We start from the raw sequence: 72,089 nt of genomic DNA on the forward strand, positions 1-72,089 counted from the left end.
TTATACAAATCCGAAGTGGAGCGGAACATCGGATTTCATTCTTACTTTTGTGCAGGACCCCTGCAGGAGCAGTTGAGTGTAAGCTACGGTACCAGAGCGAGTATAGAATCAGAATCACGATAACAACATAAGATTTCGTATTTCAGGAAGGATTTCACTGAAGGTGTACGAGATTTCGAAGCAGTTGGTGACCCCTCATTCCTGATTCAGTCAGTGCATTTAAAGATGTAGTTTTTTCATGGATCAAGATTTATTGTTTTCAAAAGCCATTGTTACAGTTGTTTTGAATGGAATGGCTGGGGCATCAATTTCTGCATCTCAGAGGATCTTTTTAGGGAGGAACTGTAAAGAATGGACTATCGACCCAGACTGATTGAACTAGATTTTGTAGTTACCTTATAGGGCTTTTTCTTGTTGTATGTATGTATACATGTATGCATGTAGTTACACTTTTTCTTTCCTTGCCATACCCACAACTGACTACTGTGTAGATGATCAAATCTGTGGTCGCATGTTAGTCCTAGGATTCACACACTTGTCTTTTTTGTTGTTCTGATTATAGAATACGTAGGTACTAGTCTTGCGTGGCCAGAACGCTTTTTCTTTTTCATTTGGGAAAAAAAGGGTCTGGTCCGGTTCGAATACCCGCACTTGCTCTCAAAATCCCGGTTGTGGCCGGGATTAATTCTATGCGCGCTTACTACAATCAATACAAACATTACAAAATCGTAGTTTGCCTGTTCGTCACCGAATGGTCGGAATCCTATATTTTCAATTACCCAGCCAATGGCAGACTTAACGTCCATACAAGCATACTTCGAGAATGCATTAAGACGCACGCATAAAATTAATCCCGGCCAGCGTTGAAACCGGGTCGGGTCATCCGGGTCACATTTTCTCCGGGTCATCGGGGTCTGACCCGCTTTACAAATTATCTGGGTCTGACCCGGATTGGATCACGTGAGAAACGAAATTGTTCGTTTGATGACGTGGAAACTTATAAATGCTCTTTCGTGAGCCACGCCCATTTATTAGTAAGTGCAGTATGTAGCACGAAACTGAGGGTATCTATGGTGAGGGGTAGCTATTGTTAGTAGGTGATGACCTTTTTTTTTTTTTTGGTCTTCAACCTACAGCTGGGCTGAAGTTGCAATTCTAAAAGTCTGGATCCGCCCCTGTTTACTCAACACGAATCGAACGCTCAAAGAGGTAGTCTCGCTCGCTCGAGACTAGCCGAAACATAGCTCTTATCGCACGCCTCGGCTTTAATTAATCCGGGTCAACCGGGTCTGACCCGGATTCGATTGTGGGTTGATTATTGAATGATTTTTCTTTTTCTCACCGTATGGATTTGTCAGCATACTCACTTCATTTTATGGACTTTTAACTTCTCTTCGTGATGGCTGGACTTCCTGGAGGCACCGTTGATGTTTCTGATCCGCCTGGGGGCTCTGGACGCTCCGTTCAAGTCACGTGCGGCTCAGTGAATGCCAGCTTGCTTCGTCAGCTCCTGGAGAATGGTAGGAGTCTTTGTATTCGGATTAACTGTGGTGATAATTTAATCTCTCCCTGTGAGTTCGAGCGGCGTGCTGGGCGCGCGGCTACTCGAAACTGGAAAAGGTCAATCAAGTATCTTGGCGCACCCATTGGCGATTATATTCGGGAGTCAGCAGCTGGTAAGCGTTATTGTTTTGTTGTTCCCCATGTTGATGTGTTGTCCACTTCCCCTCCAAGTTTGAATGCTGATGGTGCGTCTTCTACAGGCACAACGAGCTTACTATCTTCAATAGGGTCTGTTACCCCTTCATCAGCTTTTCCTCCTACTACCACCACAATTCCATCTGACGATACTGATTCTACCTTGGTTGCTGAATCACCAACTAATACTCTTAGCCTCATTAGCTCTTCTCCTGGAGTTGTCTGCTGTCCTTTGTGCGACAAAACCACCACCACTACTGTTTCTTCCCTCTGGCAACATATTAATAGTGTTCATATTTCCCGAGGTGTTTTTCCACCAACTTCCTTCTTCCAGAGGTTTGACCGCCTTATCTGCTCTCAGTCATCATGTTGCTTTGCTTATTTGAGCAGATGGTCAGTATGTCAACGTTCTTTAGGTGGGTCCCGTCGGTGTGGTGCCCCTCTTATTGATCCTTCTACTGTGCTGGGTGCTACCAACAGCACCTCTACAACTGTTACTACACATTCACATGCTTGTGTCACACCCCCACCACCTGTTTCTGGTTCTAGGCTTAGTTCGCGTCTGACACCTACTGAAATGGTTTCCCTGGCTGTCCGAGCTGCAGCAGATGGCTCTCTTCCTCCTGAATATAAATCTGTCGAGACCATAATTTTTGATACTCTGATGAGCTCCTTACTCAATTTGAATGTGCATACAGTTCGTTACATTCCCCGTACTGTTCGGTCTCTGTTAGCCTCAGTGCTTAGTAAAGACCTTTGTTTTTCCTTGCAGCATAAATTATGGGGGTTTGTAAGATTGTTTTTGTTCCCAAAACTTGTACTTTGTTCCCCCCTCGTGCTGGCAAAAAGAAGCGCTATTTGGTTGGTTCTGTGTTATGTGATCGTTTGAACAAGTGGAAATCTGGTGTTGGTGGTATCTTAGATCTTTGGCAAGCTGCAGGTGCTCTGCAGCGGGGCTCTTCAGCTTGTTCTGTCGCTACTTCTGCTGAGTCTTTGGAGAAGGAGAACATTAGATGTGCTTTGCGCTGGGCCTCAGATGGACGTAATGGTAATGCGCTACGTGCTCTAGGCGCTAGGGGTGTTGCTTCCTATGACAATGTTGTAACTCGGGATGATTTGATCCATTGTCATCCTCAGAATGTAGTTCCTTCCCGGTCCAGTGATGTCCCTGTTTCTCTTGTAGTTGAGCCCTCAGTTGTGTTGCATGCATTGCGTTCCTTTCCCAAGGGAACCTCTCCTGGTAGCTCAGCTCTCCGTCCTCAGCATTTATTGGATGCTGTGTGCAGTTCAACTTCACCAGCTGCTTTTGAATCTCTGTCCAACCTGACAAGATGTGTTAATGCCTTGCTTGCTGGTAAGCTTGATTCTCGTCTTGCTCCTTGGTTTTGTGGTGCACCATTGACTGCATTGGTAAAGGGTTCTGGTGCCTTTTGTCCAATTGCTGTTGGTGAGACCCTTCGTCGTCTGGTCAGCAAGGTATGTTGTGTGTCTGTGTGTGATTCACTTCCTAGTTTGCTACTTCCTCATGGTCAGGTTGGTGTAGGTATTCGTAATGGATTAGAAACTGCTGTACATTCTCTTCGTACCATCCTTGCTACTGTGGGCTCTAATTGTGAACTATGTTGCTTAAAGGTGGATATGACCAATGCATTTAATGAGTGTAGCCAGGATTCCTTTCTATCACGCTGTCGATCTGATCTCCCAGAATTGTTTAGCTGGGTGCAGTGGTCTTACTGCTGCATTGGGGAACTACGTTTTGGCCCCCACCGGATTGCATCCTCAACTGGCGTACAGCAGGGTGATCCCCTTGGACCAGTACTGTTTTCCCTTGTCCTTATTGATTTCTTATCCAGTGTTACTTTCCCAGCTGGACTGGCTTTTCAGTTATGGTACTTGGATGACGGAACCGTGGTGGATACGCGCTCCAGCCTTGCCTCTTTTTTTGCAAATGCTTGTACAGTGGGGTCCGAGTTTTGGTCTCTACCCTAATTTATCTAAATGTGAGGTCTTTTGGCCTTCTGGTAATCAGTTGTTTCCAGAGTTTCCATCATCTGTCACCCGTATTTCGTTGTTGCAAGAGGAAGGAGCTGCCTTTCTTGGTTCCCCTGTGTGGGGATCCTCTGATTATTTCTTGTCATTTGTTGGCAAGGCTGTTGATAAGGTGGCTTCTCTTCAGGACCGTCTTGGGGGTTTGGGGAACCCTCAAGTTGAACTTCATCTTCTCCGAAGTTGTCTGGGTGTTTGTAAACTTAATCATCTCTTGCGTACTATTTCCCCAAATTGTGTAATTTCTCAACTTTAATGTTTTGATTGTAATCTTCGATCTGCTTTAGGTCGTATTTGCAAATCTTCAATATCTGACTTATCTTGGCTGCAGGCTACTCTACCGTGTTCTATGGGAGGATTGGGTTTGCGTGAAGCTACCAGTACCTCTTCAGCAGCCTTTTTAGGCTCTTGTTTCAGCTCCCAAGAATTGTGTTATCGTCTGCTCCAGTCTTTTAGTGGGGGTTCAGACGTGTTTCCTTCCATCCCGGATCAGGATGTTGCTACCTCAATTCTGCTGCCCTTGATTAACAGTGATTCCCTTCCTGATCTTATCCATCCAGCTTGTGGGCAGCGTGTTTTTCAACATGAACTTGATATTGCTCGTCAGACCCTTTTGCTTAATTCACTTACCATTCGGGACCAAGCCAGAATTCGTTCAATTTCTGCTGACCCCTGTACCAGCTCATGGCTTCGGGCCATTCCTTGTGATTCTTTAGGCCTATCCATGTCCTCACAGGAGTTTGTATGTTCTCTTCAATACTGGCTTGGTGTCCCTCTCTTTTCTGCCACTTCTCCAGTTCACTGCCCATGTGGTAGTGTTGTTGATCAATTTGGTGATCATCTGCTGGGCTGTAGACATGGACCCATGCGTATACGTAGGCACGATGCTTTATGTGATCATGCTTTACTTCAGGACAACACTGGTTGCCGTAAAGAGCAACGGTGTGCTGGTTCCCGATTGGATCGCCCGGGTGATGTTTTTCACCCTGACTTTGTGCATGGGAAGCCTGTATACTTCAATGTTACTGTGCGTTGTCCATTACAAGTATCTCTGTTGGGTCGGTCTGCAGTTTCAGCAGGTGTGGCTGCTGCTAAGGGAGAAGAAGATAAGGATGCTCACCATGATGAGCTTGTACAGGCTGCTGGAGGTGTCTTTGTCCCCCTGGTGGTTGAGTCCTTGGGTTTGTGGTCTGCTGCTAGTCATCCTGTCTTGTAGGATATTGCTTTGAGGACAACCACCAGGAGTGGCATTTCTCGTGGCCTAGCATACCGCCATCTGCTAGAGCAACTCTCTGTTTGTCTGTGGCGCCGCAATTCCCGGACATTTTTACATCTATTTAGCCTGTTGCCTGGCAGTCCTTTGTGGGAGTTGAACTCTGTTTCATGCTCCCACTCCCTGCAGTTTGGTCAGTAGTCTGCAGGGCTTTCTTCTTAAGGCTCCTGTCCGGGGGTTTTGCTGTGTGTATGCTGGCGGTCCATGCGGTGTTTTTGTAGGTCTGTGTAGGCTCTGTAGGTTTAGCTGCTTTTTCTTTTTTCTGCTTTTTGTCATTTATAAATTAAATTAGGTTTAACTTCTAGCTAGAGATCGGGAAGGATGGGAGTGCCATTAGGGCCGGAATAAAAAAAGATTGCTATCGGATCAGTGGGTCATCCGGGTCAGCAGTAGTGACCCGGTTTCAACGTTGATCCCGGCCACAACCGGGATTTTGAGAACAAGTGCGGGTATTCGAACAGGACCAGACCCTTTTTTTTTCCCGACCAAATGAAAAAGAAAAAAAAGAGCGGTCTTACCACGCGAGACTACGTACGTGCATGACAATTCTGGAGAAGTTCGCAACTTATTAATTTTTCACCCCAATCACTAGTCTGGCGCGGCCGCCCCTTCAATTAGAGATTAAGGGTCTGGTCTGTTTAGCATCGCGTACTTGTGCCAGATTATGAGAATCAAGTGCAACCAATCAGTCCCCACAGTCCCCCCTACATACACCATCAATGGAAATCCTATTAAATGTCTAGCACAGCATAAAGATCTTGGAGTAACATTCACATCTGACTTCAGCTGGTCAGCACACTATAACAACATATGTACGAAAGCTTACCAAACCTTAGGACTTATCAGAAGAACATTCCAGGTTAACAGTGCTGAGGCAAAGAAACATCTATACCTAGCACTAGTCAGATCACAACTATTATATTGTTCACAACTATTGAGGCCTCAACTAATAAGAGACATTACTGCACTAGAACACATTCAACGAAGAGCCACTAAATATATTCTTAACGATTATACATCCTCATACAAACTCAGACTGGAACAACTGCATCTCCTGCCTCTCATGTATCACTACAAACTCCAAGATATACTGTTTCTAATAAAATCATTAAAGTCACCCACTGATAATTTTAACATCTACAACTACATTACTTTTGCAAGAGGCAACACCAGATCTGGGATTAACCAAAAACTGAATCATCCAAGGACATCATCAGTAACACAACATCATTTTTACTTTAACAGGATAGCCAGACTATACAATTACTTACCAGTCATTGATCTTTCACTATCTATCAATACAATTAAATATCGTTTAACTAACTACTTATGGTCGCATTTTACTAATAACTTCAACCCTGAGAAAGCTTGTACATTTCACCTTTTGTGCCCTTGCCACCGCTGCTCTAGAGCGCCAATTTCTACCAATTTTAACAAACTCTAGCTATCTATTGTAATTATAAGTAACTAACAGTTGTAATTATTAGTTAATCCATTGTATTGTATGTATGTTTCTTTGGCAGTGGGTATCTATTACCCACTGGCCTTTAATGCAGTCCTGAACTGCATTAAAAAGTATTAAAATAAATAAATAAAATAAAATAAATAAATAAATTAGATCACTCGGTTGCAAATTAACGCATAACTCGTACGAATTTTTCTCGCGCATTGTGATGGTTACAGTACGTGGAGGTATCTTTTCTGAATGCTGAAGACACAACAGAAGGCATTTGTCGAGAATACTTTTGCCGACTTCTTGATTAAGTAAGACATTATCGATAACAACGAAAACAAAGGAAGATACTCTCAGATTACAAATGATGTATAAGATTACCCACCATATAATAGACTTAAAACTACCTAACTATATCAACTACAATCCAGGAATTACTAGAGGCCATGATTACAAACTTACTGTACCCTTTACACGGATTGATCCATACAAGTTTAGCTTTTTCCCAGCCACCATTGCATTATGGAACAAATTACCAACTGAAATAGTTAACGCTACTTCAATTGACTCTTTTACTTACTTACTTAATATTAATTAATTTTGTACATATATTGCACTTACATACTCACTTGCGAGGTTTTTGCAATTATTATAATAATTTTTTTTTTTAAATATGAATTTAATTTGTGCGGTTATTATGAAGTAATACCGCATTCCATCTGCACAAGGACGTGATGCTAGACAGACCAGACCCTTAATCTCTAATCGAAGGGGCGGCCGCGCCAGACTACATAATCACCAAGCTAGGGTCCGCAATGAAAAAATCGATGATCACGAAACTACTCTCCTATTATTTCAACCTGTAGGGAATATCAAAGCATTTTTCTACGTACCAATAAAACTTATTTATCTTTCGCCATACGACGGGAATCGCGATTGTTTTGTGCTGGAAATCGTGAAAAATTGCACCCTCTCTGGATGAAGCATGGGTTCCTTCCCATACTTGGCATATATAGTCCAGGTCTATACCTGATTATAACCCACAGTAGAAATAAATCGATTTGCTACTGTGGATTTGGTACGGAGCTACTCTTTTCCGAAAATCGGCCGGAAATCACGTATTTTTGGATTCGGAGCAAGCCAGCAATCAACAAGAGGAAAGCCCACAAACTTTCACTATACAGAAATATAGTTTGGTTATCACTTCATGCACAACGCAAGTTTCATATGGATCTGAGCTTTCCTTCCATCAAACTAAGCGGCATGAAATTTCTTCCTAGCGCGTCTGAGACTAAAATGGGAGGCGTGGCTGCAATAACTCAAAGTTTTAGTTTCTCCAGCAAGTTATTTAGGTTTCAATATTATGTTGTGACCACCTAACGGTATTAGTTTCCAACTAGAAATGGATCACGTGATTGTGGATTAATTTTTCGTGTGCGTTATAGCTATACATGGTTAGCTATGTAGTAGTATAATCCAGGTAAAATTTCACTAGTATTTTTATCAACATCTGACTGCCATACCACTGACGAAGCTACTAGAGTTAGGCATAGTAAAACGTGGGTCCTACCAAAAATGGCAGGGTTGTTTGCATGTGTATAGCTATTCCTGAATTTATGTGAGGTTTGTAAGTCATTCACATGTACTTTAGAAATCACATTTTAAGTCACATTTAAGGTAATAAATCCACAGTGGGAAGACATAGGCCATTGAAACTGCATGTTATACAGAGTATCACAAGTCCTTATACTTATGACTCTTAATAAAAAGGATATCTATAGTAAATGTCTACATCTCACGCATGCAATATCTTACCAAAATATATATACCATACACAGTCTATATAGTTCAACATAAAATTGCATGCACATCCTACAAGCAAAACAGAAATTTAAAAGCTTGCAAAATCAATCAAAATATAATTATACAGTTATGCATTTGTACCATTAAAATTATAATTATAATTACGTTGTATTGTATTTATTACTGTGCAGAGCCTCCACCAGGGAGTATGATTAAGGCACAGAAAAATTACAATTTTGCAGATATTTCTACCATTGTAATTTGACAACCCATTTGTGTGATGAACTTTTGCTTATAGCAGTATACTAGAAGGACCTATACAAATCATTACATGTACAAAACTTACAGTTACAGTTAGTATAGGGTATAGCTAATTAATCAAAAGTGTGTGTTGTGCCATTTAGTAGTGCAAGGTGGACAATTCATACCAATATTTCTTTTGAAATTCCCCTGCAGCTATATAGAATCATTATTGTAGTGAATTGAAACTCTAGCAGCATAATTATTCTTATTACCTAATCTTGTCTATTATTTTATTATTATTAGCACTTTACAGTGACCAGCACTGAAGGTCTGACAGCAACGTGTGCTGCAGCCTTAGAATTACCTAACCTAATTTCAGGGACTTGGACCTAATGACTTGACTTACTGACTGACTGAAAAGGTTTAACAGAAAAGGGGCCAAAGTAAGGAAATAAATCCCTCCAACCCCAGGATCCGAAGTGTAGGTCACCCAATGTCTAGTCGGGGACACACTCAGTCTTCCTCCAGGAGGGATGGATTTTCTTCTTTAAACCTAAAGTATTTATTATTAGCACTTTACAGTGACCAGCACTGAAGGTCTGACAGTAACATGTGCTGTAAAAATATTGCCTCTGTGTATAGCCATGCACTGGATTCATTTATGGTGCGCCCCCAACCAGTAATCTGATACTGCTGAGGTTTCTTTCCAATCGCACTTTTACTCTGATGTTTAATTCTTCCTGTTTATGGATTCCGCTATCTTACTAAAGAGAACAAAATATAATAGATAGAGTGGAGACTATTTACATGACTGCTCTGTTAGAGTATCTTGCTCTTAATACAAAGAACCCTGTTATTTTGGTAGAATCTGAGTTTTACTATGCTTAACTCTATGCTTCACCAGTGCGTGGTGTCTCAGTCAAATTTTAATAAAAATACTAGTGAAATTTTACCTGGATTATACCACTACATAGCTAACCACGTATAGCTATAATCACGAAAATCAATCCATAATTACGTGATCCAATTCTAGTTGGAAACTAATACTATTAGGTGGTCACAGCATAAATACTGAAACCTAAATAACTTGCTGAAGAAACTAAAACTTGGAGTTATTGCAGCCACGCCTCCCATTTTAGTCTCATACGCGCTAGGAAGAAATTTCATGCCGCTTAGTTTGATCATATAGATACTACACCCACCGGTGGGTGTAGTATCTATGGTTTGATGGAAGGAAAGCTCAGATCCATATGAAACTTGCGCTGTGCATGAAGTGATAACCAAACTATATTGCTGTATAGTGAAGGTTTGTGGTCTTTCCTTTAGTTGATTGCTGGGTTGCTCCGAATCCTAAAATACGTGATTTTCGGCCGATTTTCGGAAAAGAGTAGCTCCGTACCAAATCCACAGTAGCAAATCGATTTATTTCTACTGTGGGTTATAATCAGGTATAGACCTGGACTATATATGCCAAGTATGGAAAGGAACCCATGCTTCATCCGGAGAGCACGCAATTTTTCACGATATCAAGCATAAAAACAATCGCGATTCCTGTCGTATGGAGAAAGATAAATAAGTTTTATTGGTACGTAGAAAAATACTTTGATATGCCCTACAGGTTGAAATGATAGGGGAGTAATTTCGTGATTACCGATTTTTCCATTGCGGACCCTAACCAAGCGCTTTTACAAAACAAAGTAATTCACCTTGAAGCTTACGTGAAGCACCATCCGAATATCTAATCAACCCCATCATTTTTCAAATTTGTATTGTGACTATTGAGGGTCACGTAAAATACTTTTTTTTCCCTTTTTTAACCAAATAATTTTTTTGACAATAATATTTTAAAAAAAAAACACTTAAACAGTGGGCAGAGAGGCAAACTCTGCCCAGTCCTAATAAAACATGCAATTAAGGAAATATATCTATGCAGCGCTTTAGAGTGCGTCCAACCTCCTCTGATCGCAACCAATTTTATGCTTTGGCTGAAATTATAAAGTGCAATACTAACTTAATAATCTTATCCCCAAATTTATTTTTAAAATTGTTTTTTTCCAGGAAAATGATTGAAATTTGTAAGATGTGGATATGTCTGAGTTTACAGTTTCATTTCATTATTAGTAGTGTGTCTAGTTTATCACCCAAAATGATAACAGTCATCAATGATACAAATGAGTGGAACAGTTTTAATAGCACAGATCAGTCAAGTCTTTGTGTATGTCATGTACAGTCTTTACCTCATTGTGAATGTTTTGAAGATGTGTTGAGTCAAATGCATAGTAACACCATTGTGAACATAACAATTCCTAGCATTTCTCTATCATCAAATATTGAACTGAGAGACATTCATGACATCACAATAATTGGTCATAACAATCCTGAAATTACCTGCAACTCTACTCGCACTTTACTACTTAATAATTGTAGCAATGTTGTCATTAGAAATATCATCTGGAAAAGTTGTGGACATTATTATATGCAAGGAGTATTTGGAAGAGATGATTTATTACCCCAGTCTCGTTTACAGTTTCATTTTGGCACTAATGTAACAATCCAGAGGTGTGCATTTATAGAAACTTATGTTAAGATATATGAAGTATCTGGAAATGTTGATATTGTCAAAGTTCATTTTTCAGATGGCATCAATCCAGGTGATCTTTCCATTGGAGGTCTGTTCATTAAATATTCCAAGCAAGTTAAGTCAATAGTCAGTGTCAATGGTAGTATATTTGGGAATACAGCTCCAAATAGATTTGGTGGACAACTATTTGAAGTGAAAGCTATACATTCTGCAAACTTTAGCTTACGGACTGCTAACTCTATCTTTGCAAATGGTACTAATTATTTTAGGTCATTAAGGCCAGGATCCTATTACAAAAGAGACCTAGTGTCCATATCTATGCATGCTTCAGGGAATTTCTCATTTGCAAATGTTATCTTTACAAATGTGACATTTGACTCAAACACATTCATTGATGGAAGTATAGTGTCAATTAGTAATAATTATAACATTCATTTATCATCATGTTTGTTTCATAACAACACTGCTTCTAATATAATGTTCTTTAATGTTGAGAGTTTGCAATTACAAAGATCAAGGTTTCAAAACAACAATGGAAAGTCTGCTCTGGTTTCAGTCATGTACTTTGAATTGATAGAACGCATACGTACCGATAATAAACTGCCATTTGTCTCTTTCAATAAGTTGATATTTACAAGCAATGTTGGTGGTCCATTACTTTCAGTCAATCGTTATAATGTTGGTGATCCATTAGCTTCAGTCAATCGTTATATTAAAATAAAATTTCAGCAACTACAAATTTCACATAATGTGTTACAGTCTGGACATGGTCTAGTTGTAGTGTCTGACTACTATCATCTGAATGTTACTGTTTCAAATATGATATTTAAGTTCAATCAAATCCTAACAAATGGAAGTGCATTTTATTGCTCTAGTTCTGCTGTAGACATACCTAAGTCACCCTATCCTGGTGTCAAATATGAAATCGGAGATCCAGCAAATCATGTTCCTAGAAGGTACAGCCGTGCTGCAATCTTAATCACTCCACCCAAGCACAGATTACATCTCATTAATACAATATTTGAACACAACAGAGGTGGTGGTCATGGAGCAGGTGTGTATATATCACATATATGTGATTACTGCCCTGTCTTTGGTTCTTATACAATTAAAAATAGTAAATTTAATAACATCAGTGACATCAATAGTGTTGTGTATCATGGTGGTTCTAATTATTCACGGTACACTACTAATGTGATTATTAAAGATTGTGTGTTTTCGAACAATGTTGGTACAGCACTCTATCTTGTGAATTCAAATTTAATATTTGATGAAGGAGTTACCTTGTTTGAAAAGAATACTGCAGAACAAGGTGGAGCACTATATCTTGATCTGAATTCAAAACTAACATTTGCTACACAATCTAATGTCATCTTCAATAACAATCAAGCAATAAGATATGGAGGAGTAATGTACTGTAATGTATTGCCAAGTAATAACTGCTACAGAAATATTAACAACATTTTAGAAGTGATGAACAGTACAAATCTCCAGTTCAATGATAATGTAGCTGTAATAGGAGGAAGTTCAGTATTCTTCAGTATATCATCACCTTGTGATGGAGTGTTCCAATCTGAGTTGAATGTTACTAAACATGTGTTAGGTGAACAAATAGTCACTTCACCAGTAGAATTAAGACTAGACCCTCCTGCATATTTGCTAACTGATTATAGTGAAATGGAAGAGAATGGTGTCAATTCAGTAAATGATAGTGAAGTCAGAGGAAGTGGTGTCGATTTAGTTAATATTTTAGGATATCCTACATACACTATTAACAATATAATGCTTGGTCAAGATATTGCTATCCCAGTATGTTTAGTTGATGAAAATGGAAAACCAGCTGGAGCAGTGTCATTCTCAGTTGTGACAATCAGTGGAAATGATAACTATTCTATAGAAGGAGATATTATATACCCGTTGAGTTGTATGTCATCACAGGGAATCAGCAACCTTCAAGTAACTGGCAAGGAACCAATAGTAGATACAAATCCCCCAACAATCGTAATACAGTTTCATTCCTTGTATGACACTGCCTATACATGGACACCAATTATAGTAACCTTGAGAATAGAATTATCACCTTGTCATTCTGGATTTCAGTATGATAATCAACTTGAAAAGTGTATTTGCTATGATAGAGGTGACACCATTCAATGTTCTGGTAGTAGTGCTAAAATCAGAAGAGGTCATTGGTTTGGTGTTGTTGGCAAACAAACTACTGTTGGTATTTGTCCAGTCAACTACTGCAATTTGAGGAATTGTGAGGGTACCACTACATTTTGTCCTCTACTGTCATTACCAGATGATCAATGTGGGGAACACAGGTTGGGAATAGCTTGTGGAGAGTGTGAAGATGGTTACACTTTGTCTTATGATTCCATCATTTGTGTTAATACCAACAAATGTACCATGGAGCAAACAGTTTTTGTCGTAACAATGACATTTCTATACTGGATAGTTAGTATCATACTGGTGTTTACAATAATGTTCTTTAAAGTTGGAATCTGGAACTTTTACAGTCTAACATTTTACTACAGTGTGGCAGATCTTTTATTGGGACAAGTCTTAAGTTCTTCTGGTATTCTGTATAGGATTGTGACCATATTGTCTAGCCTTGCAAGACTGACTCCACAATTTTTGGGAGAGCTCTGTTTTGTAAAAGGATTAAGTGGGGTTGACCAACAGTTTATCCATTACATACACCCATTAGCTGTTCTGGTGATTTTATTACTCATCAGCATATCAGCAAGATTTTCTAGACGACTCTCACTATTTGTTAGTAGAGGAATCATCCATGTTATTTGTTTTCTGTTACTACTATCATATACTTCAATAGCTTCAACTTCATTGCTACTAATGAGACCACTAAGGTTTACAGGAGTGAGCAAAGTCTTTACCCACCTATCTCCTGATCTTGAGTACTTTAATGGACGTCATTTGGTTTATGGTTTAGTAGCCATTGTATGTGGACTAGTAATTGCAATTGGACTCCCATTACTACTCCTGCTGGAACCATTTCTGAACCATAAAATAAATTTCACAAGATTTAAGCCATTGCTTGACCAGTTTCAAGGTTGCTATAAAGATAAATATCGTTGTTTTGCATCTTATTACATGATGTGTCGACTGGTGCTGCTCATCATAGTGAACATAAATGTTACCAATATTTTTACTAAGGCATACATACAACTTGTAGCACTAGTAATAATGGTATTAATACATCTCATAGTAAAACCATATGCTAGTGAAGTTTTAAACATAGTTGATGGATTAGTTCTGGTAACCATGATTTTGATTACAGCATTGCAACCACTTGAAGCTGGAAATGGGTCTACCATCAACACTGCAAATGGATTAGCTTTCACTCTGTTATTGCTGCCACTGTTCATTGTCTTAATCCTGATCACAACATTTATTAAACAACCAATAACATCTTGTTTGTGTACTGTGAACATCAAAAGTGATAACACAATACAGGTTAACACTACAATACCTAATATGGAGTACCAGATGACCATTGACCAGGCTTTCAGGGAACGCACACGTTCAACTATAATGTAAGTATAATATAATAATATCTAATACATTCATATAAATAAGCATACATACTCTGTATGTACATACTGGTAGTCCATACTTTTGTTGCATTTAGATCTATTAGAACAATTTAGTATGCAAACTGTTTTTATGATTTTAGAGGGGAATTACGTCGTGAACCAAGTCCAGTCTGCTTTCGAGAATCTCTACTGGAATTAGGCATAAACTGACCATGCAAGCAAACCATTTTGTGTTATATTGTACAAAAAATTGTTATAAATAATTATTTATGCATGTACATACTGTAATAATTTATAATACATGTTAAATTAGAAACGGTAATAATATTGTATATGATCATAAAAGGCAGTTGGATGAGTTTGGAGCAACCCATATAAAGTTATTATAAAAACTATATGCACCAGAATAAAACAATATCACATGATCACCCATGCATTATCACATGATCACTCTTGACATCATCAATACATGCTACTGGAATTGACCTGTTGGTTTGACCTAACCTGTACCAATGGAGGATTGGTAATGATAACAGCAAACTCAAGGTGGAAGCAGCAAAGCAACATGACAGCACTGTTTCTGATCATATCATTTGATAATTAGACACCAGCATATTTTTGCTTTCACTATTTATAATGCCATGCTGGGTGCCCAAAATTTTGCCCAGCATTCTCAAAACTATGCTCAGCATTATTTTGTTAGTTCTAACTAAATTTGCACTTTTGAGTAACTGAATAGCAGTAAAATTATACTGTTGCTATGAATTTATTAACCAATCATATCAACCTGACTGCTCTATTGAAGTTACTGACTATTCTATTAGTAATGTGATATTTTAATTTCTGTGACATGTTACATTTTGCTGAAATGCTCCAGGCACCTATTAATGTATTCAAAACTATACCAGCATGGCTGGCAGGTGCTTAGTGCAAATCTAATGCATACAATAATCACTACAATAAATTATCCTTCTAAACTGAATCATGAAACATTACTCATAACTTATTTGTGTTCTATGCAGTGCTTATCAGCTCCTGTCAGACGGAACACTTTGAAGAAAGACTGATCCACCCATGGCTACTACCTTTAAATGCTTATTATTACTATTGCAAGTAGTGTGTTTGTAAAACTAGTCTATGACATAATTGAAATAATATCATTCATCACATATGCTATAAAGAACTCCAAACAAAAAGCTAAAAAGGTTGTTTTGCTCTAATAGAATAATAACACAAATTTTCTAATCAATTATACATTTTTAAGTATATCTTTTATGTTCACATGTATAGTTTTGAAAAAAAATTATTGTTGTCAGCTAATAGTTAACTGGTTCTTCAAAGTCCTAACTTTCTCACTAGGGACCCGCCGATTATGCTGGCATAATTTTGAGCATAATAGGTACCTAAAAGCATTGAGCATAATGCCAGCATAATAGGTTAAATATTTGTACGATAGTATAAATTCTTGCTGGAAAAATGACAATTGCAAATAAGATCGATATACTCTAATAGAGCAGTCAATAACTCTAATAGAACAATCATCAAACTGACTGTTTTATTAGAGTATATCAATCTTTTCTCTTATATGCAGCAAGAATTTATTATTTTTGCTCCAGCCACTCCTTTTTTTTCTATACAGTGTTAAACTAGTAGCAAAGCATATGAACTAAGGCATGAATATTGAGCATAATCAAGCATAATAGGTAAATATTGAGCATTAATTTAAGCATAATAGGTGAATTTTTGAGCAGTGCAGCATAGCATGATAGGTAAAATTATGAGCATAATCGGCGGGTCCCTATTTCTCACCATCCATAAATAAGACATGACATCCAAATTATCCATTAAACCATCACTGATTACATACACAGTTAGATATCTACCCACAATATAATATGTGTATTATAGGGTGCACATATATACATATAGGATTCTTAGGCCACTAAAAAAGACTATGAATATCATAGCAAAAATTACAGCCACAACATTACACTAGCTATATCAGTCCAGTTACAATCACATAACTGGATGTCACATGTGACCTTGCCAAGTTATTACAGAGTACACATTCCTTGTATATATGCCACTGCAGTGTGAATAAGGCAACAAAGGAAATAGTGCATTTTGCAAATTATGAGTATAGATATACCAAATACTGCTAGCTTGCATAATAAACAGATAGTTGTGATGATAATTTTAGTAGAAAATGTTTGAAAATGCCAAGTGTAAATCGTTAAACCAGACCCTACAAAGAATGTGAACAAAAGATCATTAATATCTGTGTAAATCAAAAAAGAACCATATTAGAAAAAAGCATGAGCAATTACATAAATTAGTAATGTAGAGTGCCCTCAGACACGGTCATGACAAGGAAGGAAAATAAACAAATTAAGGTATAGTGTGCCCATTATGGACATTCCTTCTAGCTTCTTGATGTTGAGATCAAAAACCCTGTGGCACCTGTGATGTTCAGCTGCCTTAGGAATGTTTGTGCTCCCCTCCTGATAACACCTCAAACATGCCTTGTGCCAGCTGCCCCTCTACTAAAGGTGGGCAGTGCAGACTAGCCTTAATACATAAACTTGCCACCCCCACATGCACAAACCTGATGTAGCAGGTCTGATGTATCACCAACACTGATATATTGTAATTTGTTTGGAAAATTCTAGACACTTCGACAGTCCATTAGACTATTTCTTTAAAATTACGTAATTCTAAATTCTAGAGCACAATTTTTCTATTTTTTTTTACAAAGGCAGCTGCTTCAGTTGTCTCAGTTACAGCTATGCTACTGTTCCAGAAACTGTACAATCTACTAGGAAATAGCTAATACCTGTGCATGTGAAGAACGACACTACTAAAAGCAATTCAGCATATGCACAAATGAAATTTGTGACTGGACCTGCGAAAATAGGGCATGTGGGCACAAATCTCACATAATGGGTTATATCTCTGCACTAGGATAGAATATAACCTGTATTATGAAGCCAACTGAATGATTAATTATTTGGGTTTAGCATGATGATGAAAAAGTAATGAATCGTTGAATGTGAAAAGTGGGCAAATTTTGTGTGCCCAAGTGCCCTGTTTTTGCAGGCCTATAGTCATGTTTTATGAAAGCTGAATAGCCACATGTATCACTGACTGTTATTCTCATACACTGCTGAAAACATCCTGCGTGAGTATTGTTGATACCTCAATGGGACCTAATCATTTCTTTACTAGCCAAATTGAGCATTAATATTATTATTAGTGATTATAAAGCAATAACAACAATCCCAATATGTACTTAAACATTATCCACATCCCATATTCCTGTTGACTTTCACTAAACTAAATTAGACCACTACTCCAGTTCTGATCCTACACTGAGTACATTGTAAAAGCAGTTTATATGAGCAGTTTACTTTCATTATCCCATGCATATTAATTGTTGAGGTTTAAAAGCTCTTTTAGCAAAATTATACATATGGCTGTATATAGGAGGCAGGTGTAGCCATAATAGACTTGTCACTTTTGTGCTTTCTGAAGATAAGCACCTTCCAGGACATGTAAACTGTTTATTGCATACAAAGAAATTCCTACATACCTATATACGTTTTCCATACTTTGCATGTTTCTTTGCTTTACGTGGAATGGCTTACTTTCAGTGTTGCATGCCATTATTCTTCATTGGAAACCCTATACACGCTGGCAGAGGTTTGGTAAAGTATTCAGTTGTCATCTATGTACATGCAATTTGGTGTGTGCACGCCTGTACATGTAGTGATCTTTGAAGACTAAACTAGTAAACTTTACCATGTAAAGAGCATCTGGCATACACAGGATAGTGGGGGTTTGCCAATGGAAATGTATACACAGTAGGTACATTATGGTAGGGTGTTTTCATATGCAATAAATCTATTTGGCTTATGTGGTATGTAATGTTACTGTAGTTCACCATTTGGGACAAATGCTCTCTACATTGTTTGCACTGCTTGTCATGCACATTCCTGCATGTGAATGATACACGCTTCACCAGTGTAGACATGACCCTGGTTTACTCTGCAAAACTAACATTAGTGTATAGAGGGCAAACAGAATCAGTACAACCTATATAGCCATGTACATGTTGTCCTCACTGTACATTTCTATGAGAACCCATATTAAGCAACCACTACCCACTTACTTGTGGATGCTGACTACTCCTTGAATGTCATGCAGGTCAGTCAGTCACTAGGACCACTAAGCACTTTGGTGTCAATAAAAGAACAAAATTACACACACACACACACACACACACACACACACACACACACACACACACACACACACACACACACACACACACACACACACACACACACACAAAGTTAAAGTCTCTGGCAGCCATGCAAAACGTAGCTATTTCCGCCCAGTGAACCAGCACTGGGATGCCTGTGCGCACTCAGGCACTTGAGCCTTGTGCAGGAAAATCCTCCTGGGGCAGGGCTAGTAACCCGTAGGAGGACTGACCAGGTCCCTTGGAGAGAGGTCGTGGAACCTAAAGTTCCACAACAACCCCAACACCACTAAGTGAGACAAGGACAGTTGGGCATTTGCTTCCCCAGTTTACACCAGGTATCCATTGATGTTACAGCTGGGTGGGCTGCTTCCCCAGTTGACACTAGGCCACCAGGTCCCCATTTAAACAGCTGGGTAGACTGGAGCAATGTGAGTTAAGTTTCTTGCTCAAGGAAACAACAACACCAAAGTGGCTCAACTGGGAATCGAACCTGGGACCTTTCAATTACAGGCTGATACCCTAACCACTTGGCTATGCTGCCTCACACACAACAGACACACACAAGAAAAGCAATGCAAAGCAAAGCAAAGCCTATGACAGCCAGCTATTCCTGCCCAGTGAACCAGCACTGAGATTCCTGTGTACTACTAAGGCTTTTCAGTCTTGTGCAGGCAAATCTTCCTGGGGCAGAACCGCAGAAGTAGTAACCTGTAGGAGGACTGTCCAGGTCTCACAGAGAGAGGCAGCGGAACCCAAAGTTCCACAACAACTCCAAAACCACCAAGGGAGACAAGGACATTTGGGAATTTACTTCCCCAGTAAACACCAGGTACCCATTGATGTTACAGTTGGGTAGCTATAGGCTGCTTCCCCAGTTGACATCAGACCACCAGGTCCCAATTATACAGCTGGCTAGACTGGAGAAATGTGAGTAATGTTTCTTGCTCAAGGAATCGTTAGCATAACCAGGCATCAAACCTTGAACCCTTTGACCAATGCTCTAGCCACTTGCATGCTGCCTAATACACACACATCAGGGGCGGATCCAGAGTTTCGAAAGAGGGGGGGCACCTTTCTGAAAAACAGTTGAAGACCAAAAAAACTTGCTGAAAACCAGTTGAAGACCAAAAAAAAAAAAAAAAAAAAAAGGTCACAACAATAATAGCTAGTTATCCTTACCTACTATATCACGTCTGTTATGTAAAATAAAATCCTATTTGTAGCTTCATAGGTAAGCTACACTGCCTCATGAACATTGTGACTGCTTTATTAGAGTAATTGACTGCTCTATTAAAGTATATCGATCTTGTATGCAATTTCTTGAAGGGGGGGGGGGCATTTGCCCCAAATGCCCCATCCTGGATCCGCCACTGCACATTAACACACAACTTTGAAATAGCATAATGAATATAAATTATGCATATGTAAATATTGTTTAGGACATATCACATAGACATGATACCATTTGCTGCCTACAATAATTACATTGCACACTCCCATACTGCATGCACACATGCACTACTTTTCAAACATGATCACACAGAAGGTGACAGTCTATCATATGTGACCGGGCCTGCGAAAATAGGACATGTGGGCACAAACTACACCCCGTCACATAACATGTCATATCTCAGTACTGGGAGAGAATATTTGCTTGTATTGTAAAGCCAACTAAATATTGAATAAGTGCTGAAAAGTTCATGGCTACAGAGTCATGGAATACGAAGTTATGATACATCAAAGTTTGAAAAAGGAGGCAATTTTTATGTGCCCACATGCCCTATTTTCGCAGGCCCGTTCACATATTATGAAGCCCATAATTGTACAGTGAACCCTCTACTCTGACTCAAAGATACTTGTGAGGACCATATGCATGCTATAGCATAATATCCTTACAGAGTTGGGGGTAACTAGTTACTTTTGTAACTAAGTTACGTAACTGATTACTTTTAAAGTAACTAGTAATATAACTAGTTACTTGCTTTGTAACTAGTAACTTGTAACTAGGAGTAATTGTCTGAAAAGTAACTAAGTTACAATGGTAACTAATTACAGTAGTTACATTGTAACTATACCTAATTATGCTTTAAAAGTAAGAGCACTTCAATTTTTGTGCTGTATATGCTACAGCCACATTAAGTAGACACATTCTGTGTACTGTTCTCTATGATTCAGCTTGAGTAACAGATGTAGCAATAATTAAAACTGACCTGAAATAGCCACAGAATTGTTATTTCAAGTGTACATATGTATTGCATCCCTTAATGATACATATCTGAGCAAAATTCATGTTACTAAAGCTAAAAACAAGTCATCATTTATACTACAAAAGTAACTAGTAACTAGAGTACTTAGTTACCTTTTAAATAGTAACTGTTACATGTAACTAAGTTACATGGGATAAACGTAACGTGTAACTAGTAACCAGTTACTTTTCTGAAGTAACTACCCCAACTCTGTATCCTTATTAGTGAGGAGTGTATTTACACTAATACAAATGAGACAGATCTAATTATCAAGGTGTTTCAATGCTCAGCCATGCTAAGTTGGTGTTGTTGTTTCCTTAACAAGAAACTTTATTCACATTTCAGTTGTATAATAAAGATCTAGTGACCTGGTGTCAACTGGGGAAGTATCCCACTAGCTGAATGGGTACCTGGTATTAACTGGGGAAGCAAATACTCATCTTGCTTAGCAGCGTTGGAAGCATTGTGGAACTTTGGGCTCCATGGCTTCTCTGTGTGCAGACTTGCAGACTTGAACAGTCCTCCTGTGGCTTACTAGTACTACCCCAGGATGGTTTGAGACTCAAGTTAACGAGTGACGCACAGGCATCCCAGTACTGGTTTGTTGGACAACAATAGCTGTTTCACACAATCAACTTTGGGGCCCACTCAGTATGTATAACTTCCAGTCAACATGTGAAAATCGCTCTGTATCCACTGCTGAATTGGTATAATGGTACTTCCCAATAGAAATGTACAGCAGGGACCCATGCATGAGAATGTTTTCCCTCTAATCATTAATGTGTTTATTAAAGATTGATAGCATGGAAACTACAGTGGTGGATATGGGGGGGGGGGGGGGGGGGGTTGTAATGGTTTCAGCTGAAACCCCCTCTGAAAATAGCAAGCTCCCCTAATTTATTTATTTACGATTTGTGTGGGTGATAACATCACCAAGGATTATACATAGTGTATTATAATTAAGACTTTATCTACTGGCCAAACTTCATACTTTTGCCTTTGAAATCAGCATTATAATGCGTGTTAAACTAGAAACCAACTAAAAATTAATAGTATTGTATAATATGATCATAAAAGGCAACATTGGAGCAACCCATATAAAGTTATTTTAAAAACTATATGCAAACACAATAAAACAATATCACATGATCACCCATGCATTATCACATGATCACCCTTGACATCATCAATACATGCTACTGGAATTGACTTGTTGGATTGACCTAACCTGTACCAATGGAGGATTGGTAATAAGCAAACTCAAGGTGACTTTTTATATTGTGGAAGCAGCAAAGAAACATGACAGCACTGTTTCTGATATATCACTTGAAAATTAGACACCAGCATATTTTTGCTTTCACTGTTTATAATGTCATGCTGGGTCGCCAAAATTTTGCCTAGTATTCCCAAAATTATGCTCAGCAATATTTTGTTAGTTCCCATGTTGTGTGTGCTACTAAATTTGCACTTTTGAGTAACTGAATAGCAGTAAAATTATACTGTTGCTATGAATTTATTAACCAATCATATCAACCTGACTGTACTATTGGAGTTACTGACTATTCTATTAGTAATGTGATATTTTAAATTTCTGTGACATGTCACAGAATCCTGAAATGCATGCTTCATGCAGGCACCTATTAATGTATTCGGAACTACTGTATGTCAACATGGCTAGCAGGTGATTACTGCAAATCTAATTCATACAATAATCACTACAAAATTATCCTTCTAAAAATTATTCATAATTTTTTTGTGAACTATGCAGTGCTTATCAGCACCTGTCAGATGTAACACTTTGAAGAAAGATCTACCCATGTCCACTGCTTTAAATGCTTATTATTATTATTGCAAGTAGTGTATTTGTAAAACTAGTCTATGACATAATTGAAATAATATCATTCATCACATCTGCTATAAAGAACTCCAAACAAAAAGCTAAAAAGGTTGTTTTGTTCTAATAGAATATAACACAAATTCTCTAATCAATTATATTTATAGCTTTCATGGTCACATGTACAGTGTTTGAAAAAATATTGCTATCAGCTAATAGTTAACTGGTTCTTCAAAGTCCTATTTATCCCATCATCATCAATGCTGCATAAATAAGACATGATATCCAAATTATCCATTAAAACCCTCACTGATTACATACACAGTTAGATATTATATGTATATAATTATAGTGTGCACATACATAGCTATGTATATACTGATATACATACATACTGATAAGACTTCCTTAGTCCACTATGTATATCGCAAAAATTACAGCCACAACAGTACACTAGCTATATCAGTCCAGTTACAATCGCATAACTGGATGTCACATGTGATCTTGCCAAGTTATTACAGAGTACACATTCCTGGTATATATACCACTGCAGTGTGAAAAAGGCAACAAAAGAAATCGTGCATTTTGCAAATTATGAGTATAGATATACCAAATACTGCTAGCCTGCATAATAAATAGATAGTTGTGATGATAATTTTAGTAGAAAATGTTTGAAAATGCAGTCTCATCTAAAGTGCGAATTATTAAACCAGACCCTAAAAAGAATGTGAACAAAGGATCGTTAATATCTGTGTAAATCAAAAAAAGAACCATTAGAAAAAGTCATGGACAATTACATAAATTAGTAATGTGGTGTACCCTCAGACACGCATGACCATGGTCATGACAAGAAATATGATAATAAACAAATTAATATATAATTTATTGTGTGCCCATTATGGACATTCCTTCTAGTTTCTGATACTGAGATCAAAAACCCTGTGGCACCTGTGATGTTCAGCTGCCTTAAAAGAATGTGTGTGCTCCCCTCCTGGTGACACCTTGAGCATGTCTGTTGCCAGCTTCCCCTCTGCTAAAGGTGGACAGTGCAGACTAGCCTGAATATGTAAACTTGCCACCCCCACATGCACAAACCTGATGTATAGGAGGTCTAATGTAGCACAAGCAATTATATATATTGTAATTTGTTTGGTAAGTGTTTAAAAATTCTAGACACTTCAATAGTCCATTAAATTATCTTAATTCTAAATTCTAGAACACTGTGTTTCTATTTTTTTTTACAAAGGAAACTGCTTCAGTTGTCCCAATTATAGCTATGCACTGTTACAGAAACTGTACAATCTACTGTGAAATAACAAAACAACTGTGCACATGAAGAACGACACTACTAAAAGCAATTCAGCATATGCACAAGGGAAATTTGTGACTGGACCTGCGAAAATAGGGCATGTGGGCACAAACTACACCCTGTCACATAACGGGTTATATCTCGGAACTAGGATAGAATATAACCTGTATTATGAAGCCAACTAAATGATTAATGATTGTTAATTGTTTGGTTTAAGCATGATAATGAAAAAGTAATGAATCATTGAAGTTTGAAAAGTGGGCAAATTCTGCATGCCCAAGTGCCCTGTTTTTGCAGGCCTATATAGTCATATTTTATGAAAACTGAATAGCCATATGTGACAGGGCCTGCAAAAATAGGGCATGTGGGCACACTAAATTTGACTAATTTTTCAACCCTTCACGTGTCATAATGTTTTCGTTAGTTAAGCTATGGCCATGCAATTTTTACCAAATATTAAATATTTAATTGGGATTATAATAAAAGTTACAGAATGTAGATATTCCATCCCAGTACCATAATGTGAAGGGATGTAGTTTGTGCCCACATGCCCTATTTTCACAGGCCCAGTCACATAATTATGATCACTGACTGTTGTTCTCATGCACTGCTGAAAAGGCTAGGTGAGTATTGTTGATACTTCGGTGGGACTTAATCATTTCTTTATAGGCCATATTGAGCATTAATATTATTATTAGTGATTATAAAGCAATAACAACAATCCCAATATGTACTTAACATTCCCATATCACTGTTGACTTTAATTAGACCACTATACTCCAGTTTCTCATCCTACACTGATTACATTGTAAAAGCAGTTGATATGAGCAGTTTACTTTCTTTATCCCATGCATATTAATTGTTGAGGTTTAAAGGCTCTTATAGCAAAATTATAATTACGGCTGTATATAGGAGGTAGGTGCAGCCATAATAGACTTGTAACTTTTGTGCTTTCTGAAGATAAGCACCTTCCAGGACATGTAAACTGTTTATTGCATACAAAGAAATTTTTACAAACCTATGTTTCCAGACTTTGCATGTTTCTTTGCTTTGCATGGAATGCCTTACTTTTAGTATTGCATGGCATTAAGTTCTTCATTGGAAAGCCTATACTTACTGGCAGAGGTTTGATAAAGTATTAAGCAACAAAGGAAATAGTACCTTTTTCAAATAGATATACCAAACACTGCTAACTTGCATAGTAAATAGATATAGCTGTGATGATAATTTTAGCTGAAAATGTTTGAAAATGCAGTCTCATCTAAAGTGCAAATTGTTAAACCAGACCCTAAAAAGAATGTGAAGAAAAGATCATTAATATCTGTGTAAATCAAAAAAAGAACAATTAGAAAAAGGCACTGACAATTACATAAATTAGTAATGTGGTGTACCCTCAGACACGCATGGCCATGGTCATGACAAGGAATGTTACATAAAGGAAAATAAACAAATTAAGGCATAATTATTTGTGTGCCCATTATGGACATTCCCTCTAGTTTCATTATGCTGAGATCAAAAACCCTGTGGCACCTGTGATGTTTAGCTGCCTTAGGAATGGCTGTGCTCCCCTCCTGGTGACACCTCTGGTGCCAGCTGCCCCTCTGCTAAGGGTGGGCAGTGCAGACTAGCCGGAATACAAAAATTTGCCACCCCCACATGCACAAACCTGATGTAGCAGGTCTGATGTAGCACCAGCAATTACATTAATTTGTTTGGTAAGTGTTGAAAATTCTAGACACTTCAACAGTCAGTTAGACTATCATTAAGTTAATTCTATATTCTAGAACACTATTTTTCTATTTTTTTTACAAAGGCAGCTGCTACAGTTGTCTCAATTATAGTTATGCTACTGTTCCAGAAACTGTACAATCAACAGGGAAATAACAAACACCTGTGCACATGAAGAACAACACTACTAAAATATGCACAAATAAAATTTGTGACTGGGCCTGTGAAAATAGGTCATGTGGGCACAAACTACACCCTGTCACATAACGGGTTATATCTTGACGCTAGAATAGAATATAACCTGTATTATGAAGCCAAGTAAATGACTAATGATTGTTAATTATTTGGCTTAAGCATGATGATGAAAAAGTAATGAATCATTGAAGTTTTAAGTATGGGTGTGCCCAAGTGCCCTATTTTTGCAGGCTTAGTCACGTTTTATGAAAGCTGAATAGCCACATGTATCACTGACTGTTATTCTCATGTACTGTTGAAAACATCCTGCGTGAGTATTGTTGATACCTCAATCGGACCTAATCATTTCTTTATTAGCCATATTGAGCATTAATATTATTGTTAGCGATTATAAAGCAATAACAACAATCCCAATTATGTACTTAAACATTATCCACATCCCACATTCCTGTTGACTTAACCAACTCAATTAGACCACTACTACAGTTTCTGATCCTACACTGATTACATACACCAAATTGCATGTACATAGATGACTACTAAATACTTTACTAAACCTCTGCCAGTAAGTATAGGCTTTCCAATGAAGAATAATGGCATGCAATACTGAAAGTAAGGAATTCCACACAAAGCAAAGAAACATGCAAAGTCTGGAAAACATAGGTATGTAGGAATTTCTTTACATGCCATAAACAGTTTGCATGTCCTGGAAGGTGCTTATCTTCAGAAAGCACAAGAGTGGCACATCTATTATGGCTGCACCTACAGAATACCTTGTAATTATAATTTGCTATAAGAGCTTTTACACTGCAACAATTAATATGTAATAACAAAAGTAAACTACTGATATCAACTGCTTTTACAGCGCACACGTATACATGTAGTGACCTTTGAAGACTAAACTAGTAAACTTTGCTATGTAAAGAGCATCTGGCATACACAGGGTAGTGGCGTTTTGCCAATGGAAATGTGTATACAATAGATACATTATGGTAGGGTGTTTTCATCTGCAATAAATCTATTTGGCTTATGTGGTTTGTAATGTTACTATAGTTCACAGGTTGGGACGAATGCTCTCTACACTGTTTGCCATCCACTTCCTGCATGTGAATGGTACACACTTCACTAGTGTAGACATGATCCCAGTTTATTCTGCAAAACCAGCATAAGTGTATAGAGGGAAAACAGAATCAATACAACCTATATATGTAGCCATGTACATGTTGTCCTCACTGTACATTTCTAATAAGAAAATCCATATTAAGCAACCATTACTCACTTACTTGTGGATGCTGACTACTCCTTGAATGTCACGCAGGTCAGTCACTAGCACCACTAAGAACTTTACTTTGGTGTCAATAATACAACAAAATTACACACAAACACACACACACACACACACACACACACACACACACACACAAAGCACATAATGTAGCGCAAAGCAAAACAAAGCCTATGGCAGCTGTGAAAAACACAGCTATTACTGCCCAGCAAACCAGCAATGAGATGCTTGTGCACCACTCATGCTCTTCAGTCTCGTGCAGGCAAATCTTCCTGGAGCAGGAACAGTAACTCACAGGAGAACAGTCCAGGTCTCTCAGAGAGAAGTCGCAGAACCCAAAGTTTCACAACAACCCCAACACCGCTAAGGGAGACAAGGACATTTGGGAATTTGCTTCCCCAGTAAACACCAGGTACCCATTGATGATACAGTTGGGTAGGCTGCTTCCCTAGTTGACACCAGATCACCAGGTCCCCGTTATACAGCTGGGTAGGTTGGAAAAATACAAATAATGTTTCTTGCTGAAGGAAACATTGGCACAACCAGGCATCGAACCTAGAACCTTTCAATTATCAGGCCAATGCTCTAGCCACTTGCATGCTGCCTCAAATACACGCACACACGCACGCACACACACACACACACACACACACACACACAGACAACTTTGAAATAGCATAATAAATGTATGCACAATGTTGGGAGTAACGCGTTACTTATGTAATGAGTTACATAATGTTATTACTTTTGTATTAACTAAGTAATATAATGAAATACACTATAAAAACAGTTAATATAACTCAAGTTACTTTACTTACAAATGTAACCTTTTATCTAAGTAATATAGTTACTGTAATGAATCTAATATTATGTAATATTATTACTACAAGTAATGAAGTTATTAATCTCGTTAGTAATCCACTGAGTAATGCCAAGCCACAATGAAGTAATGAAGCCTACTGAATGAAGCTTATTCACCAGCTTTTTAATTATAACCAAGATTTGCACATTGTCCAACAATGCAATCATGTCACGTAATAAGGTGATAGTTTCACATGTGACAGCTTAAGGCTGTGAACACAAAGTAATATAATGTGTAATATTATTATAGTTACTTTATTTTATGGGTAATATGTAACTGTAACTAAATAGTTCAGTTGCAAGTAATATGTAATATGTAACTAGTTACTTTTACAAAGTAACTGTCCCAACACTGAGTATGCATTTGTAAATATTGCTTAGTACATATTATGTATACATGATACTGTTTGCTGCCTACAATATTTACATTGCACACCCCCATACTGTATACACACATGCACTACTAATACAAACATGATCACACAGAAGGTGATGGTCTATTATGAAATCCATAATTGTACAGTGAACCCTCTACTCTGACTTAAAGATACTTGTGAGGACCATTCTATAGGATAATATCCTTATTAGTGAGGTGTCCATTTACACTAATACAAATGAGACAGGTCTAATTATCTAGGTGTCTCATTGCTCAGTTATGCCAAGTTGGTGTTGTTGTTTACTTAACAAGAAACTTTACTCACATTGCTTCAGTTGTATAATGGAGATCTGGTGACCTGGTGTCAACTAGGGAAGCAGCCCACTAGCTGTAATGGGTACCCGGTATTAACTGGGGAAGTAAATACCCATTAAATTTGTCCTTGTCTTGCTTAGTGGTGTTGGAGGCATTGTGAAACTTCAGACTCCATGGCCTCTGTGTGTGCAGACTTGCAGACTTGAATAGTCCTCCTGTGGCTTACTAGTACTGCCCCAGGATATTTGAGACTCACGTTAGCGAGTGATGCACAGCATCCTAGTACTGGCTTGTTGGGCAGCAATAGCTGTTTCACACAGCCAACTTTGGGGACCCACTCAGTATCTATAACTTCCAGTCAACATGTGAAAATTAATCTGTATCTGCTGCTGAATTGGTATAGCTAATGGTACTTTCCAATAGAATGTACAGTAGGGACCCATGCACAGGGCCGCCCACAGGGGGGGGGGGGGGGCAACTGGGGCATTTTGCCCCGGGCCCCAGCCTGAAAGGGGACCCAGGAGGCCCCATGAAGGGCCCCCTGAATACCTGTTTAAAAGATCGATATACTCTAATAGAGCAGTCACAGTATTCTTCAGAGGAGCAGTGTAGCAAGCTTATAGATAAGGAGATATGGTTGGTGATGGGTAGTTATTGTCATTGCCAGCAGGTTGTGACCTTTTTTTTTTTTTTTTTGGTCTTCACCTTACAACTTGGGTCAAGGGCCCACTTTAACTCTTTGCCCTGGGCCCCTTAATTTCTCTGGGCGGCCCTGCCCATGCATGAGAATGTTTTCCCTCTAATAATTAATGTGTTTATTAGGCCATTAATTTGCATGTCTACTGTATGTAATGTGTTTATGAGTGTACAACTGGTACTCCCATAAATTGTACAGGAAATGATGAAATTGTACAGGAAACTGATAATCTAAGCACAATATTCTGCTTTAAATAGATCAGTGAGTAGACACTCCTAACTACTTCTGTTATTAGTTCAGTGTTGCTATGAGACTCTCTACTTGCTTGGAATTAATACATATATAAAGGCAAATTTACATTGTAACTTGTCGTCCTGCCAAGCCAAAGCCAAATCAATAAGGTATTGTGACCTGTAGATACACTGTAGTTGAGCAAATAATGTGAATGGATTGTGAGGGTCATTTAGTGTATAAAGTGGAAATGGCTTAGAAATTGTGGCTGATGTACGTATAGTGACAGAAGAAAACCAACTATCCCAACCCCAGAGGTTGGATACGATTTAAGCGCCCCTAAAATAAATTATTCGAAACTAGTTTTATTTTTTATTCGAAGAGGTTTATACATCGATCTCAGTCTAATTCGGTAAAGTATCATTGTTCTGATTATAGAATACGTACGTGACAATTCTGGAGAAGTTCTACACACCAAACCGCAACTTATTAATTTCACCCCAATCACCAAGCGCTTTTACAAAGGTTAGTAAGGGGGTTTCCGGACAGCTGCGTATTCCGGACACTTCGTTTATAATCCGCTACCGAAGGATGGAATTGAAACCAATCAGCCTATGGTTTGAGCACCAAAGTACCCTACTTGTGTGCTATAAAATACCAAAGTTTTATCTCAATAGCTTCAAGGATTACTGAGATTCGTCACGAATTGCTTGCGCATGTAGAATATTTTTGTGTAAAAACTTTCTATACGCGTGTTAACAGTAGATTGAGGGCATCGTTCATAATTCTAAGCGACCATATGCACCACAAATTGTCAATCACACTATACAGTGAACGGATATATGGTTTAGAGATAGTACAACTGGCCCATTACCTGCGTCGTGTCAACTTGAATGCGCAATTAGCACAACCAGCAGCCCGGAGAAGCCTGCAGCAACTGGGCCACATTGCTAAAGTATGCTATTTCTGTGTTCAGGTAAGGGCTGGTACAGATTTCCAGGCAGTAGATCAAACTTCACATCTTTGAAAGCGTTGTAAGACAACTGCAAGGTCAGGAGCAGCATAACGCAATTCTGCTAAAACAATCGCTGCCATAAACAAAGTAACCAGCCAAACAGAACGCTATCAGTCTCTGCTGGGCCACGGAACTCAGTGGAGTGCAGCAATTCCCATAGCAATGCCAGGCACGCCTACTTTTACTGGTGTCCGGAAACCCCAGCCACATAAATTTTTAGCATTTTCTCAAATTGCAAATTTAGACCATTATTTCTCCTAACACCCTACACTTTACTACTCACAATTTATACCACTGATAGCCTATTGCATTGGCTACAATTCGGCACCAAGCATGTTAGAATCCGTTCTTCTCTCGAGGAGAAATAAACAATTTTCTAGTACATGTACAAACTTAGTCCGGAAACACCCGCCCCTACCTTACATCACCTTGAAGCTATAAGATTTTTTTTTGGTACACTAGTAACACACGTACATACTGAAAACTACACCATACTACTTATTACCTAACTATATACCTATTACTAGCTACGTACTTAACTTAACCAATGTCAAAGTCAGGAAATTCGTCCTCAGCAGTAAGCGAATACTGGCGGAGTATCATTTTTGCATTGTACCTCCACAAAGTCACAGACAGTTGCTGGAGAAGTTGGCGCCTAGCAAACTTTCGAGGTAAACCGTTTCTAACAGTTGTTCTGTCAGTTATGGATCCTAAAATTGATAGGGCATATGGTGACCAAACACCAAAGGTCTCACATACAAGAGGGATAAAATCTCCTCCATTATCATTCACAATGTCCTGGTATCGAGTGTCCTTAGCTATCTCACCAACAACAGCAGCCACCCCAGCCTGAGAAGAAGCAGAAGATATGACAGCAGACTGAGTGGTACTTCTGACGGAGAGATCAAAATAGGCAGGACGACCAAGATGAAAATCAGGGTGGTATATGTTGCCAGGACGAGATTGGTCAGATGAAATGCCCTGCTCCCTAAGAACACCAGGGTGATCTTGGAGCAAGGCATGGTGTACAATAGAGACTAAAGCATTATGACGCTGGATCCTCAAGGGACCATGAGAGCACCCCAGCAGATGATCACCAAACTGGTCAATGACAGATAGACAAGTACAGAGTGGGAAAGAAGGGAACAAAGGAATGCCAAGCCACAAACGTAAAGCTATAGTAAAATCGTGAGGAGGAATAGCTAGACCCAAAGCAGGCCGTGGAAGTGCTTTAAGCCAACCACTGCTGGTGCCAGAAGAATGTGATAAAGCACGCAGACGTGCTTGATCACGAATAGTGGAACTGCTTACAAGCTGTTTAAAAAGTGAATCATCTAAAATGGTTTGAAGGTCAGTTTGAGATGAGTTATGCAACACAGAAACAGACATATCTTCAAAGAAAGCGAGAGAACAATCCTTCCCGGGTAATGGCATAAAAACATCAAAAGTTTCCACTAAACGTGACACTAAAATATGGGCAGAGTTACAGGACCCCACAAATGCAGGAGCAGCAGAACGCTCAGATTCACGTAGGCCCAAGCCTCTTAACCTAAATGGCAAGGTGGCTTGTGTCCAACTACTATCAGAAATTCCACAACACAAAATTCTACTAAGACATTCTCGCAACCTAAGGTCAAAATGTGAGGGAAAGGAGCCCAAAGAGGAAGATGGCACACAACGTAAAAGGTGAGTGACCTTGCAAATGCTAAGATAGCTCCTAAGCAGATGCAGCTCTACTTGAGGGTCCTTGAGGTCAACCAATTTATCCTGAATTGCAACTATTTTATCAAATTGAACAGACAAAAAGGCATCGTAAAACTGTGGAGGTTCCCAAATAGGAGATCCAAGAAGCTCCAAACCACTGTTCTTGGGGTTGATACGCTTGATGGCAGGATGGAAGTTAGGAAAAGAACTGTCACCAGAAGGCCAGTATAGTTCACACTTGGATAGGTTGATTTAAAGACCAAAACTGGGACCCGACTCAGTAAAATGTGAAAGTAATGCATGAAGATGAGATCTAGTACCTATAAATGTGCCATCATCTAAATACCACAGGTTAAGAAGACATGTTTCACTAAAAGAGATGGAATGAAGAAATTGCACCAACACCAAAGAAAAAAGTAAGGGACCAAGAGGATCTCCCTGTTGGACACCTGTGGAAGCAAGAATATGTCTGTGGTCAAACCTCAGCTCAGCAGGTTGACTGTAGCACCAATACACCCAGGGGGAAATCTCTGGAAACTCTTTACACACACCATCAAGAAAAGCTGAGCGATTACATTCATTAAATGCATTCTTCTTGTCTATTTTGAGTAGAGCCAGAGATTCGTCATTGCCAAATTGGGAAAGAGAATGACGGACAGCATGGATAGCTGCCTCAAGACCACCTGGGATACCAACACCCACTTGACCATAAGGTAGGAAAAAGTCAGAGAGAAAGGGACGAGCAAACTGACAGCACAGACGACTGGCAAGGCGACAAAGAATTTCACCAACTGCAATAGGGCAAACAACCCCATTCTTTTTCAGAAGAGCTGTTAAAGGGGCACCACACAACCAAGGGGCAAGCAATGGAGAAGCTTTTCCAGAAAGCAAAAAGTTCATCAGACGAGTGAGGGTGGTAAGGCAAAGTTCAGCAGAAGGTGCAGTATGGCCACTGACTGCATCAAGAAGGTGTTGTGCCCGTAAACCAGAGGCACCGGGACTGGTACCACGAGGAAAACCCTTCAAACATATATATTAGTACAGCAGATTCATCTACAACTAAAGAAGCAGTCTTGGGGGCCGAACAAGAAGGTGGATCAGAGACAGGATGTCGCTGAAGCAACTTTAATATTTAGATTTAAGATTAGGTACTGGGCAGTAAGCTCAGCTGGTTTGCCCAGGGGATGAAAACCCCAAATGGTAGTCTCGCGTGGCCAGACCGCTTTTTTCCGTATATTGGCATTTTTGACGCAGCAAATTATCACCTCATAGTAGTGTCTCACTGTTGATTTTTGCCATTTTGGCCTTTGCAGATGATTGTAAAGCCTTAAAAGCTGTTTAACAAGCTATCATGTCTTTAAAGGCAGCAATACGATAATTATTTTTAGAGGCGCTTAATACACACGAAAGTGCTGGGTGATAATTTCACAGCTAGTTTGACTGGTGACTGGTTTCGAGTGAATTTGTAACAATAAAATGTACATATTTTCATGAACTATAAATTGATCTTGTGCTGACATAAACTTTAGTATTATCTAAAAGAAGTAGCACAAGGGAAGGGGAGAGGGGGGCATTTTCCCCAAAAATGTCCCATCCTGGATCCGCCATTGCCCACAACTGCAGCAGGTGTGTAAGAATACTTCACTGTTTTACTGACGTCATAACGCCTCCTTTGCAGCCAATGTTATTCAGTTAGCGTCACCAAGGTCTGGGGATGGCTCAGAAGTAAACAGCTATTGGAGTTGCACCAGGCCCTTTTCCCTACCCAATACACAGAAAAAAGCGGTCTGGCCACGAGAGACTGCCCAAATGGTACATTCAAATACATGTAATGGTTGTAACACTGTGAAAAAAGAGGAAGATAAGATGGTATATCTAATGGCTTAAACTATACAAATAATCTCAGTATAGTCTTGCATTATACTAACTATCTTATAGTTTAGTATAAACCCCATCTTATATTATGGGAAACAGATTATACTTTAGTTTAATACACATTCTTTGTATGGCTTTGTTTACTTAACTAAATGTGATAACTTATTAGCTTCACCATCAGATCTCATTATTTTTAGCTTCACCATCTCATGTGACTTAAGATTTTTATTACTGTACCAAACAAAGTCATGATGATTTTACAATAAGTAGCTACACTTCTGTTAATAACAATAGCTAGCTAACTAGCTTCAGTTTGTTGTGATAATTTCATACGCACACATTTTCATATAGCAAAGCATATAATACCAGAAAAATTAATTATTCAATCTAAGAGTCATACAAATCTAGATTTTCTTGCACAGTTAGCACACCTGCAAAAGTTCGTAGTAATGCTTGTTTAAAATTGAAAGGGTCAGTGGTGTGCGCATGCGTATTAGATGCAATTAAGTCGCCATCTTTGTCGCTATTGTTGTATCAGAGGTTGTAAATGTTAGTGATATGACGGTGTATCTCGCGGAGAGAGTGTGCGCGATCGGCGCCATCGTCCAATGAGCCACGATGATAGTTATGGACCACAACTGTACATCCCTGCTGGCTGTAGCCAGTGGTGAAGTGGCACGGGCAAGTGGACAATTCCTTCGATGGCAGCAATAAAAAACAGCTCTAGATGAGTAAGTATTAGACTAAAATGATAGCTTGTACGATAGGTTTAGCCGTATTAAATTGTATATTGTATGACAATGGCCAGTAAATGATTCAACTTTGGTGTTGCTGTGTACGTATTACATATTTTATATCCTGTTATCTCAGCTTATGGCGGATAACGAGTGGACACAGTTCATCAGCCATCAACGGTAAGAGTATGCATGGCCGGTCTGCTCTTATGATTTTGTATATTATCTCTTCAGTGGTACAGCTTCTTGTCGAACCTCTTAGTTCTACAGGCTGTCAGTGTACAACATTTGCAGTGTTAGTTTCCTTCAATGGCAGCTGCTTCCTTTAAAGAATCTGGTAGCGACCACATGTGGACAGTTTTGTTCTTTTTTCACAGAGTTGTTCAACGTCATCTGCTGTAAGTGCATTAAGCCTGATTGTGTTTTTATTCATTTTCTTTTCAATAGGGTAGGAATTACAGACTTGGTCTCAGTTCTAGGAAATTCTTATTGCTAACATCTGTAAGTAAGTATACTGAGAGTGTCCAGTATACAATTTATATTTACCTTCGTTTAGGTTTGTGGAAACTGGTCTCATTTCTTCTGGGAACCGGTCTCATTTCTTCATACTTTTTATCAACAGCTGACGGCTGCTACCTCGTCTGGCACTGTAAATGAGTTGAGTGCTTTCAAGAACCTGTTCCATCTTGTTTGTCCTTATTTCACTGACCATGCTCGTATTGCTAACAAAAGTAAGTTCACTGAGAGTATGCAAATTATATTATATTTAGTCTTGTTTCAGTTGTACTTAGTGATTACAAGATTCTTGGACTTGGTTATCAGTGTATCAGATGCTTCTTGTGAGCTTACATAACACATTAGCCCAACAAAGTCACATACTAAGTGGCTATTTTATGTCTGGTTAGACTCACTGATAACAACTGTAAGTACACCAAATAATCCAGAATATGAATTATGTTTGCCTCCATTTAGGGTTGTGAGACCTGGTCTTATCAGACTTGTCTTAGTTGTACATGGATTGTCGGTCCCAGACTCGGCCTCAGTTTTAAAAGATTGTTACAAACTGTATACGTAAGTACAATGATTGTTCAGTATACACATTATATTTACCATCGTTAATAGAGTTGTGGGACCTAGCCGCCATTCTACATGGTAATACTAGGTTTCCAGACAAGGTCTCGGTTTTATGAGATTCTTATTGTTACAAACTGTAAGTCCAACGATTGTCCAGAATACACATTATATTTACCATCTTTGTATTAGAGCTGTGGGACAGTTCTACCAAGCCAACTAACAGATTGTCACAGAGTTCTACATAGTGATGATAATACAGGTAATTTGTAATGGAACTTGTGAATTGTATTTACTGTCGTACCTGCTGCAGTTGGATAAAGACTGATAAATGACGAAATTGATTTGATACTGTCGTGGCCAAGGAGACATTGATTTACTAGCTGTACCTATTGTGGTTTTAATATATTTACAGAATTTAATTCATTACAAATATAATTATAGAAATTATTTAATTAAGGTAGCCACAGATTACAGTAAAGTAAAAAAGTACAGTAGTATAGCAGCCAATATATGGTTGAAATAGGCTTAGTATAGTCTGATAATACACTGCACTATACTAGTGATTTAATCTCTAATATATGACTGTCTTAAATGTATTCAATAAGCTTGTTATAGTAAAGTCCTAATCTATTAATATATGCTGTACTATTTCATTCCAATACTAACATAATAAGTCTGTTATAGACCTTATTATTCTGAGCTTTTTTCACAGTGTAATGCTGTGGGGGGTGCATTGCCATATCAGGCAATGCATGACTTACAGTGTTGCAACTAATATGTTACACTTCAAAGTAGTTTTTTAAGCCTTTGAAGGTACTTTTTAAAGTAGTTTTAAGCTGCTAAATTCACTTTTTAAGTTAAATGCCTTTGACTTTTGAAGTTAAATGCCTTTGATGTGGTTGAGGGTGCATTTAATGTGGTCTAGTATTTGTCCAGGATCCTTTGTGGTGGTTAAATATATCATTATAGTTACTATATCATAGTTTCATATTAGCTCTTACTATAACACTAGTACTTACTATCTAAGGTTTTCAAAATGTATAAGAAACCTTATCACCAAGAGATAGTTTTGATTGTGGGATTCAGGTGGTCTCAATTGAGAGCTACAGGAGGCTCAATTGTATATAGGCCACAGGAGATCACTGAAGCCCACAATGTAAAGTGCATCTTGCTCATAGATTTCATATACATTTTACTACAGTATTCAATGCTAAGAAGCATTAAAGCTGTACAGTTTGTGGAATGCAGTAATGAGTTGTCAGCACACTTTGCAGTGTGACATCTGGATGTTGCACTACCAAGTGTGCCACATCACATTTGTAGCATAAAGAATTCCTTTGATCTGAGGTGTGAAAGTGTTACATACATAGCTACATAGCTACATACAATTTGATAACTAATTTAGGGTCCGCAATCCAAAAAATCAACTTTTACAAATCGATTCCCCTACCATTGTGAGATGTTCATTGTAGTATTCCATTGCTAGATCCACCATGAAACCGGAGGCACAATTGTTGTCTTCACAGAAATATCGATTTCAATATTTCGCGAGATGCAAAATAATTTTTTTTAATTTTGTGCTCCACACAAAGGACCGGATAAAACTTGCTACTTAGCTAGATATTATCTAGTAGTTAAAAAGTACGTACAGTAATAAGCAAATGATTCACTGGGTTACCGGCACAGGGTTGCTTTCTTTCAAAATCAGAAAACGAAACACGAACTTTTGAATTCAAACTTCCCTACCAGCCAAGACAAGAAAAGCCAACTCTTCCTCATAGTAATGTGATAAGGTTGGATGCATAGTCTGTTCAGTTATGCTTTTAGTCTGGAAAGGATCTGAGACTTCTCACCATCTGGGTGAAGAGCATCAAAATTTTCGATCATCATTCCACGGGATTCTCTTAATGGTGCCAAAGTCCCTTTCAGTACTTCTGATGCCACACTGGTCACCTAATTTTGTTTAGAATAATGATAAATGATAGTCCAAAAAGTTTGGTAGTAGTAGTGTTCTATACAGCGGTGGAGGAAGTAGTTGATATGAGGGGGGGCTCCGCTGGGCTGACCCAGACTTATTTCTATAGTTTGATAAGGTGAGACCAAAAAAAAAAAAAAAAAAAAAGGTCACAACCAACTGACAAGAGTTTTCCACCTCACCAGCTACTATTTCTAGCTGATAAACTACATAAAAATCCTTACTTAGCTCGCTACACACTGACTACTTTATTAGAGTGACTGCTCTATTAGAGTATCTCGATCTTTATCACGGTTTTCAGCCCCACTTCAAGAAAGATAATTTCGGTGTGATATCATTCTGAGGGGGGGCTTAGCCCCCCCTCAGCAGACCAAGGGGGGGCTTCAGCCCCCTAGCCCCCCCCCCCTTTCCGCCGCCTATGGTTCTATACCATATGCGTATTTTGTACCATACGCGTATGGTAGCTACATGCGTATACGCCTACGGTACAACCATACGCGTATGGTACGGAAAATCGTACCATCTGAGTATAGCTAACCTGCGTATAATATCATGCAGAATGGTTTTGCACTGCCGTACCTATTGACCAGGGGCGGATCCAGGGGGGGTGGGCTTTTGGGGCTGAAGCCCCCCCCTTCATTTTTAGGCTTTAGCTACTTGATCAATATGCTGAAGATCAGTTATAATGAAATTTTGTCTTAGAATAATTATATGATCACTATTAATACAAATACTCATAAAACCACCTTATAAACATCTTTCCAAGGTATAATCAGTGGATTTATGCTAAATTTTATGCAACAAGGACTTGGATCAGCATTGGAGGTGTACAAGATCGAGATACTCTAATAGAGCAGTCAGCTAACTACTCTAATAGAATATTTACTGGAAGCATATAGTTGGCTCTGTTATGGATTTTTCCAAATCTTTGCACCTATACATACAATGAAGTGCATTGGTCTGTTTAAAGGGCTTCATTCATCTACTTGTGTGGTTAATATGTATGGCAATACTTAATTCAGGTACACAATTTCCATTGAAAATGCTCTCAGATTCAATCTTGTATTGATCAAATTTCAAAATTTTCCACTTTCAACATTATTATTCTAACATGCACCTATTCAGTGTTGTGCAATTGTGAGAGGGGTGTATCATGTACTTGGTTGTCTGTGCCTACCCAAACTTTTCCATTAACAAAGTGCTTCAGAGAGCCATACCTATAATCTAAAGGCAGTATATAAAATATCTACAGGCAGAACATATTATGAATTTTATGCGGAAATGTCTCCAAATTGCAGTATTTTAGCATCTATTTTTCAAAAATTTCCTTGGGGGCATGCCCCCAGACCCCCCTAGTTCCAGCATGCTTTGCATGCTGGGAAGTGTGCAAAGCACACCTCTACCCAAGAGATTAGTACCTTGAGTTAGCCCCCCCTTTTATAAATCTTAGATCCGCCCCTGTAGCTATATATAAAGTAGCATACACAGTACCATTCATGTGAAGTTCTGCAGACAACATGAGATCATATACATAAGATTTAGGTACATCAGTATGGGACTATATAGTGGGAAATGCATGGGCATGGCAAGGATACTGAAAATGCATGCATGTGTGCTGAATAAATTTATAGTTACAGCTAAGCAGATTATTATGTTGTGTTCTAAGTTTACTCAGCTAGAAATGAAGATAGCCCATTGTAGCTAGGTGATGGCAAGGCTAGAAGACACTGAGAAAAAGCATAATACGCATATGGTACGTACCATACGCGTATGCCTATACCGTACGCGTATGGTACGGAAAATCGTACTGTACGCGTATGCCATACGCGTACAGTACAAAATATGCATATGGTATAGAACAGTAGCAGTTGGTGCATTTTTCTGTGATTTCGTGTGATGCAGTATACCACCAACTCACCAGGAGCTCCACCCAGCTCGAATCGAAAATGAAAGATTTTGTGCTTTTTGCGGTTTGTTTTTTATTATTATTATTATTATTGTTAACTTGATTGGTATAAGGAAGACAAAGTCTTATAAAAACCAATCTCAAGTACATCTAAATAAAATCAAACCGGCGGTCATATAAAAATACATCTAATTTAGTCTTAAAGATCAGTACATTAGGTGCAGATACAGTTTCATGGGGTAAGGTGTTCCAATCATTGACGATTCTCTGTGAAAAACTATGACCTCTAATAGCAGTGTTGAAGCGATTTTTGTAAAGTTTGAGTCCATTAGATCGGGTGGGGTTGGTATTAACAGTAAAAAAATAGTCTTTGTCCACAGATACTAAATTGTTCAGGATTTTGTAAGTCATAATCAGATCCATTCTGGTTCGACGGTAAAGTAAGCTGGGTAGATTAAGTTCTTGGAGTCTTTCAGAGTATGTCAAATTATAGAAGGAGGGTATAAGTTTTGTGGCTCTTCTTTGAACTGCTTCTAATTTACGGATGTTTTTCATAAGATGAGGGTTCCAGACAGTTGACGCATAGTCCAAAATTGGGCGAACAAGAGTAACGTATAATAATCTTATTGTGTTGGCATCCCTGGAGGCAAAGGTACGTTTAATAATTCCCAATACCCTGTTGGCTTTCATTACAATTTGATTAACATGAGATGTAAACTTCAAATGTTTTGGGATATTTTACAATATAATGGTGATGTAGGGTGATCTAGTAAAGATTTGAAGCTGCTGTGGAACGTGAGAGGTGAAGTCAAATTTGGAAGATTTATAGCTAGCTGCCTGCCGTGGTGCAGCATTTAGAGCGAGGCGTGGAAGCTGTGGATGAAACAATAATTGACAACCGCTGCTACCAAACATCCAGAGGCAAATTTTTCCATAGTTTTAGTCAATAAGTAATGATTGTTGTGGATGCAGAAGTGCTGGAAATGGCTAGAAAGCGCCACACGTTTCTTTAATGTTGCAGAAAATTTTGACGCTCGTCACCCAGATGGTGAGAAGTCTCAGATCTTTTCCAAACTAACAGCATAGACAGACTATGCACCCAACCGTATCGAAACACTATGAGGAAGAGTTGGCTTCTCTTTCCCTGGGTGGTATAGGGCAGTTTGAAATCAAGTTTTTTTCAAAGAAAGCAACCCTGTGCCGATCACTCGCCAGTAAATCATTTGCTTATTACTATGCTTACTTTTTAATTGCAACAACTCAGGATATAATCTCGCTAAGTGTGGAGCACAAAGTTTTAAATATAAAATTTGTATCCCGTGAGATACTAAAAATGATATTTCTGTGAAGACAACAATCGTGCCTCCCATCGGTTTCATGGTGGATCTAGCACAAGGGGGTGTCACTCCAATAAGCACTGTACTACGATCTGCGACCGCGGTAAAGCCGGTCAAGATCGATTTTCGATTTTGACCGTTGACTTTCATAGAATTTTTGTCTTGACCATGGACCTGGTTCCGTTTATTTTCGCTATATTTTCGTGCACTACTTACTCGCGAAGCTTTGACTGTGCTGGGAAAACAATTTGACCGTTGTTTTTCGTGAAAAATCGGCCTTGTTCATTGACCTTTAGCTTTGACCGCGGTCGCAGATCGTAGTACAGTGTATATTGGAGTGACACCCCCTTGTAGCAATGGGATACTACAATGGGCACACCAGCTGTGCTGACTGCCCAGTAATCATAAATAAATAAGTAAACATTCCACAATGGTAGAGGGATCGATTTGTAAAAGTTGATTTTTCGGATTGCGGACCCTACTGTATATAACTAATGCATTTGTCAATTTCGTGCCCCACCCCCCACCCTCGGGGGTGGTGGGAGAATACAGGGGATTTGACAAATCGTGGTGTGAAATTCCCCACTACTGAGGCAAAATCGGCTGTCAAATCCCCACTATGTCCCCCACCCCCTAGTAGGGGATTTGACAACACCTCAAGGATAAACACATATTTCATGCATGCGACTAATAATTAACACCTGTAGCTAGTAAAATTATAGTGAGTACGATTTAATTGTTTAGAAATGCAACTACCGAAAATCGGTCAGTGAATTTGAGAACTGTCAATAGCCCCAGGGGTGGGGACAAGAAGCAATATCAAATCCCCACTTGGGGTGTGGGGACGCCCCCGGGGTGGGGGGTGTGGGGAATATGCCACCCCAGTTTGGGATCCATATTGTAACACTGACATTTATAAGTTAGGAAAGGTGCAAAGAAGAGCTGCTCGATGGATTTTTATCAGATTACTCCAGAAATAGTGTTACGTCATTATCGTCCTCTCTTAGTATACCTACATTACAACAACGCTATCAGTCATCAAGATTAACACTATTCTATAAAATACACTACCAATCTCCATCCCCTCACATTATCAAAGAACTCAATTTTGTACCAGGCAACATCACCCCAATCATTTTATTCTGCCACAAGCAACCCTTAACACCTATAAATATAGTTTTTATCCTAGAACTGTTATGGACTGGAATGAGTTGCCAATTAATATAATAGAATCAAGAAACTTGGATGAATTTATTTACGTACTTAACCTTCACTACTGTAATTAGTTATCAAAATTGTATGTATGCATGACTGTATGCATTTGATTGTACCATTTGGGGTTTTCACCCCCTGGGCAAACCAGCTGAGCTGACTGCCCAGTGCCTAATCTTAAATCTTAAGTACGTAAATAAATTCATCCAAGTTTCTTGATTCTATTATATTAATTGGCAACTCATTCCAGTCTGTACATAAAGCATCCGAATATTTAATCAACCCCAGCCAACCCCATCGTTTTTCAAATTTGTATTGTGACTATTGAAGGTCACGTAAAATACCAAATAGCTACCATTAGCTTAAATATTTTGATGGGGGAAATTTTTGCTGATTTCGCGCTTTTCGGAATTATCAGCAAAAATTTAGCCTTGAAATATTTAGACCTCCATATAGTCTAATACATTTTGGGAGTGTTTGAAAATCCACGAAAATTTTATTTTTAGTCACAACATTGCTTAATTAACCTCGAAATATTTAGGTTATATAGTAAAACAATGCAATTAAGGGCAATGTACTTATGTGGCACTTAGAGTGCATCCAACCTCCTCTGATCGCAACCAAATTTATGCTTTGACTGAAATTATAAGGTGCAATACTAATATCTTATCCCAAATTTTAAGTATTAAAAAATCATAATTTTTTTTTCAGGAAAATGATTGACATTTGCACAATGTGGATATGTCTGGGTTTACAGTTTCATCTCATTATTAGTAGTGTGTCTAGTTTATCACCCAAAATGATAACAGTCATCAATGATACATATGAGTGGAACAGTTTTAATAGCACAGATCAGTCAAGTCTTTGTGTATGTCATATACAGTCTTTACCTCATTGTGAATGTTTTGAAGATGTGTTGAGTCAAATGCATAGTAACACCATCGTGAACATAACAATTCCTAACATTTCTCTATCATCAAATATCGAATCTAGAGACATTCATGACATCAAATTAATTGGTCATAACAATCCTGAAATTTCCTGCAACTATACTGGCACTTTACTATTTAATAATTGTAGCAATGTTGTCATTAGAAATATAAGCTGGAATAAATGTGGACGTCATTTTGTGGGAGGAGTATTTGGAAGAAATGATTTAATACCTCGGTTTAATTTACGGTTCCATTTTGTCACTAATGTAACAATCCAGAGGTGCTCATTCATAGAAACGTATGTTAAGATGTACGAAGTGTCTGGAACTGTTGATATCGACAAGGTTCACTTTTCAGGTGGAGTCAATCCAAATAAGTTTTCCATTGGAGGTCTGTTCATTGAATATTCCAAGCAAGTTAAGTCAACAGTCAGTGTCAATGATAGTATATTTGCTAATACAGCTCCAAATAGATTTGGTGGGCAACTGTTTGAGGTAAAAGCTATAAATTCTGCAAGCATTAGCTTGCTAGTTGCTAACACTATCTTTGCAAATAGTTCTAATTATTATATGTCAACAGTCTATTACAGAAGAGACCTGGTGTCTATATCTATGCAAACTTCACGGAATTTCTTATTTGCAAATGTTATTTTCACAAATGTGACATTTTACTTAAATACTTTCATTGATGGAAGTATATTGTCAATTAGTAATAAATATAACATTCATTTATCATCATGTTTGTTTCGTAACAACACTGCTTCAAATATAACATTCTTTAATGTTGAGAGTTTGCAATTACAAAGGTCAAGGTTTCAATACAACAATGGAAAGTCTGCTCTGGTTTCAGTCATGTACTCTAAATTGATAAGAGACATACGTAGTGATGATGAACTACCAGTTGTCTCTTTCAATAAGTTGATATTTACAAGAAATGTTGGTGGTCCATTTCTTTCAGTCAGTCGTTATATTAAAATAAAACTTCGACAATTGCAATTTTTTCAAAACGTGTTACAGTCTGGACATGGTCTAGTTGCAGTGTCTGACTACTATCATCTGAATGTTACTGTTTCAAATATGAAATTTAAGTTCAATCAAATCCTAACAAATGGAAGTACATTTTATTGCTCTAGTTCTGCAGTAGATATACCTAAGTCAACCAATCCTAGTGTCATATATGAAATTGGAGATCCAGTAACTCATATTTCTAGAAGGTACAGCCGTGCTAAAGAGTCAATCACTCCACCTACGCACAGATTATACCTTGTTAATACAATATTTGAACACAACAGAGGTGGTGGCCATGGAGCAAGTATATATATATCACATATATGTGAATACTGTCCTGTTTTTGGTTCTTATACAATTAAAAATAGTAAATTTAATAACATCAGTGATATCAATAGTGTTGTGTACCACGGTAGCTCTAATTATTCACGGTACACTACTAATGTAACAATTAAAGATTGTATGTTTACAAACAATGTTGGTACTGCACTCTACCTTGTGAATTCAAATTTAGTATTTGATAAGGGAGTTACCCTGTTTGAAAAGAATACCGCAGAACATGGCGGAGCACTATATCTTGATCTGAATTCAAAACTAACATTTGCCGCACAATGTGATGTCATTTTCAATAACAATCAAGCAATAAGATATGGAGGAGTAATGTACTGTAATGTATTGCCAAGTAATAACTGCTCCAGAAATGTTAACAACATTTTAGAAGTGATGAACAATACAAATATCCAGTTCAATGATAATGTAGCTGTAATAGGAGGAAGTTCAGTATTCTTCAGTGTGTCATCATCTTGTGATGGAGTGTTTCAATCTGAGTTGAATGTTACTAAACATGTGTTAGGTGAACAAATAGTCACTTCACCAGTAGAAATAAGACTAGACCCTCCTGCATATTTGCTAACTGATTATAGTGAAATGGAAGAAAATGGTGTTGATCCAGTAAATGATAGTGAAGTCAGAGGAAGTGGTGTCGATTTAGTTAATATTTTAGGATATCCTACATACACTATTAATGATATAATGCTTGGTCAAGATATTGCTATCCCAGTTTGTGTAGTTGATGAAAATGGAAAACCAGCTGGAGTAGTGTCATTCTCAGTGGTGCCAATTAGTGGAGATGATATCTATAATATAGAAGGAGATATTATATACTCGTTGAGCTGTATGTCATCACAGGGAATGAGTAACTTTCAAGTAACTGGCAAGGAACCAATAGTAGATACAAATCCCCCAACAATCGTAATACAGTTTCATTCCTTGTATGACACTGCCTATACATGGACACCAATTATAGTAACCTTGAGAATAGAACTATCACCTTGTCATTCTGGATTTCAGTATGATAATCAACTTGAAAAGTGTATTTGCTATGATAGAGATGACACCATTCAATGTTCTAGTAGTAGTGCTAAACTCAGAAGAGGCTATTGGTTTGGTGTTGTTGACAAAAAAGTTACTGTTGGTATTTGTCCAGTCAACTACTGCAATTTGAGGAATTGTGAGGGCACCACTACATTTTGTCCTCTACTGTCATCACCAGATGATCAATGTGGGGAACACAGGTCGGGAATAGTTTGTGGAGAGTGTGAAGATGGTTACACTTTGTCTTTTGATTCCATCGTTTGTGTTAACAATAGCAAATGTAGCATAGAGCAAACAGTTTTTGTCGTAACAATGACATTTCTATACTGGATAGCTAGTATCATACTGGTATTTACAATAATGTTCTTTAAAATTGGAATCTGGAACTTTTACGGTCTAACATTTTACTACAGTGTGGCAGATCTTTTATTGGGACAAGTCTTATGTTCTTCTGGCATTCTGTATAGGATTGTGACCATTGTGTCTAGCCTTGCCAGACTGACTCCACAATTTTTGGGAGAGCTCTGTTTTGTAAAAGGATTAAGTGGAATTGACCAACAGTTTATCCATTACATACACCCATTAGCTGTTCTGGTGATTTTATTACTCATCAGCATATCAGCAAAATTTTCTAGACGACTCTCACTATTTGTTAGTAGAGGAATCATCCATGTTATTTGTTTTCTGTTACTACTATCGTATACTTCAATAGCTTCAACTTCATTGCTACTAATGAGGCCATTAAGGTTTACAGGAGTGAGCAAAGTCTTTACCCACCTATCTCCTGATCTTGAGTACTTTAATGGACGTCATTTGGTGTATAGTTTAGTAGCCATTGTATGTGGACTAGTAATTGCAATTGGACTCCCCTTACTACTCCTATTGGAACCATTTCTGAACCATAAAATAAATTTCACAAGATTTAAGCCATTGCTTGACCAGTTTCAAGGATGCTATAAAGATAAGTATCGTTGCTATGCATCTTATTACATGATGTGTCGACTGGTGCTGCTCATCATAGTGAACATAAATGTTACCAATATTTTTACTAAGGCATATATACAACTTGTAGCACTAGTAATAATGGCATTAATACATCTCATAGTAAGACCATATGCTAGTAAAGTTTTAAACATAGTTGACGGATTAGTTCTGGCAACCATGATTTTGATTACAGCACTGCAACCATTTGAAGCTGGAAATGGGTCTACCATTAACACTGTAAATGGATTAGCTTTCACTCTGTTATTACTGCCACTGTTCATTGTCTTAATCCTGATCGCAACATTTATTAAACAACCAATAACATCTTGTTTGTGTACTGTGAAAAACAAAAATGATGACAGCATACAGGAGAATACCACAATACCTAATATGGAGTACCAGGTGACCATTGACCAGGCTTTAAGAGAACGTACACGTTCAACTATTATGTAAGTATTATACATAATAACCAGAATATTCATATAAATATGTATACTGTATGTACATGCTGGTAGTCATATCATGTGCTCTTGTTGCAGTTATGTCTTATTAGAACAATTTACTATGCAAACTGTATTTATATTTTTAGAGATGAATTAGATCGTGAACCAAGTCCAGTCTGCTTTCGAGAATCTCTACTGGAATTAGGCATAAACTGACCATGCAAGCAAACCTACGAAAAATTGAAAGTAATTTGTTGTATATATAATCACTTTAAAGCAGTCTGTTGATTTATGTAGTAATCCATATATTTTTTACAAATATTTAATATAATAAACTAGTTTATGTACTTTGTACTTTAATAATCCATTTATGGATTAACGTGGTAGACACCATAGTATCTATAGACTTTGATAGCAATGACTGGACGCACACACAAGATGCTGCATAGACAATGACATATACAATTCCTGATCAGCATAATAATGTTAGTCGAGCATGTGTACCATCTACCTGTGCTACAAATTAATAATACGTATTTATGATGACATTATATATAGCTGCACACTAGAAGAAGCATGCAGTGGGTGCCTGAGTGTGCTTTCATAGCAAATAACGTACAAGAAGAAAGACCCACCAAGATACTATGCAAGATCTTCTAAGGGGGGAGAGTGCTGCTATAGTCTTGAAGAAAGTACAACGCGGTTCTTGACATGATGAAGAACATGACACATCAACATATACAACAGATCTAGATCCCATAATTTAATTGCTGTAAGGCTTCTTTAATATAATTATGGAGATGCTGACAAAACTTGAGAAGAGAAACTTGGAGCTCGAGAGTGGATGATGATCTATGGAATACTGGTTTATATAGTGGTAATGAACATGGGGAAAGTATCACTGTATAGTTTTTTGCCTAAAAACTGGATAAATTTTTGCTGTAGGCCCGTGAAACAAAATAACATGATGTTATGAGCAAAATGGAAAATTTCATGAAGTACACTTACTGTTTCCTTTTCATCTGATACTTACTAAAATACCTATACTCATTGCAAATAAAACTACCAGAGGGCTGTTTTGAATTGAAGGATGCTTTTCAAGGTGGTTTATAGGTGTGCATTCTATTAAGATTTTCCCAAAAAAAAATAGCGATCTCTATTGCAAACCCACTATCATGATTCATGAAGTGCTATGGTGTTGTATTGAAACCTTCAAAAGTGTGCTCTGTAATTTTAGCAAATTTACTCAAAACAGTGATCATGCACATTTTAAATACACCAAACTACTGTACTTGAAGTCACTTTTGTCACTTCGGATTGTGTGTCTTAATGTCATAGCTACAGTACTATTAACCCCAGCAGTTGCAAACACCTGCATTTGTGTGTACTACAATATCAAAATAGTATAGGCCTATACAGCCTTTTTTTTTACAACATCTGAATTGATCTTTCAACATTAGTCAGTCATTCATAGAGATTTACTATAGTTGCCACATTTAGTCTACCGCTACACTAGTAGTTTACAACTAAAGCAGCCTTGAGCCCTTTTCATTAACAAAACTATGTTTTTTTCATTTGATGTGGTAAAACACCCTAATACAGTAGTCAATAAATTCCTACTACATTGTCATACACTCTCCACAATAGCAAACTTCTATACTTTTCATATACAAGTGATTCATTTATGCAATTCATCATAGTTTGGCAATGCATTTGTTTTAATTTTTCAGTGCATCAGCATCTACCTACAGTATGTGCTATACAAAAGGTAAGATACTGACAGTTCTCAAAACTTGAGTTTAAAAACCAAAGACATCAACAAAAATTTCATTTCCACACATTAGTATAGCATCTAAAATTGACTGCTCAATTGGAGAATTTGTCAATGCAAAGTTAAACCCTCTAGATACACCTTCAAGGCATACATATCAGTTCCTCTTTTGTAAGTATAGTCACCAGACCTGGAAAACAAACAAGACTCATTGTATACATGCACTCATTGCACATGTAAGCAAATTAGTTTATGGTAGGTGTTGTATAGGCTTGAATCTATTATGCTCCAAAATTTGCCTATTATGCTTTTTGGCATTTCTCCAATTTTCTGCCTATTATGCTTGTTTTTATGTTTTTCAGAAATGCATTATGGTTTTTTGTGTGTTTTTTTCTTTGTGCAGAGAAGTTCTTCATATGATAGAATGTAAATGGAGAAGCGTCACTTCAACTGTAACATACAAATAATAGCAATAGCTTGAAATTGGATGTGCTCCAGAGCTCGTAAGCATATTAGAGCAGGCAGTCTGGGGGCATATCTATAGTCCCTCAGAAGCTATAGACATTATGGTCTAATATATTGTAGTTTGTATGCAAATAAAATATTATGCATCGTCTGATTGATCTTCTGAGTTCTGAGTTGTAGCTATTGGTAAATTAAAGGACAACAACTGCTCAGTACATATACTGTAATATGTAGCTTGCATTTGCATCACCATGTCAAGGACAGTTAGCCTCCTGGGGATAAACACTTAATGGTTCTCTGTTGCATGCGATGACTGTTCTATTAGAGAATCTCGATCTTTGAAATACTTTCCTGGTTTGAAATTAACCTCAATCTCACTCCAGACCTCATGCACTATTTTCAATGTCCAGACATTTACTAGCTATCTGACTCAACACTAACCTTGTTATCATCAGAGCTTCTATTGTATAATGCACTTGTCAATTTCATGCCCCACCCCAGGGAAGGGTGGGGGAATACAGGGGATTTGACAAATCGTGGTGTCAAATTCCCCACTACTGGGGCAAAATCGGCTGTCATGTCCCCACCCCCATAGTAGGGGATTTGACAACACCTCAAGCATAGGCGGCGGAAAGGGGGGGGGGGGGGGGGGGGGGCTAGGGGGCCTAGCCCCCCCTCAGAATGATATCACACCGAAATTATCTTTCTTGGAGTGGGGCTGAAAACCGTGATAAAGATCGAGATACTCTAATAGAGAAGTCACTCTAATAAAGTAGTCAGTGTGTAGCGAGCTATGTAAGGATTTTTATGTAGTTTATCAGCTAGCAATGGTAGCTGGTGCGGTGGAAAGCTCTTGTCAATTGGTTGTGACCTTTTTTTTTTTTTTTTTTTTGGTCTCACTTTACCAAACTATAGAAATATTAAAGTATGGGTCAGCCCAGCCCCCCCTCATATCAACTACTTCCTCCGCCGCTGACCTCAAGGATGAATAAGCGCATAATATTATTTCATGCATGCGACTAGTAATAAACCTGCCCTGTAGCTAGTAAAATTATAGCAAGTGCGATTTTATTGTTTAGAAATGCAACTACCGAAAATCAGTCAGTGAATTGGACAACTGTCAATTGCCCCAGAGGTGGGGACAAGAAGCAATGTCAAATCCCCACCTGGGGTGTGGGGACGCCCGGGGGTGGGGGGGTGGGGCATGAAATTGACAAGTGCATAATTTTCGATCCAATCGAGCTAGTTTCCAATGATCATAGTCATCATCACATTTTATTCAAAATCAGACGATGAGACGTGTTATATAATACTATTGAAGCTCAGCTAAAGTGCTTTGCCACAGGGGCGTAGCCAGAACCCGGGTGGCCCGGGCCCAGGCCCGGGCTTCAATAATTCGAGATTCTCTAATAGAGCAGTCAGATTGAGATACTCTAATAAATCAGTCACAGTATTCAGAGTAGTGTAGCAAGCTACGTATGTAGTTATAAATAAGGAGGTGTAGTTAGTGGAGGGGAGATTAGGGACGTAGCCGAGGGGCTCGGATTATGGTTCGGACGCCCCCCCCCCCCCCCCCCCCCCCGGCAGAATTCTTTAAAACTAAAATCACATCAAATCTTACAACCCTGGAGCTCTCCGGTTGTTACTTTGCACACTAGCACTTCTCTGTACTACTCTTGAGGGTCGCATTGCATTAATGCTGAACTATTGCAAATCATCGAGATCTACTGCATCACGTGATCAGTAGCGCACGTGATTCATGGTAGAAATGGCGAAGGACTGTTGACTGATTGAGGCAGACATACTACAAGGCAGCAGCTACGACAAACTCGAGTGGTCGTGTTATACATGTGTCAGGTGAGCACAAACTGTGAACAGTTGATGTATATTTATCTGATGAATGGTTTGTTTGTTACATGTTGCGGGCACGTGATGTCTTGAATATATTGGAGTACAAGCCAAGTCTACTGACCATCAACAGGAGGACCGACCGAGAATCGTGTATACCTGGAAGAAAGTATTGCCAACTAAGGGACTCGAGTGTGGAGGGTTCCCATGTTAGAAAAATTTAAGTTGGCTCTCTGGAAGTGAAGATTAAGTTAGTATTAGCTAGCTACAATAGGTTTATAGTTTCTATAAGTTACATAAACAACAGTGTGTAGGTTTTAGCTAGCTAGATGCACAAACAGCACCTTTAATGTTGCTGCCTAAGGTCACATTTTATGCATCATTTTCGTTCAGACGCGGTCTAGGGGGAAGCACCTAGGTCTTCCACCCAAACATTCCACTTGACATCTGACACCTCCAAGAAAATCCTGGATACCCTCATAGAGATATTGTCAGTAGGTAGTAACTTTTTGGTCTTGAGGTTACAGCTAGGCCCTGGCATCACCAAAAGTCTGTCTACGCCCCTGTTTTGCCATGCCTTGGTGCTAGTTGGCACATGACTGCACGTGTCAAACCCACAATAAAAAAATCAAGTTGAAAAATTTATTTCGTCAAGGGATATAACTGAACTGAGTGTATTCAGTTTCTACTTGTTATCAGGAATCATTTCACCATCCAAAATAGGTAAGCCCTTGACTTTGTGACTTGTAGCAGAAGTTTAATGTGGTGGAAATTTGCCCATTATGCCAGCCTAAAAATTATGCTGGCATAATCGACACAAGCCTAGTGTTGTATGTCACTGGTTGGTAAACACAGTGTGAGACTTAAGTATTACCATGAAGAAAATCACTTTTGAAAAGTGATTTTCTTTATGGTAATACTGACTTCTTTTACATGCTTTAGAAAACTGGAACTATTAATAAGCTTAATGTTTTTAACTTGCATAGCTACTTGATTTGCTAGCCATGTGGTCATGCAAGTACCGCTTTGTGCTAAGGTATAATACTCAAACTTATGTATATTACTATAGTGACACATGTATACAAACTTAACTACACACAGATACATGCCACAGTATGTACTTGTAATGATCCTACAATGTATATCATGGGACATATACATGCACATAACACTGCTAATAGATCACTCAACTCCTTCCCTTCAAGTTGGCAATCTCATAGGGACAAATCTACTGCACCTTTCTTAATGTAATTACACACAGGTCCACGTTACTACCAGAACCCTACACATGTACAATATGTTACATGGTGTAACACTAGCTGCCAAATTAATATTAAAAAGATGAGCTACTATAGCATCAAGCTTAATGCCCCTCAAGCATATATAAAACATTTACAGTATTTTGATAGAGATGGATTTACTGGTGACCTTGGTACCATTTTATAGAATCATAACACAATATTTCCCTTGCCAAGTGATTTCAAATCAATCAAACAGGCATTGATAGCATGCCAAAGTAGGGATTTTCTCACATAGCCATGTTGTAATAGCTACCATAATTCATCTCTTGCTTCACTACTTTTATCACTGGAACCCTACGTCATTTGTACTAGTAACAATATAATCCCACCTCTGTAAAGGCTTCTTTTGTACACCAAAGTGACTGAACCTAAACGAATTGTTAGATACCACTGTAGTAAGGTATTCCTTGAAAAAGAAAACCTACAAATTTTGCAAGCCCCCTGTGTGGGGCTCCAGTAGCTATTCAACAAGAAAAGAGTAATAGCTAAACCATATCATGAGTAAGATATCACAACTATCGTCTTGCTGAGAGTGACACAAAGCCAACACAGAGGTGTTAATCGTATCAATACAGGTGGCTTTTGATTAACTGTTATCCCAACCTTTCAAATACATGTATAGCCAAGCTCACAAAAAATCCACACGCATCAAATTATTGTTAGTATATAAACCACTGAAGAAAATCAAGAGGCAGGACACTTTGAATTGATTCAAATTACACCGGTTTCACTGTAATTACAACAAGAAGGCAGCAAGTCAATTATTGATACACAAATCCAAAACCCACAATCAGTAGCTGAATGCTCAAGTACATATAAACACTGGTCAATTCAAAATAATCATTCAACTTGTGGATACATGTAGTAAAGTACCAGTTTCAGAACAACTTTTGGAAGGTTGTTACAAACCTAGATTTCCAACAAAAAATCAGCCAGATAACAAGCAAAGTGTTTGGCTTGAAATTTTCTTTCATAAACGTTTTCTGTTGTACAACAGTTCAGCCTGTGTGTGGTAGAATTCTACTGCTTGTTCTAAGAACATATCTGTTATGAACAAAATAATCCTCACCCCTCAGCTGAAATTTCAATCTGACAAAGGTACTAGACTACAGAATTTGGAATAGATAAAAATAAAGTAAAGGATACAATGAACTAGAAAATTACTGTAATCATTAAGGCTATACCCATTTGTGACTGGATTTGCGAAAGAGGTCTTACAATTTACCAACTTTGACAATCCATAGCTTCAGATTGGAAAAAGCTTGTGACTTGAAATTTGGTCAGCAGTGAGTACAAACGGAGAAAATTTCATGCTTGTATTATGTTTCTTGAACACTAAGTTATGGTCTTCCAGGTTCATAGAATTGGATGTGTGTGTGGAAGACCCTTTTTGTAAATCCGGTCACATTTGATCTTAAGTTGCGTGGTAAAATTATTTTAAATTTGGGTAGGTGGGTCGGTTTGAAAATGAAAAAATTTCAAAATTTACACAATATAAAAACTGGATTCAACCATTTTAATTTATCACTGCTGTATATGCTTATATTATACTATATAACCACATGAGCATTCAAAAACTGATCAGTCTGTAAAATCTCCACTTTCAATACTCTTCTAGTAGCATCAGATTTGAAGGACTTAAAAATATGTAAATCTCCAAAAGAACTTTCCCATTGCATCTGTACAATTTTAGAGCATTGGACAATCTTCAATGGTCCCTTTTAGACTATAACACTGTTTTTAATTAAGAACACATGATCTGCACACTTAATTTTTCATTTGAAGAAAAATCCAGTTGGTCAGGCCCATGCAACATAAGATCAAATAGGTATGGCCTAAAGGTCCCTCAAAAATAATTCTTCCTGTTTTACAGTAGAACACCTCGAGACTGGCCAAAGTGTCCTGATTTCTCAGGTGGTACAGTTTATCATATTGAGTAGCTACTGTGGGAAATTAATTTTAAATACAAGCTCAAGGGTACCTTTTGCATGTATTTTGCTGTGCACAAACAAAATAAATAAACTAGATAAGTTTGCTCAGCTTCCTAACATAATCTCATTGTACTTTCAGAATAATTTGCAAATCACTCTTGCGCCATCGAATTAATTTAAGTAATTGTTAATTACAACTGTTCAAATTTATGATTGTCATATTGGTGAGCCACTGATATATTACACATCTTAAGTGACTGATTATATTTCTAGTGCTAACTAGCTATTGGTTTAGTTAGTGATTGAATTGTACGTTATGCATCTTTGTACTAGAATTAAAAATTAGGTAAATATTTTAGATAAATCAGGTAAATTATGTGAATTTTTTGTCCTTATTTTTTAGAATGCACGTGTGCATATGCATAATCAAATTATTAAGTTAAAACTAAACCAGATTAGTTAACTAAACCAAATTAATGTTTAGCAGCTTCCTAAACTAAATCTCATTAATCATATAGAGCAACAAGGATAATTATTTACTAAATTAAAATGTTACACCATCAAATTAATATTGTAGTTGTTATATTGGTGAACCACAGATGTGTTGCAAATCTAATTTAATTAGTGGTTGATTCAAACTATTGTACTAGAAACACCAACCAGAAAAGCAGCTACATCACAAATTGGAGTATAGAGTGCCATATAACTGACATCTCCTATGATAAAGTGATCTGGAATTTAGCAAACTTTAAGACGATAACATAATTGTACTTGGGTGGAGGGGTGGGGCTGCATCGACTTAATATTTCAGATGGGGAGAAGCTACCTGTACACTTCTACTGGCCATTGTTTCTCATATGTCTATGTGGTGAGCTCACCTGCTGACTACTTGAAATTGCCAAAATTTATGTGCCATCAAGTATTTTCTTAGTAGAGTGACTGGTATGAACACAATGACACATATACAAGCAGCCTTTCTCCAATAACAAAAAAGACAAATTCTGTATAATAATTATGAAAGAGATACCTAATGCAACACAAAATTGTCTATATTACAAAAAGCACATAAAGCAAACTTTGCTTGAACATTCTACAAGCTGTGCTCAACATCTGAACAATCAAAGAGAGTGTACCACTAATAGTTTCATTTGTGAGCCTCACCCAATGGACAAGCAGTGCAGCTCAAGGTTGGCTTCCATCACATTCTCCCCCACAACAGTTGTCAGTCATACATGAGAGATACACTTGTCCAAACATCACAAGAAGTCACACTGTTTTAATAAATTATATTGCGTAACTAGTACAAGGAAGTTAGATTAAGGATCAAAGAAATAAACGTTAGCAAAAGTTTCCTACACCTCAAAATACACTAGACTGAATTAGGGATTAAAATTAATGTCATGTACCAATATGTCTTCAGGTGTAGGTGATCTCTCTTGCTTCACTACTTCTTATTTCTTTGATCCCTAATCAAACTTAAAAATTCCTAATTTTTTCCTTGTACCTGTTTATTTATATACATTTTTTGTAGCATAATTATGACTGGTAAACCCATGCATACTGCATTAATAGAAAGAATACCACCAGGCTTATTGTTTTTATCTGAATGCGTGCCCCAACTATCAATGACTGAAATATCAAAATGTCCATTGTGCTTCGTTTTCAGCTATGTGCAGTCCAAGAACGACCTCTGCAATCAATCCAGTCACAATGGAAAGCCCAAATGATTCCCATTACAAATGTAGGGAAGCAAATCGACACCTTGCACTGTTAGCAAAGATAAATAGGACACAAAGGAGGACACAGGGAAGTCCATGAAGCTTGTATGTACTACAGTATGCCAAAAGGCACCTGTTGATCAAGCCTGTAACCTTAGCCGTTAATAGCCCATTATTGAGTTATATGCTACAGTCAGACAGTAGCTAAGTTCCACTGAATAAACTTTTTAAAAAACTTTGAAGCAACCTATTGGAAGTATTGAAGGCACTTTTGGGTTTGTACTGCCAAGTTTCCATGAAGGTATAATAATGCATAATATGGTGAGGCTGGTCTCAGGGTGATATTTTATTTTTTTAATTTATTTATTAAGCTTTACAGCACAAGTGCTGAAAGTCTGTAGGACACCTGGTCCTACAGCATGTTTAAAGTTGTTGCAGAAAGTATTTTTATGGCCTGAAAAGCCCAAACCTTCATTATCAATAATTATATAATATACAGATATGTAGTACCATCATATGGACACCATCAATAGTGACCTAATTATTATCTCAAGGTGTCCTGATTTCTTGGGTCAATTTATGTACTAAGAGATAATTTATAATGAGACTTTTACTATACAAATCAGGTTCCACTGTAAAACTACATGTACTATATCCATATGTACTATGAATATGCACTTGCCGCAAGTACTATAGGAGGTTGTCTCAATAGTTTTACCACGTTCTACTGTGTACACAGTGATCCTGCTAATATAAAAACTAAAAATGAAGACACTTACGTATGTACAAAGTCCAGACACTTACATAGGTGCCAAAGTATCCCTTACACAGTACAAAGGATAAATGGACACTTGTAAAGTGTCAGCTACACAGGTTCAACTAAATTCTACTACACTAGCTATTACAACATAGAAATGCATACACAAACACTTTCCCATAGCATAATCTGGCATATAGTAAAAATCAAAATTTTTATAGCAAAAATTGATAGTGATCTTGGTGCAAAAACCAAAAGTAACTAAATGGTACAAATAGTAATTGCAATTGAATCACAAGATCGCCATGGCAGTGGTACTTGTGAAATATATTAAACTGATGATCTCAAAGATTACAACACTACATTGTGGCTTTTCTATTACAACAAAGAAACAATATCTACTTTGTATCTCTATATACATTGTGTTATTTTTATCACCAATACATAAATGGTTAATTTTGACAGTCAAAACATCATCATTGTACACATCAGATGTTTCCTAGTTGGTTACAGCCATTATAATTTGATGAGATGCAAAACAACTATTACTGCTAGGGGAATTCCAAACTTGAGTCACATGAATACAACCCAAAAATTGAGCCACCTATTGCATTTCATGTAATGTGTAATATTGTTAATAGAAATTATGCCTTAAAGAAGTGTTACATAAATGTCCTAATTAAGCTGAGCATTTAGCTAAGTGTGAAAATCATTATTTAAATATACAGTATGTCTTGTGTCAACTTCACAGCTATAAGCAACTATAGTTCAACATTTTGTAATAATGCAAAGTAAGATTTCTGGTCAATATTGTAGGCACAAAAATGCAAACCTTCATGATACCTACTACATAGTGTTAGCATACTAAATAATATGCATCATACAACACAACAAAAAAAGATTAATCTAGTTAGTGATGTATAGCATGTTTCTTAAAGAACCAGACTTGCTTTCGAAGTCGACTAACTGGAGAAGGACACTGCTTGTACCCTTGCCAGGTAGCTAGATTACAAACTTTGTAGGTGACGATGGTTAACATACCGAGCAAGTCTAGATGAGGGGCATACTCCACAAGTACTTCACACAGTTTACATATGTACCAGGAACCATAACAAGTGTTGCTCCATGATGCATATCCAGGTGGGGTACTATGGCCCAAATAGAAATCTGCTTCAACTGGTAAAGTAGTATCTTGTTCAGTATTGAATGATTGAGATGTTCCTTTTGTGTCAAGCTCTGCATATTTTCGAGGGATAAATTCTTCATCAATAACACTAGCTTGAGGATACCTCATGCTGGACTCAGCAGAGCATTCCATACTTTTGGTTAGATGGGTTTCCTCACATTGCAGTACTGAAACTCCTGGATCAAGATCACATCCACGAGCACATTGAAAAAAAAAACAGTTCTGGTTTGTCAGCTAATGTTGGACAAAGCATTAATAAATAAACTAGTGTCCATTTGGTTCTACTTCGGGTACTTAGAGATAATGAGTTACTCTCTAGAATTCCTATGGATATAATTACATGAAAATAACAAGGAGAAAACATCCTGACCACCTGGTAGACTCCTGTAAGCGTTCGAGCGTAAACATATCCAACAATTAAGCGACTTTTAATAAAAAAAATTTTATTGGCAAGATACACGCGTCTACACTGGAAGCAGGTTTTCAAGGCTCTGTTATGGAGCGTCAGATAACTTTTAAACCCTTTCCAGGTTCTAGCAGGAATGGCCAGCATGACATCTACTTTCACGTAAAATGTAACAGCTTAATACGGCCTTCTTCATGGTACAAAGTAGGGGGTTTAACATTATACACATAGAACCATTGGCCATGAAAATATTGGCTCACCTCAACAATCCAGGCGCAAACTTTTTAACGATTCCAGGTTATACCAGGCTAGATCTATCCTTTCTTGAATACTTCAGCTAGCTATACCGTTCGTGACGAACGTTTTACACGGTACAAATAATTTTATAAAAATCACTATCTCAATCCAATAGTCGCATACCCTGGCTGAGCACTGATTATTAATGACGCGCGCGCTATATTGCGTGGGCGAGTTGCAATGGAGAAGTATTACGTTCTTGAATGTTTAATTCATCAACTTTTCAATGGTCAATAGTCCTTGTACATCATGCTAATAACTTTTTTAGATCACGTGATACATCTTTGTATTTTGTACATGTAATCAAATAAATATTTTGAAAAATGGTCATTATAAAAATTTCAAGTTACTTGTTTGCAGTTCTCCAACGTATAAACCTGTGGAAAAAACAGTCACATTTAAATTGGTGAATTTAAAAAATCTTTATCACGCACACACTACACACACACACACACACACACACACACACACACACACACACACACACTACACACACACTACACACACACACACACACACACACACACACTACACACACACACACACACACACACACACACACACACACACACACACACACTACACACTACACACACACACTTCACTACATATTCACATAAAAATAAAACACTACAATGTATGGTAATGGTTGTTTACATTGGTTAATTTTGTGGTGTGCCACATATAGCAACAAGGGAAATGTGTATCTGTGATCAAGAATTTAATTTAGTTTGTAATATCAATCTTTGTCAACTAGAGATGAACTGGCTATTGGTAAAAAGTGAGGGGTAGCCAATGCCTTGGGAATCTTGTATGCTATGTGAGAAATCCAATCAGAAATACACAAATATATTAGAAACCAAATCCTAAATCCTAAATCATGTAAAAATAAAGGAGAAAGTGAGTTTAACAAAGTAGACAATGATCGATCATGAATAACTAGAACAAGATGTAGATCAACAACTGTACAGGTAGTTACTAGTTAGCAATATCACTAAAATGCTTTTAAAAATACATAAAGATTGGGAGTCTCGTATACGCCAGTTGGGTGCTTTGCTTGGGCATTGACAACCCCATTTCTGTGTTTTGCGTGGGCGTTGGCTACCCCTCGGGAAAAATAAAATAATGAAAGACTATACAGAAGCTGATCTGTACAGAAGATGAGCCCTGCACAGCTACGTGGGCTTCTTTTTACAAAGCATACGCTCACCTTATTTGCACATTGCCCAATCATCATCATGGACGCTTCCACCTCCCACCGTGCACTAAAGTAATAGAAACAAACATCATTAAATAATATAAGCATTAATATTATTATAGCATAACACAGCAGCACAATATTACAGCATGATAAACAAACCAAAGTATTTATACAGAAAACTATGTCATAGACATTTAATCGTCTTTGAGCAAGGCCATTTTAACGAAGGTGCAAATTGGGCGTGGGCGGGCAATTCATTACATTCTTTTCGCCGTTTATAACTATCACTGGCAAACTAATGCATATACTATATCAAAGAACGTATATATTTAAACAGTTGTATGATACTTATAGACTGTTTATTCACTGTCAACCACTTCTTGCGCGTGGGCGGCTCACCACCTCTCCCCTCCGCACCCTCCCACCCCCTATATGATATACGTGCTATACAGCTGAGCATATAAAAGTTGCTAAAATTAACAGGTTTTTGTAGAATCAGTTTTATTTTTAAAATTCTAATTGAACAAACAGTTCATTTTCATACTGTAGCTGAATGACATTTAAATACATTGAATTGTCTGATATGATCGGATGGCTGCAGGTTCGAGGCTACCTAGGTCCAGTCATGGATTTTTTCTCCTTTCTCCAACTTTTCAAACACACCTTAAGTAGTTAAAGTCTAAGTAGCTAAAGTCTTTGAGCAGGCTGTAGGACCAGGTGCCCTACAGACCTTCAGCACTTGTGCTGTAAAGCATTAATAAATAGTTTACCTGTGAATAACTTGAACTAACAATATCTCTCACATTTTACTAACTGACAGTCTGTGCCCACTATGGCATCACAATCACCATGACTGAGGATGCAACCAGCGTTGAAACCGGGTCGGGTCTGACCCGGATTGGATCACGTGAGAAACGAAATTGTTCGTTTGACGACGTGGAAACTTATAAACGCTATCGCGTAGCTCTTTCGTGAGCCACGCCCACTTATCGCAATACCAACATACGCTCATCCACGCTCATTTGTTAGTAAGTGTAGTATGTAGCACGAAATTGAGGGTATCTATGGTGAGAGGTAGCTATATTGTCAGTAGGTGAAGACTTTTTTTTTTTTTTTTTTTTGGTCTTCAACCTACAGCTAGGCTGAAGTTGCAATATTTACTCAACACGAATCGAACGCTCAAAATGTAGACTCGTTCGCTCGCTCGAGACTAGCCGAAACACGTCTCGGCTTTAATTAATCCGGGTCACATCCGGGTCAGTGGGTCATCCGGGTGAGCAGTAGTGACCCGGTTTCAACGTTGGATGCAACACACAAAGCTGTCATAGTTCTGGTGCAGACAGATTTACAAATGTCATAACTTTATAATGGGGTGACACGAAGATTTTCTACATCATAATGTGACTCTTTGCAGTATTCTTTGCTATCAAACTTTTCATTGTTTATAATGACAGCAATATACTATATGTGGATATTTATTCATGTGGTATTTCTCAACTACTGGACTGACTTCTTTAGTGGTTCCCTGCCTTAAAGCCTCAGTTGAGATAACATCTGCTGGTATTCATCTACTTGCTGTTGCAGCTTCTCATTTTCACTATTGGATTTTCATGTATTCATTTAAATTATACAGGTTGTGTACATAGAGCTCCTTGATTTGTTTAATTGCTTCCTCTTTGTTCTTTAGCTCTGTCTGTTTTTGTTGCCAGAAGTATAGTTCTTCCATTTGCTTAAGTTCTGCTTTATATTGGGCCTCTCTTTCTTCAAGTTCATTTAGCTTGGCTTGGTGATGTCCTGCATCTGCTTTAAGTGACTCAAGTACTTGTATCACTACTCTAAGGCTATCCACTTGCTTTACAATTTCAGCATTTTTAACAGGAGTTACTGCAACATCACTTGCATGAACTGGTTCAGTTGACACAGAAGTCTGGGTTAGCCCTGAAAAGTAATTACATAACTCAATGGCTACATGATATGGCAAAATCATAATGTCAAATGTATCGTTAAAAAAGTAGACCCTTATACTGAAGAATAGTGATGCACAAATACTGATACTAGTATCGGTATCGGCCATATTTTGGCAGTATCAGACTTGTATTGGTAAAGCTATAAATACCCAATACTAACTGATACTTTAAATGACACCATTAAATTACTTTTCAAGATGGCAGCATGTACATATTGCATCAAACTGAGTAGAGCAAATATGTGACCGGATTTGTGAAAAGGGGTCTTCCACACACATCCAATTTACCAATTTTGGAAATTCATAACTTGATATTGGGAAAAGTTATTGCCTTGAAATTTAGTCAATAGTAAGCACCAACATAGGCTAATGGATAGTGAAAATTTCAGACTTAAATCTTTCTTGAATGCAAAGTTATGGTCTTCCAAGTTCATAAAATTGGATGTGTGTGGAAGACCCCTTTTCGCAAATCCAGTCACATATAAGTACAGTAGAAATGGCAGTAAGCCACAAAATAAGATTCATTAAAGCCATAAACTATTGTAATTGATAGCCACAAAACCAACAAACTGTTGTTGATGAAATTAGCATTAGTAAGCTGGTTTATTAACTAATCATTAGCTGTTTCTTGACTGTATCGGTATAAGCCATTTCCATGCATCTCAAATGTAGATCGGTAGTGAGAAAGTGGTAGCTATCAGTGCAACACTACTGAAGAATAAATATTAAAAATTTCAATACACATTATAAATTAAAACATGCTTGGCAGCATAATTAAACTTTTAAATGTACATCAAGACACACGATAGTGTGTCGTGCAGCCCAAGAAGCCGGCGCGCCACACCGTGAGTATATTAACAGGAAGAAAGAAAACGCAATTTTCACACCTTTGTAGCTCTGTGATCCCTTATTCGATTGTAACCAAATTTGCTACAGCCGTGTCGGCCAGTTATGGGAGTCTACATACCAAATTTGAAGAAAATCGGTCCAGCCATTTCCGAGATACGAGCGAACAAAATTTCGTTTTAATTTCTTCGTTTTTTCTTCTTCATCTTCATTTCGCACACTTCGCAAAATCTGCCATAAAACATGAATGCGTACTCGGATAGGGCTGAAATTGGCACACTTGAGGGCTCATTAAGGCGGATCTCAGTACCAACTTTGGTAGGAATCCGATGAACATACACGGAGTTATGACCGATTATGTGTGTAAAATAAGGTCGAAGGTCTGTCACGCCTACAAGGTAAACCCCTTGGAGGAATGAGTTGAAAATTGATATGTAGATGGAGTAACCATCGTAGGAGTGCCTTTTTGTGGTTTGAAAGGAATTGAGATAAAGACCATGGAGATATGACACAAAACCCAACTTGTGTCAAAATTACGCGATCGATTTTTATGAATAAAAAACTATTAGTTTTCACATCTACCAGGCAAACCGCTTAGAGCAATGAGCTGAAAATCAGTATGTAGCTGGATTAATCATCATAGAAAGTCCTTGCAGTAGTACAGAAGAATCGGATTACAAACCACTGAGTTATGATTCGAAAGGCAACTACATGTAGCAAATGTGAGATAGAGATACTCTAATAGAACAGTCACCCTAATAGAGCATTCAGCTACGTTTATAACTTACTCCATTATAGAATTATATTACATTGCAAGATATTCTGTACGGAATTCAGCTACAAACAGTTAATCTGATAGACAATTCAGCTACATGCAGGTCACCCTGTAGAGAGTTCATCTAGAAACAAGTCATCCTGTATCAGCTAGAAGAAGTCACCTTGTAGATAGTTCAGCTACAAAGAAACTATCATGTAGAGAGTTCAGCTGCAAACAAATCACCCTGTAGAGAGTTCAGCTATGAACAGATCACCCTGTAGAGAGTTCAGCTACAAACAAATCACCCTGTAGAGAGTTCAGTTACAAAGAAACCACCGTGTAGAGAGTTCAGCTGCAAACAAATCACCCTGTAGAGAAGATCAGCTAGAAGAAATCACCTTGTAGAGAGTTCAACTACAAAGAAACCATCATGTAGAGAGTTCAGCTGCAAAAAAATAAATCACTCTGTAGAGAGTTCAGCTAGAAGAAGTTACCTTGTAGAGAGTTCAGCTACAAAGAAACCACCATGTAGAGAGTTCAGCTGCAAACAAATCACCTGTAGAGAGTTCAGCTAGAAAAAAGTCACCCTGTAGAGAGATCAGCTAGAAACAAGTCACCCTGTAGAGAGTTCAGCTAGAAGAAGTCCCATTGTAGAGAGTTCAGGTACAAAGAAACTATTATGTAGAGAGTTCAGCTGCAAACAAACACCCTGTAGAGAACTCAGCTACAAACAAATCGCCCTGTAGAAAGATCAGCTAGAAGAAGTTACCGGCCTTGTAGGGAGTTCAGCTACAAACAAATCACCCTGTACAGAGAGTTCAGCTACAAAGAAATCATCATGTAGAGAGTTCAGCTGCAAACAAATCATCCTGTAGAGAGTTCAGCTATGAAAAGATCACCCTGTAGAGAGTTCAGCTAGAAGAAGTCACCTTTTAGAGAGTTCAGCTACAATGTAGAGAGTTCAGCTGCAAAAAAAATCAATCACTCTGTAGAGAGTTCAGCTAGAAGAAGTCACCTTGTAGAGAGTTCAGCTGCAAATAAATCACCCTGTAGAGAATTCAGGTACAAACAAATCACCCTGTAGAGAGATCAGCTAAAAGAAGTCACCTTGTAGAGAGTTCAGCTAGAAGAAGTCACATTGTAGAGAGTTCAGCTACAAAGAAACTACCATGTAGAGAGTTCAGCTGCAAATAAACACCCTGTAGAAAACTCAGCTACAAACAAATCGCCCTGTAGAAAGATCACTTAGATCAGCTAGAAAAAGTTACCGGCCTTGTAGGGAGTTCAGCTACAAACAAATCACCCTGTAGAGAGTTCAGCTATAAAAAGATCACCCTGTAGAGAGCTCAGCTAGAAGAAGTCACCTTTTAGAGAGTTCAGCTACAAAGAAATCACCATGTAGAGAGTTCAGCTGCAAACAAATCACCCTGTAGAGAATTCAGCTACAAACAAATCGCCCTGTAGAGAGACCAGCTAGAAACAAGTCACCTTGTAGAGAATTCAACTACAAACAGATAACCCTGCAGAGAGTTCAGCTAGAGTCAAGTCACCCTGTAGAGAGAATCCTGTAAAGAGTTCATCTACGTACAAGCAAATCACCCTGTAGAGAGTTCAGCTACAAACAGATAACCCTGCAGAGAGTTCAGCTAGAGTCAAGTCACCCTGTAGAGAGAATCCTGTAAAGAGTTCATCTACGTACAAGCAAATCACCCTGTAGAGAGTTCAGCTACATTTCAAGTCACCCAGTAGAGAGATCAGCTGCAAATTATCCTGTGGGGATTAATTGACATGTAATAAATATATGCATTATATATATAATTTGTACATTTACTGATAAAATCAGAATGAGTTAAAGTATTTATAAAATCTGCTTCATCTTTTTCTTTTTCCTGTGGTAAAGAAAATATATATAGGTTAAAAAGCCCCAAAGTTGGCCATAGGCCGGCTTTGGGATATACCAATACAAAAAGAAGTGAAATCTAATCAAAAACAGCCAAGCTGTAAAAAAAGGAGTGCGGCCCTTGAAAAGGCTATGGTGAAAAAAGATGTGAAATCCAAGGTGGCGGCCAAGAAATGGCTGTGATGGTAGGTTAATGGTAAAAATTCTAATAATGACAATTCAGGTGAATTTTGTGCCAATTGACCCTTTTCAAGGGCCGCACTCCTTTTTTACAGCTTGGCTGTTTTTGATTAGATGTAATTATACATGCCAAACAATTAAAATTTAGTGATGGAAGGGTCCCTGATCAGGTATCAAGCATTTGCTGTCCAAGGGTCATGGAGTCTGATAAATCAAACACAATCTCCATTACGAAAAGTGTGCAGAAGTTATGATACCTTGTAAAACACATATTAATTTTACCTAAAACGTGATGCCGATGCATTGCACTATACTATAGTAGAATATCATAGCTATTTACACGAGTCTGAAAACAAAGCCGAGGACTAGTGTTAACATAACTAAGATATTCTACAATGTTGTGATATAACTGGCTTATATCCAAGTAAACAACTGTCAGTACTTTGATGTACATGGCTTCATATATGGCCAAGGATGGCTGTTACTATCATCTACTACTGCTGTGATATAACTGGCTTATGTCCAAGTAAAAGACTGTCGGTACTTTGATGTACATGACTTCATATATAGCCAAGGATGGTTGTTAATATCTACTACTGCTGTGATATTGGCTGGCTTTAGACTATCCTCGGTCCTCTGTGCCCTTTACTATCTATATGCTCGGTCAAATTGGTCAAACTCGGAAGATAAGCTTTGACCCTTGACTTACACTAAAATCCGTGCTTGACTCTGGACCAAATTTTTGGAAAGTTTCGGAAAATTTCTAAATGTATCAATTTTGGTATGCACTGTATACAAACGAACTTGTCCTTTGACGTACTGTAAATTTCTTGCTTGACTTTTAACTTTCGTTTTGACTGAGGACGAAGATCAGAGTATATATTGGAGTGCCACCCCCTTAGGCCAATGAAACTTGATTACCAGTTTCTCGCTCAAAAAAGGATGCGGGTGGGTGGTTATTATTCATTATCGGTTTCCAAAAGCACAACACACATCCCAAACATGAAGATTTCTGCCTAAAAACAGTGAGATCTACATTGATTACTCTTGCATTAAATAACTAAAGTATGTTACTAGAATATTCAGCTATTTCTGTAACTCCTAAACAAGTGACTTTTTCATTGGAGTTATAGCTGATTGCTCTATTAGAATAAAAGTGACTGCCCTATTTGAGTATTTCGATCTGATATGCCAATGAGTGATATCCGCAATGACGCTTTTTGACGTTGCGATTACAAAATTTGATGTCATAATTGACAAAATGGCCGTGTTAGTGTGGGGGCTTTAGAGACTTTGGCGCACAGTATTTGAAATGAATGTTGTCTGTATATTTTTACACATGGAACCATGAGATAATAAAGGTAAGAAGTAGTATATGGGGTGCCGTTTGTACCAAAATTGTACAAAAATGCCTTATTTATAACCATACTTTATAAATCAATGCACTACTTTATAAATCATGAACATATACTTTATAAATCATATGCATGATTTATAAACCATATACCTGATTTATAAACCATATACCTGATTTATAAATCATTGACATACTTTATAAACTATAACATTGATTTATATAAATTATACATGTGATTTGTAAACTATAACACTTATTTGTAAAGTATAAACACTGATTTATAAATTATAATATTAATTTATATATCAATGTACTACTTTATAGTTTATAAATCATGTGTATAGTTTATAAGTCGTACACATGATTTATAAATCAATAACATACTTTATGAACCATACATGCATAATTTATAAATCATCATTATGATTTATAAATTGCACATGTCAGATTAATAAATCATAAGTATATTTTACAAACCATCATCACGAGTGACTTAGTTTGGTTATTGTTGTATTTTATAAATCATTGTCCTACTTTATAAATTTAACACATACTTTACAAATCACATGTACAATTTACTATTGTAAACTAATACTATGATATATAAATCAATAGTGTAATTTAGTAGCCATACAGGTGTATGTTGTTGTTTAGTATCGATAGTTAGAATTCATATCAATATTGCTTAGATGTGTATCAAATGTAAGGAATTTGTGGCATGTGATCCAGCACAGGATTCAGCACACTTAGTAGCTACAAGCTTTGGAAGCTGTTGTGAGCACTTGCAATAATGAGAGCAACCCGGCAAAGTGGAGTATATTACCATTACCAATGCCCCTGCCAGTGGTTCCACCAACTATGCCACTGTTGTCACCAATTATGCCACTGTTGTCACTGACTGGCTTGAGCCCAAATCCTACACCATGTAAGAGTAGCCAGCAAGAGTGGCATAATTAGTGGAATTACTGGCAGGGGAGTTACCCACGACGATGACAGGGGAATTGGTAATGGTGATACTCCACTTTGCCAGGTTGCTCTCATTAGTGCAAGTGCTCACAACAGCTGCCAAAGCTTGTAGCTACTAAGTGTGCTAAATCCTGTGCTGGATCACATGCCACAAATGCTTTCCATTTGATACACATCTAAGCAATATTGATATGAATTCTAACTATCGATACTAAACAACAACATATGGCTACTAAATTACACTATTGATTTATATATCATGTATTAGTTTACAAAAGTAAATTGTACATGTGATTTGTAAAATATGTGTTAAATTTATAAAGTAGGACAATGATTTATAAAATACAACAATAACCAAACTAAGTCACTCGTGATGATGGTTTGTAAAATATACTTATGATTTATTAATCTGACATGTGCAATTTATAAATCATAATGATGATTTATAAATTATGCATGTATGGCTCATAAAGTATGTTATTGATTTATAAATCACGTGTATGATTTATAAACTATACACATGATTTATAAAGTAGTACATTGATATATAAATTAATATTATAATTTATAAATCAGTGTTTATACTTTACAAATAAGTGTTATAGTTTACAAATCACATGTATAATTTATATAAATCAATGTTATAGTTTATAAAGTATGTCAATGATTTATAAATCAGGTATATGGTTTGATTTATAAAGTATATGTTCATGATTTATAAAGTAGTGCATTGATTTATAAAATATGCTTATAGTTTATAAATAAGGCATTTTTGTACAATTTTGGTACAAACGGCACCCCATAGTAGTACACGTACCGTGACAGTGCAAAACGAGCTCCAACAAGGAAAACAGACCGAAAATTTTAAAATCGCACACAAATAGGCTTATTTGAATTGCCTTATATACTATAAGCCTCACCTTCGCCCTTATTCGAATTTATAAACGCTATCATAGGGAAACACCATCTCGCCCAATACCTCCATGTACAAAGTCCCCACACTACGGCGGCCATTTTGTTTTGTGACATCATAGATAGAGTAAAGTATCAATTATCGGACAATATGATGTTCGGACAGCTGCCACCCACTTCCTGGAAATCCTGCAGCTTAGGTTATTGTACCAAAAGGTAGGCTACAATAAGCAATAATTATCCTCCAACAATCAGCTTTGTGTGATTAAAAGCTTAAGAGTTACAGCCAATAGTATGCTTAGTCCGATAAAATCTATGCTTGGATAAAACTATCAGTTGTCGGACTTTGATTTTTACTACCAGTAAACAATGTCCAATTTATTTCAAATTTGTATGCAATATACCTGTACTCATTAGCTATTAATGGCCAAAAAATGGTTTCGTTATCTTTAGCATAGAGGGAGTACGAGCCCCCCAATTTTTAGCGGTATTGTCGGACGCCCTCCGCTTTAATTTAGCCATGCCCACCAACAGAGTTTGTATGCTTTTGCAACAAATGCACCAGTGCTAAACCACAGAAGAAGGTAAATAAATATCTCTCAAGAGTAGAGGTGTGTTTTAAAGTTGATATTCAGGATATTTCCATTGGAACGCAGTATTTTTGACTCCTAAATCATAGATATTCTACTCACCGGGATATGAAACTGGTTGTTTTTCACGACTCTATCCGCACCTCTGTCAACACCTTTCTATCTTAGACGCCGCTTGATAAATTATTTCCATACTACTGAACTGAGCGCGTGTGTGAATGCAGTGTGGTAGTGAAATGACTTCTAGTACAAGCTTTGATACCAGTACCAGAACGGCCGAGAGTACAGCTCTTGTTGCTGATGAAGTTGGCACACGGGTGGAAGTTAACTACTTTACAGAAGTGTGCAACGAAGTACTAAGCGAGCCGAGATATAGTGATCAAAAAGTAGAAAGTTATCGTTTCTTTCACTCTGCAGCAACTCGTTTGTTAGAACACGAAGCCAGCAGAACTTTTTCTCACAAATTGGTACACCTTTTAGAGAAAATATTTGCTACCACCTTGAATCTTTCCATATTGTGGCCAGCATTTCATAAATTAGCTGTTGGGGACACATTAAAACTGGAGTGGAAGAAGCTTTTGGAGCAGGTTGGTGTGGAGGTGAACCCACTGTTTTATCAGTTCATCACTGAGGAAGTTTTCAAGAAGATGCTGAGAGCCAAAGTCAATACCAAAACCAAATGTGCAGATTCTAGTAATCCAGAACACCAGTTGACTTTTGAAGAAATGAATACCATCAACTACATTGGTGGGTACATTATCAAACAGTTACACACAAAAGTTGTCACCAAGAAAGCATATGTCGATACTTTGTTGTTACTACAGTCAGACCTCCCTACAGGGTTGGAAAGCGCACAGTGGACTGAAGCAGTTGATCGTGGTGGGTTAACCCACATAAGCGAGATGTTTTACAATTGCTTGATAGCTATTGAGAAAATATGCCGCAATGTGTTTGATGGTGATTCTAGCCAACTGAGTGATGTGAAACATTTGATTTTGGACCAGGCACTAGGTGATGTGGATGTCGGGTTCTACTGGGACCTTGCAATTGGCATCACACCCACTGAAATAGGAGATGAGCTGTTAAAGATGACAATTGATTTGTATACGACAGTTCGTGGAAATGCTTTTGCAAAAGGATTTATGGAACAATACAAGCAAAAGAACAAAAAAAGCACACAGAAATCAAAATCATTGAGAAAGAAATTGTTTTAGTATTTATCAAGTACACGTAATAAAGTATGTTACATAACAATGTGAAAGTGAATCATGTGGTTACATTTAATTATGTTTTCCGAGACTTCTTGCGTTTCTGCAATTGTACATTAGTCTCTGTAAAAATAGCATCTCTTTTTTTGCCTCTGCAGTTTCCAGCAATAGACTTGACATTGATGTCACCAACCACGCGTAGAGCTTGAGTGTTCTTCTGCACTTCGTTGAGCAAAGGATTATCATTTGATTTCCCTCGTTGCCTCTGGAGTCCGAAAAACTTCTCGAGGGGATCTTGACATAATTTCTCACTTAGAAAATAGGTCACACCTGGTTGACTCAGAATTAATGGTACAAACTCTACAAATGATGACACTATAAAAGATGTTTGTACTTGCTAGTAATATCAGTTGTATGCATAATATAAACATACCTGTAATCTGGATACCCTCCATTGTGAGTTCACTCAACAGATTTCGCTGCTTTTGCTGAGCAGTGTAGCCCTCTCGTGCCTCCACAGATGTTTTCCACGTGTTCATGTACGAGGTAAAATCATCACTTAACCACTAGAAGAATGTATAATAGCTATAGCATTAGAACCAAAATCATGGAGCTTCACCTTCAACCGAAAATCATCCTTGAGATAGTATGGTTCCTGAAATTTCTTCCTTGTCCGTGTGCCTTCATTAAGATTGTCCACATTTAGAGAGTCAAAAAATTTATCGATATAATCAATGAAGTCAGCTGTAGCGCGGGCATCTTCTCCTCCTGTTAACTTCATTGCACTGGATACAGTCCCACTGAGTACCTATATGTGTTATGAAATAAAATAAGGTAGTTTATATAGTTATTACTATACCTGCGCAGCAAGGTCAACTCGCATCTTAGAAAAAGAAGTGAGGTGAAGGTGCTCATACTTAAGCTTTGGCACCAACGAAACTCCTGTACCTGCTCCTGTT

General features: G+C 37.8%; 2 protein-coding genes and 2 long non-coding RNA genes across 6 annotated transcripts; 3 read left to right on the top strand and 1 right to left on the bottom strand.

Annotated features, from left to right (window-relative positions):
- Window positions 1-11,574: 11,574 nt before the first annotated feature.
- Window positions 11,575-14,878, top strand: LOC136266610 (uncharacterized). Its single transcript, XM_066061608.1, has 2 exons — window positions 11,575-14,654; window positions 14,795-14,878. The coding sequence occupies exons 1-2, from the start codon at window positions 11,575-11,577 to the stop codon at window positions 14,862-14,864; spliced, it is 3,150 nt and encodes a 1,049-aa protein (XP_065917680.1). The 3' UTR covers window positions 14,865-14,878.
- Window positions 14,879-30,078: 15,200 nt separating this feature from the next.
- LOC136266309 (uncharacterized) lies at window positions 30,079-36,824 on the top strand. 3 transcript variants are annotated; one of them, XR_010706052.1, is made up of 10 exons: window positions 30,079-30,165; window positions 35,460-35,503; window positions 35,558-35,721; window positions 35,771-35,828; window positions 35,880-36,054; window positions 36,105-36,245; window positions 36,296-36,394; window positions 36,446-36,533; window positions 36,587-36,656; window positions 36,708-36,824. It is a non-coding gene; the product is annotated as an uncharacterized lncRNA (long non-coding RNA). The 3 variants fall into 3 exon arrangements; XR_010706050.1 differs by lacking the exon at window positions 30,079-30,165 and adding an exon at window positions 34,845-35,320; XR_010706051.1 differs by lacking the exon at window positions 30,079-30,165 and adding an exon at window positions 34,847-35,320 and having other exon boundaries at window positions 35,771-35,824.
- Window positions 36,825-44,565: 7,741 nt separating this feature from the next.
- LOC136266410 (uncharacterized) lies at window positions 44,566-47,863 on the top strand. The gene is made up of 2 exons (XM_066061426.1): window positions 44,566-47,573; window positions 47,714-47,863. Exons 1-2 carry the CDS (start codon window positions 44,611-44,613, stop codon window positions 47,781-47,783), a joined length of 3,033 nt encoding a protein of 1,010 aa, XP_065917498.1. The 5' UTR covers window positions 44,566-44,610; the 3' UTR covers window positions 47,784-47,863.
- An 11,614-nt stretch (window positions 47,864-59,477) lies between these two features.
- On the bottom strand, window positions 59,478-60,819 carry LOC136266831 (uncharacterized). Its single transcript, XR_010706308.1, has 2 exons — window positions 60,458-60,819; window positions 59,478-59,624 (listed from the first exon to the last, which is right to left on the bottom strand). It is a non-coding gene; the product is annotated as an uncharacterized lncRNA (long non-coding RNA).
- Between the last annotated feature and the right edge of the window lie 11,270 nt (window positions 60,820-72,089).

This window comes from Dysidea avara, chromosome 9 (assembly GCF_963678975.1).
Source record: "Dysidea avara chromosome 9, odDysAvar1.4, whole genome shotgun sequence".
Taxonomy (NCBI): Eukaryota; Metazoa; Porifera; class Demospongiae; order Dictyoceratida; family Dysideidae; genus Dysidea; species Dysidea avara.

What these genes read in the sequence shown, in the direction of transcription:
- LOC136266610 (XM_066061608.1), top strand. Translation starts at nt 11,575, where the DNA reads ATGTTCTTTAATGTTGAGAGTTTGCAATTACAAAGATCAAGGTTTCAA. An exon ending in CGCACACGTTCAACTATAAT is followed by an intron (nt 14,655 to 14,794) that starts GTAAGTATAATA and finishes TTATGATTTTAG; the next exon opens with AGGGGAATTACGTCGTGAAC.
- LOC136266410 (XM_066061426.1), top strand. Translation starts at nt 44,611, where the DNA reads ATGTACTCTAAATTGATAAGAGACATACGTAGTGATGATGAACTACCA. An exon ending in CGTACACGTTCAACTATTAT is followed by an intron (nt 47,574 to 47,713) that starts GTAAGTATTATA and finishes TTATATTTTTAG; the next exon opens with AGATGAATTAGATCGTGAAC.